Source organism: Melospiza melodia, chromosome 16, assembly GCF_035770615.1.
Source record: "Melospiza melodia melodia isolate bMelMel2 chromosome 16, bMelMel2.pri, whole genome shotgun sequence".
Lineage (NCBI taxonomy): Eukaryota > Metazoa > Chordata > Aves > Passeriformes > Passerellidae > Melospiza > Melospiza melodia.
The window spans coordinates 6,541,601-6,613,689 of NC_086209.1; the positions used below are offsets into that span (position 1 = coordinate 6,541,601).

The 72,089-nt window shown below is 40.6% G+C and overlaps 1 protein-coding gene across 2 annotated transcripts; it reads right to left on the reverse strand.

Moving 5' to 3' along the window:
• Positions 1–23,954: 23,954 nt before the first annotated feature.
• SLITRK4 (SLIT and NTRK like family member 4) lies at positions 23,955–33,632 on the reverse strand. 2 transcript variants are annotated; one of them, XM_063170487.1, is made up of 2 exons: positions 33,532–33,632; positions 23,955–30,751 (listed from the first exon to the last, which is right to left on the reverse strand). In XM_063170487.1, exon 2 carries the CDS (start codon positions 30,699–30,701, stop codon positions 28,188–28,190), a length of 2,514 nt encoding a protein of 837 aa, XP_063026557.1. In that variant the 5' UTR covers positions 30,702–30,751; positions 33,532–33,632; the 3' UTR covers positions 23,955–28,187. The 2 variants fall into 2 exon arrangements, with proteins under 2 accessions (XP_063026557.1, XP_063026556.1); XM_063170486.1 differs by lacking the exon at positions 33,532–33,632 and adding an exon at positions 33,092–33,167.
• Positions 33,633–72,089: the final 38,457 nt, after the last annotated feature.

The window sequence follows — 72,089 nt, forward strand, 5'->3', positions numbered from 1 at the left end:
AACACCACTGTGGATTTGCAAGTCTTCTGAGAGAAAAAATGATGGGAAAACTTTGGAACCTAGCAAATTTTTCACAAGTTTGTTTAAACATATAATTTAGTTTTCATGCTCTGTTTATGTCATAATTTTTGTCAGTCCAACAAGGCACTGAAGCTCAGGTCCAACTTTAAATTTGTGCCTATTCTCATTGCCTTCACTGAGACGGAGCAAGAAGCCAGGCAGAGAACAGGATGCGACTCTATGGGATGTGGGAGGTTTAGGAACCACATAAAAGGAGCTTGTGGTGGCACCTGTCCTCAATATCTTACCAGAAGGTCACCATAAATCAACTTACTGCAGAAACTGATTTCAGACAGAAAGGAAATGAAATTGCACTGAGCACAGTGGGTATTTTAAAGTAGTCTCTTAGGATGGAAGTTTGCCTGTTGGCAATGCTGCACTTGTGGATATTACAAATGAAATATTCTGAGTGTGAAGGCTTTGGTACCCTTGGTATCCTTGATACCAGCTAGAGGAGCAAGAAAGGGAGGGAAACACCCCACTATCATCTTGTTAACATTCCTGACAAGTGCACTAAGGACACTGGAAAAGCACTATGCTGCTAATGCTGCCATGTGAGCAATAAGACATGCCAAATTCTGAAAAACACCTCCCTCAGGGGAGCAAGTGAAAGCTGTTTACAATAGATCAGAAACTCCTGTCTGAGATTTATCAGCGACTGTCACAGGTGAGAAGTGTTTACTAACAAAGCCAGAACAAGTGACAGAGAAGGTGATGACTCCTTCACGATGCTCAGCCTTTGGAATAATTCATCTTGTGGCTGCAGCCATGGCAAGTCCCAGCCTGGAGCTTTCAGCAGGCAGCTCGGGCACAGCAAAAGCATTCCCCACCCTGGGCAGATCTAATCTAACCCAACTGCCCTGAGGCAGAAAGGGAAATGGAAAATGAATCAAAGTGGGTCTGATTCTGACTTCCATCAGAGCACTGCAGAGATTCATTTCCCTGCATTTGATTTGACTAGATTGGATTAGGAGTTCTTTACTGTGAGGATGGTGGGGCTGTGGCACAGCCTGCCCAGAGAAGCTGTGGATGCCCTTGGAAGTGTCCAAGGCCAGGCTGGATGGGGTTTGGAGCAGCCTGGTCCAGTGCAGGTGTCCCTGCCCACGGCAGAGGGGGTGGAACAAGGTCATCTTTAAGGTCCCTTCCAAGCCAATCCATTTTGGAATGAAACTCTGGGAAACAACTTCCTTTAATTGCATGAGGGAACCAGAAGCTTTGCCTACCTAAGGCTCTGCGTCAGCTGTACCACACAATGAACAGAAATACCATTTTTCTCTTCTGCTCTCACAGTTCATAAATTTTACTCTAAGAATTGAATGGGAACTGCAGTTGGTAACTAATAAGGGAGAACTGAGAAGTCCCTAAAAGGAGGCAGGAATTTTTTGATAGCTATCTCATTATGTCATATTTTGACTGCTCAACCAGCTGTTCTTTTTTTAAATAAACCCTTCATTCCAGGTTTACTGCAGTACATCACCATTTTTTTCGAGATTCCAGAGAGTTTTTCCTTCTACTTTTGGAAGCATCTTTCAGGTCCTGACAAGTATTTTCCAGGAAAGCTGACTGCAAGTGCACTTGTCTTCTTAAATTAAACACCCTGTGCCATTTGCAAGCAGATTTCTGTAGAGACAATCAAAAGCTTGCAGACCTCAGCCCCTCCTTAAGCAGCCAGAAATATGTCACATTTTTATAGGCTCTATCACATATTTGCATCAATCTCCATATAATAAACCTTGTCTCCTCACCACACCAACAAACACTGCTCATTACAAAAATTAACAGGTTAATGAGCAGGAGGGGAGATCTTTATCAGTTCTGATGAATGGGTAGCAGTTCTTGTCTGCTGATACCCTGGGCCAGGAAAAACATCATAAAGATCCATCTAGTTCCTTTCCTGTGGCTACATAATAAGTTTTCCAACTTGAAGTCTGTTATAACAGAAATATTCATCAAAAGCAGGCTAAAGGAAGACAGGATAAGAATAGCATGTGACTACATCAAAAGGTATTTCCAAAGAAACTGATTTTTTCATATATATATTTCAGTTAATGAGATCAATATGGGCCTTTTCTTGTGGCCTAGATCACAGGGCCTTAGCAAATGCAGATAATAACCCTCCCTGTTTTGACTCTTTAGGAAAGAGATGACCTTAACTGAACAGCTTTAGGAAGAACCAAAGTTGCTCTCTAATCTCCATTGCTGTTTATGTGCTCTGGTCTAAGTAGTGCTAGATAAAAAACCTACCTGTGTATTCACACCTGTATCTTTACAGTAGATTCATAAAGGAGTTTCTCAGCAACACCTACATTTAAAGGCTTAAAACACAATTCCATTGAAACTCCTCTAGGTATCCTGAGGTTTCAATAGGCTGTGATAACCAGCAGTTTGCAAATGGTAGCCTGCAGCCATAACAAAAGGCTTGCTTGATTTCTGTGTTTGAGAGGTGGGACAGCAAAGTAATAAATATGCAATGTGCTTTCCTCTGTGGAAAAGAAAGTGCAAAACCACAACAAACAGGAACAGACAACAACATTCAGAGATAACACTACTAAAATAGAGACAAGTTGCAGCCTGAAGGCATTAAACCTGCCTCCCCTTAAACTTCTGCTGTGTACAATCATTGCATACAGGATCCCTGTTTTGCTGAACTTTTTAGCATTCAATGATCATTAGATGGACCTCATCAAAGCAAATGCTGACCAGATGAACTTTTATCCTTTCTTCCGCCTTGTCTTTCCCTGCACTATAAATGAAACCAACTTCTATCATCCATCCTTTATAAACTTATCACTTTCCCCTCCAGGTAATTTATCTATTCTATCCAGGATTTTTTTTCATTATTTTTTGAAAGTTTTGAAGAGCTTTACAAAATGGAGAGGCAAAGGAATAAAAACAGGCATTTGAGAAAGCAATAATAAAACTGGGTGGCAGCAATAATAAAACTGGAAAAAACTAATCACACAAATTAGGCAAGATTTATAGCTGCTGAAAGAGAACGTGACTCCGGTGACACCAACAATCTAAGAAATGTGTGCAGATGTGCATTTCTCTCCTATATTGCCATTCACAGCAGCAATATGAATGGCAATATAAGAGGAATCCCCTGACTTTCCACTAACACAATGCAATCCTGTTTCTCTCATACCACCAAATACATCTATATCTAAATCATAGAATTCATTGCTTTGTATTTCACTTTCTGACACAGAGTCATGGCTGATTCCCAGAGTTACTTCTTCTCTCAGCAAAAACCATATTAATATCCCTGCAAGTGAATATCTAGTGAATTTATTATAAGGGGAAATGGTTAGACACATAGAAACCTCAGAGCAATTTAATCCATGCATCAAAATACTTACAGTGCTGAATAAATTGAAAATTGAATGTGTGATACAGATCTGTGTTTGGAGCAGAAGCAAAGAAAGTCACTCAAGTAGTTTTGCTATCACAAATTAAAGTATTTAAGATTTCTTAATTCAAAGCTATAAAAAATTCCTTCCTGTGGGCACTGCAGAACACTACATCTTTTATAACTGAAATAAACAGCTTGAAGTTCTATCTAATCAGATTTGGTTTGGTGTTCTTTTGTCATTAGGTTTTTTCCCCCCAATCAAATTAGAAATGCAATGCATTGGAGGGGAGATAGTGTGTTGAGGCTTCAATGAAGCAGCAGAGAGATGCAGAAATCTAAGTTCAGTAGTGGGATGGGCTATTGATATCAGCCATCCTGAAACAATTTATCATTTACTTTCCATTTTTGGAGGTGCTCAGAATTTCCAGTTTATCACAGAGTCCAAAGTGTGATCTGCTAGGATTGAGTTTAACACATAAATGAGGAAAAATACATTGCAAGGTTTAAAACCTTAAACTTTCATGCTTGAAATAGTTTTACCTTTATGAAAAAGCCCCAAGGCCAATCCAGCTGAATGACTACTCACAATAACTTTCTGAGAGACTTTCTCTACTCCACTAAGAGCAGCTTAAATGTGCTTTTCTTTTTTTGTTTTTCTTTCAATGAGTCAGAAATTGTCCTTTTTATAACCTGAGGCAGCATTTTCTGCTCTTCTAGGTGCAGCATTGTTATCAGTCTAGATAACATGGTGTCCAAATGCCATGTCATCCAGTAAGGGAGCTGTCAGCACTGGGTTTATTTTAGGGCACTGGTTTTTATGTTTGTCAGTTTGGGTTTATTTTTACTGTAGTAAATTAGTGGTTCCCATAGAGGCAAATCCCAGAGCAGGGGTCTGGCAGACACAGGTAATTCACTCCCAGAAACCCCAGCTCAGCACAGGAGTCTGGTATCAGCAAAGCCAGTCCCACCTCATGGCTGTGGTTTAATCAGGGACTGAGAGAGGAGGAAACTTCTCCTGCTGTTTGCTCAGCTCCCAAACCCCTGCAACAGCTCAGTGTCAGAAATGTCACCCAGCTCCCAGGGATGGAGCTCCTGGGCTGGGCTGCATGGGGACATTACAGGGGACGTGACAGGGGCACTGCACACCTACAAGGGCTCACTATGCAGACCTGCCCATTTAAGAGAAAGCTGATATCCACATGGGTAGCCATGATATTTTCTGAAAAATCCTTTCCTTAGGATTTTTCCTCCTGAGAAGCTGAGAGGCCTCAGGAACAAAATGTAAACAATGATTATCTGCTGCTGTGGAATGCAACAGGTGCATCTGTGATTGGTCTCATGTGGTTGTTTTAATTAATGGCCAATCACAGCCAGCTGGCTCAGACTCTCTGTCTGAGACACAAACCTTTGTTATTCATTCCTTCTTTTTCTATTCTTAGCTAGACTTCTGATTAAATCCTTTCTTCTACTCCTTTAGTAGAGTTTTAATATAATATATATAATAAAATAATAAATCAAGCCTTCTCAAACATGGAGTCAGATCCTCATCTCTTCCCTCATCCTCAGAACCCTGTGAACACTGTCACAAAAATCTTCAGGTTGCTATAACACACAGTAGATTAATAATACCCACAAAAATTAGATAATGCAGCCCTATTTTCAAAGGTGTGCTGCCACTATCTTTAAAGGTAGCTGCTTGATATCTGCAAGCACTTAAAGCACTTTGAGGATTGGATTCTCAGTGCAGATCCACAGAGCTCTTTGAAAAGTGGACAAAGTGATGCTGATCTCTCTGGATCCCCGGTGAGACACAAGTTCTTTTAAAAATTTGGTGCCAGATGAAGAACTGGTTTTGCCTGTAAGAAAGCTCTATTGGCAAACAAGCAGAATAAAAAAAAAAGTACAAAGTACATGAATAGTACAAGTACATCCTCCTGCCTGTCTGCCCAGCTCCTTCCAGAAAGCCTGAGCAATTTCTCTGTGCTCTGAGGTAACACAGGCTCATCTTAATGCAGGAATGTGAACACAACAGTGGAAATAATGGGGGTACATCCAGATAAACACTCTGGTTCTGCATCAGTTCTTTGAGGGTATTTTTAGCTAGTGAAAAACTATTCAACCATGTTGAAAGCAGCAGTTAATTTTGTGTTTTCTGTTTGTTTGGGTTTTTTTCCCCAGAATGCAACATATTTACATAGAATCTTGAATTCTTCTGTGGTTTGGTATAGAATTTGCTAAATTTCCACTTTAAATGCCTTACTGTTTGATTTTGGTTGTTGCCTTACCTTTTTTTTAAGTCAGAAGCCGAAAAAATCTTGATGGCTACAATCAGTTTCCTGTTACCCTTACACTGTTTCTTTAGCTTTTGCCTTGTCACAGAGCTGTTACACCATATAAGCAAAAGTAGATTTCCTGGTGAGAACAGTAAACAATGTTCAAGTTATAGTGCAGCATTTTTCTGATGAAGATTTCCCATTCAAGCAACACCAAGGATTTCATAGAGCTGCCAGACTGCAGCTGTGGCATCTGCTCAGGACACCAGGGTGAGCTGGGGAGAGCTGAGGGTGTAAAAGTTTAGGCTGAGGGTTAAATACTGGATAATTTCTGAGACTACTTAAATGCAAGATATTAGTGAGCTCCCATTCCCATGAAATCATAACACAGCCTCAGCTCTGAGCCAGTCCAGGCACAGCTTCCAACCTCCAGCTGTTTTATTCTCTAGCACTTCTAATATTTCCACATCTGCATATGATTTTGTGTCAAGCAATTATTAGAATTATCCCTATTAAAAAGGTGCCATATAAACCAGTTCCACTATTGCTACTGTTAAAAACTATGAGTTATAATTTCTTCCCTGAGGAGAATTTAATGCACAAGAAAAATACAACTTCCATAAAAGTGGCTTAAAAATTTATAAGGACTGGAAAGCTTTTGTCCAAGTATACTATATTTACAATAATGTGAACTGTTGCCCAGTGTGATTAGCACTTACCAGATCTACAGCCCTGACAGGGCTGCTTTGCTCATTTATTAGAGGACATAAATCATCACTAAGGTGTGACTTAACATTTTTTTATCTGAGTCCACTCCTGTGAAGTCACCCTGCATAAAATGCACCCAGCCACACAGACAGAGGGGCTTTAGTCTCCTGTGCATTGGCAATCTAGAGCATGAGGAAAATAAAAAACCAAAATATTGATCCATGTCTGTTCTTGCATTTATACAATACAGGGTGTGTGTGCTGTGGGTGTGTTGTATTTCTTGGTATAAATGAATATTTAAACCAGAATAATTGCCTTTGTATGCAGAGGATTTAGTACCTGGAATTCAAATGAGAAAGAAAAATCCATTCCCATTCCATTTATTAGGTGATGAAATTGTATTGAATTATGTCAATTCCTCTTCTCTCTCCTCATTTCAAATAATATGTTCTGTTTTAAAAGGGTAAAGTAGTGTCAAACAGCCAGAATTGGCACCCAGTACTGAGCAAATGGAGGGCAGCAAAGTGAGTGAGCATGGGATGCTGACAAACTGTCTGGAGCAGAGGTTTTGGTTATTCCCCCTCTTAACAAACATGTAAAAAGAGCTTGGAAAAAACTTGCACTGAAAAATGTCTCTTTCTGGGCAAATATAAACTTGCCAAAGAAAAGATCAATGTGGGAATAGGAACATGCAAATTTCCTAGTCATACACAGAAAAAACCACAGATTTTTTTTTGCACACCCAAAAAGTGTGCATTTCTAGCAATTGTCTCACAAAGAATGAATTTGCAATGCAGAAACAATATTATCTGATTACAAAGCACAGAGGATTAAAATTTATTGGCAATCAGCTGGGAGGATAGAATTCATTCTCACTTTCTCAGTTCACATCAGTGAGAAATACATCTGCAGAAAATCAAAGTCTGTATTGATGATGTTCAGGAAAAGAGATAATTTTATTAGAGCAAATAGCTGTAAGTAGCCATGTGATTTTCAGCAACCCACAAAAGAAGCATTACAGTTTTGAACTATGTTATTCAGCCTCTCTCCCAACACTTTCATCAAAAATCTCATCTCAATCTGCAAGAATCTTTTGCTCATTGGCTGCACTTTTAAATGACCAGCAATAAAGATGGTTAAGCTACACTACAATTCTAGTCTTCTGGTTATGGATTTTTAATTACTCTAAATTACTCCTTCTCTTTTTTGATCCCTTATTACTTGTTTTTGCCAAACACCATCCCAATCCCACAGCCATTCAACTCAGCAGGAGTCATTCTATTAATGAAGTTTTGATCTGTAACAGCTTCTTTCATTTGCACTGCAGACTATCAGGATCAAATCACAGCTGAATGATGTGGTAGAACAAATTGGCTCATGAACAGTGCAAAGTCTGGCTTCCAGATTACTCCTGTCCCATTTCCACCCCCATCCCATCTCCCTGGGTAATTCCCATTTCCCCGCAGCTCCATCACAGTGGTTCTGCTTTGCACATTCCCAGACCTCCTGCTATTATTCTCCTTCTCTCTGGTCCCCAGGCCCTTTCCCTGCCACATTTTACATCAGAGCATCCCTCCTGCCATGCTGATTGCTCTGCCCTGTACAGGAGAGGAGTTGGCTGAAGGGCTCTTGGCTCCATGGCTGCTATAAACCCAACTGAGAGCAAGGGAGTGCTCCCTGTTTATCTCTCACTAAAGGCTCTTTGCCATGTAGCTAGCTGTCAATTCTAACAGAATATTTAGGAGCTTAACACCTTCCAGATCTCGCTGTGCTGTGAAAGTAGTGAATATTTCCAAATTTGGTTGTAGTTTGCTAAAAAAAAAAAAAAAAAATCAGAAGATGCTATGAAGTAAATGACTCACAGATGGACAATGTCATCACGAGTTGTGTTCCTTTAAAAAGCCAGACTAAATGTTCCCAGAAGAAAGTAGCAGTCTTATAAAATCACAGACCAGGTACGAATGATAGTGCACTGGCAGCCAAATCATCCATTTCCAAGAGCAGAGTCATAAAAGAAGAGTTTGTTTGCTCAAGAGAAGTAATTCTAATGTGCGTTTGCAGCAGAGTGTGTAAAGCTCTCAAGGTTACTGAGGCTGCAGTGAGGGAAGACTTGTTTCCAGCTCCCAGCCTGCAGGTCATGGCAATCCCAAACAAATGATCACAGTTAAACTGCTAATCCTGTTTATTCTAGAGTTAAGCTTGAAACAGAAGAGAAAATCTCAACTACCCTTGAATTTTCTACCTGGAAACTGAACATCACATGTAGGCTTATGTCTTTGTAAGAATGAACTGCACTCTGAAATTTGAAATGCTCAGCTTTAGGGGGAGTCATTTCCATTTTATTTTATCCACAAAGTTTACTTCCCCCTTTGCCTTTTGCATCAAAAGAAAGTGAGCCTTGTTCACCAAGAGAGCTCACGCAGAATGTCAGACCATTGTCCTCTAGCTGCACATTCAACTGCTGTTTCCATCTGCAAGTTCCACTGGAGAAATAAACACACTGAGCACAACATTGCCATCAGTTAAATACCAAGCTGCCTCTTCACAAGGCAGGCCGTGCATAGCTAAGCATCAAAATATGTTCCCTGTACTGTTATTATTATGATATGACAAAGAGTCCTCACATTTTAATGATGTTATCTTCTAGTGGGATGATAATAATTTAACCTGCTTCAGTGGAGATAATACAAAGTCGTGTACTTTTGCACATCTCCCTGCTGTCAATACTGGATTTTTTCCACATTTTTTTCTTTATGTGGGATGAATAACCATCTACTAAACACAAATAGCAACTAACAAGCTGAGATGACCCCATCGAAAAATGATTATTATAAGATCCTTGACTTTTTCCTCTCTGTCCTTCAAAAAAAAACCTCTTAAAAGTTAACAAACTGAATTTTCTATTTCACAGGAACACCAAACAATGCTTGAAACGCTGCCCACATCTGTGAAACTATATCTAATCAAATTCACGCCTGCCTTGGTTGCCTGGGTAACAATCAGACAGTTGCTCCTACAAACAAACTGCAAACAGCAGAAGGAAATGTGCTCTAACTGGAAGCACCTACTTCCCTGAGCCTGAGCCTCGTTAGTTGAAGAAATAATCATGTATAAAATGATCTTATTCACAAGGCAGTGGATGAATGGAGGAGGGATATTATAGTGATTGGCTCACTCTGGAGGATAAGGAAGACTTAGGAAAGGTTGTGAGCAAATGAACATAAAAGCTCAGCTCCATTTTTATCATTCTCTCCCTTTCTTCTCCCTAAGAAGCACAGCATGGCATTTGGATGTAACTATATGTCCCTGCATAAAAGGGTGATTCATTACTTCTCTCTCAGCACATAGCTGGAGTTATTGTCTCCATTTCCCCCTCGCAGCACAGGCCCCAATTGATGGGCTCCGTGTCAGGCTCCTCCTCAGCACACACACACACAAGAGATGGCTCTCAAGGATGTATAGAGATGTGATAGGCACTGCAAAGGGCCTCGTTTCCACAGCAACAGGGATCATGCAGGAGCTGTGAGCCAAACTCCATCTCCACCCCATTCCTCCCCCCTCCATCTGACCACACAGTTTTCCTTCTTCACGCTCCCCACGGCGCTTCCGGGGAATCCAGCCCCGTTTGGGCAGTGAATGTCCCTCACACACTCCAGTGCAGGGGCTCTATAGACAACTGCTGGCTTCAGGGCTCACAGGATTTTCTGACAAGCCAAGTTTGTTAGCCTCAAGCATTCAAAAATTGTATTTTAATAGGTAAGATTTACTTGTCTAAAACCTCAAGATACTAATAAGTATTTTTGCATGAGATCTGACTTCTTGATTATAAAACTTCACTCTTTTCACACCAAAGTTGGCTTAAAAGTTAGATATTTTTTGGTGGTGTCGATTTAAATTAACAAAATGTACGCTGCTTACAAAAGTCAGACCCAGGAGAAAAATAATCAAAACAAACAATCATTATGATATAATATTTATAGTGGCATGCTATAAATTTGGCATATTGCAGCTGTCCTGTGACACTGGTTTAAAAAAGGAAAGAAAACAGAATTATCAAAGAGCTGCTACTTATTGAAACCTGAATCAATGACCTGCTAAAAGTAAGTGCTGCAGAGGAAAATACTTGTACTGCAGATTTCCCCCTCTGCTATGTACAGGCTGAAGCCCCTAAATAGTGCCTTACATCATGGGCTTCAGGTTGGTGGGTGTTACTGCAAAACTGAAATCATCACTAAAAAACAAACATAAAGATGCCAAGCTGGCTTCCTGGTCACAGAAGCAGAACTGACAGAAACAAAAGTAGTGTGGGAAAGGTTCATCAGCAGTGTGGTTACTAACTTTGCCAGCAAATAAGCCTGTTGCAGCAGCAAGGATCAGATGCTGGCTGCTCCTCGTGGTCGGTTTTTCCACCAGATTCACAGCTCTGTTTATTTTGGGGAGTTTGCTTTGCCTCTGAGCAGCAGTAGCCATCCATTACATAATGCTGGACTGGCTACATGGCACAGATTAACAGAAACCAGCCCTGAAGTTAATGCTTTCTTCATCTTTACACTTGTCATGCTTGTATGGTAGAGAGATTTTGTACAAAAAGGCCTCACCTCTGTAATGAGTTTGCAGGCGTGTGTGCACATGTGCATTATCATCCCCCTTACTGCAATCAGCCAGCAGGGAGCTCCCAAATTCCCTTAGACATCCACGCAATCCCAAATCAAAGACAGCTACTGACCATAGCGTGTTTAAATTTTACCAAACAGGGACTTTCTAAATGGTTGTTATAGGAAAGCTTCTTACTCCCTCAGGCATTGAAACAACTCTGGGCTCTGGAGGAAAAGGGGAATTTCTGCTTCCTGGTGCCTTACTTAAAACCACTTTTTCTAAGGTAATGTCATGCTTTTAATGAAGAGAAACTGTCCAGCAACGCCTGATCTTTTTCCTCCTTCTCAGACCAGAGATTACTTATGTGTCCATTAATCAGATTGTAAAACAGCGTGCCCAGGACTGCACCAGGGGCAAGGATCATCTCCTGCAGACACCGCCAGCACTGCCCCTGCAGCTACTGCAGCTCCAGCTTTGAACAAACGTCCTGCAGCTGCTGGCTCTGGTGGCTGCTGCTGGTTGTGTTTCCACATCAAATCAGATACAGAGGAAAACACCAACACAAAGTTGTGAACACGAGCACAGAAATACTGAATGTGTCATAAAAGCAAGAACAGCCCTCAAGTCCCCAGTGTTAGAGCATCCACCACATCTGCCTCTGCTGGCCTTACCTAGAGGGATTTGCTATGTAAGATGAAAAACTGTCACATGTACTTACAGAAATCAGCAACATACTGAAGTATCAGAATTTTAAATTTTTTGTTGTCTGTTTCTTTATTCCAGCTCTGGAAAAATTGTGGGCAATCTTCAATTTCATAAAAATTTTCCCTAAAGGCTTTTACATACATATCAGCCTGAAACAGATTATCTGTTTTCCAGCACTGAAAAATGAGATTCTTCCCAGTGGTTTAGCAATAAACACTTAGAAATTATTTTAAGTTTATTACAAAGCAAAACACTTCAATGTTTAGTGCAGTTGGAAGAACACTTTCTTCCTGAAAAATATTTTTTTTATTTCTTCCCGGCCCCCATAGTATGGCTTTCCATACTTTGTTCTAGAAAAAAGCCAACAGGTCATGATGATACCCACGTGCTCTTTGGGAAAGCATCAGGAAAATGAAAGTTGCTTATTGTGACTTTTTCATGAGAGATCTGGGCTTTTTAGTTTGTACATCTTTACTTATTGCTGAGATATTTTATAGTGTTAGGTTGGTCAGAATTTCTAAACCTATCTTGAAATGGTTAAAATGAATGAATGAATAAGACTTTAACCTAGGAAGCAGAAACTGAGGCAGAGTATGTGTACTCTAAAGCAGTATGGAAAGAAATAGATGCCAGTAGAGTCCTAGAACTCCTCATTGTGTCTTAGAAGAAACAAAATCTTAATAAATTAGTGCTAATTGAAATATACCTTTATAAAACTGACTTATGTAGGGAATTGTGCTAAGAGATAGCATCAATAAGGACATATGATACAAATAAAAGATAAAAGGTACGATACGTAGACATTAATGTTTGCTTTAAAAATCACATTTCTGCAGGACAGCTGACTATCTACACTTACAATGAGGAACTCTGGGATATTTAGTACCAATATTACAACTTTTTAAAGACTAATTAACTCATTACCTCAAACAATATTCTCTATGAAGAACAAGCTTCTTTCAGCAATTTGCTGCCCCCTTCACACCTGACTTTAAATATGAAATTGGGGCAAAGTCGACCATGGCCATTCAAGCCACAAACCCACAGCTGTTGTCATCTTATTGCAAAGTCCCATACCTTCTTGGTGATTTCTCGTGGACATCTCCTCACAGCACTAACTCCTTCTTCTTCATAGTACAACCAACAAACTCCATCTCTCTCCTCACCCAGCTAACCCACTCTTTTTAGCACTTTTCTCATTGGACACAGCTGTGGCCTATTCCTAATCTTTGCTAATTAGTACAGCTGTAACTCCTCAGGGGTGAGATTACCTTCTGCACCATTTTCTTACATTCTATCCCCCACACACAACCATCCACCTTTACTGTAGTCCCAACAACAGAGAGTAGAACTTACTACTGAACATTATTTCATAAAGGTGGAAGAACATTACTTTTACTTTTTATCTCCTGCACATATGTCCCAGGGAGAATTCACAGTCTGTGCTTCCCATTTCTGGAAACAAGGCACTTTACTTTGTAAACACTGGTCATATGCATCACTTAGGTATCCGTGGTTACAAAGATGTAAAGAGCTCTTGAATTACATCCTACTTATTTTCCAGCTTCTGTGCCTCTGAGGGTTGTGGCAGCAGCAACAACCGTGGGTCTGAACCAGAGTCTACCAAGGCTGACAAGGAGATGACATTAAATACAAACCTGAATATCTGAATAAATTAGGCAGCTGGTACAACCCCAGTTGGTCTTAATTTATATATAGAGTAAGCAAGGGAAGAGGAGAGAAGAAGGCATTAGAGACTACAAAGGATTTTCCGAGCCCACATCATCTTTCCATGGTATCAAGTGGATTAACCTGTTACTTATTCTCCCAGCACATTGCACTCCCATGGACACCAGTGACACTGCAGAGCCTGGACCCACTGTAAAGGTCATCCTGGGGCTGCTCAGGTCAGTGGAGCTCTGCTGGCCCCACCAGATGCAGGAGAGGCTCTCAGAGGTTCTCCATTCCAAGCCTGGAGAACCTCTTTCTTATAAATAAGGCCTTTCCCATCCCCACAGTGAAGCAGGGCTAAGAACATCCTCAGTTTCTTTGCCAGGGGCCATTCCCCTGTTGCATACAGGTAGAGATATTATAAAAGAAAGGCCTTATAAAATATGGTTTAGGCCCTTCTAGTCTAGCTAAGCTAACAGTTAGCTTGTACCTTCCCATGTGAAAAATCATAAGAATGAAAGCACTTAGCACAACAAACTATTCTGGTAAGAGAACCGTTTGCACCTGTGAAAAACAAGAAATCTGTCCCATGGGAATCTGTGAAAAAACATGTAAACTATCCAGGAATAGAAAGATTTGATGGACATATATAATGCCATTTACTAACCAATGAATTGAAGGGCAAGAAAGCAACGAACCAATTAGAGTTATAGAGTTATACGCAAGGTCTTGAAAATGGTGTAAAAACGGGCTGTGACATTAAAGATTGGCTTTTTCTGCCTGAAGAAACTGAGCCCTGTCTGCTTATTACTGCAACATTCCCCAATACACATCCAGTGAAATTCAGGAAGATGTCCACTGGTGCCCTTGAAGTGGGTACAAAGAAAGAAGGAGGGTGAGACTGGCACTCCATGAATTCCCTTTTCTGCTCTCTGGGTTAAATAAAGGAACTTCACCATTCACATACCAGAGTTAATTATCCAAAGAGAATAAAGTGCTGTTCAAGAAGCTGAAATTCACTGTTTTTACAGAGGTTAATACATGCAGTGGCTCATTCCAAGCTATGATGTTCTAAAAATGAAGGTGATCTCGTGCTCTGGCACCACAGTTTGAAAATCGCTGTTTAGTCTTGGATCACAGAAGAGCTTGATGACACCTTGCTGTAAAAATAAAGTGATAGATTTGGGTCTGCATTTTACAGTCCCACAACACTGAACTTTGATATTTCTTAGGCAAAATTTCTGTTTGAGGTTTGGAGATTGTTTTATTGTTTTTTCTCTCCTAGAAAAGGTTTGTTGCTCATATTCAACTTCTGAAATCTCTTGTGCACGCCCTGTCATACTATTTTTCAAAACCAGCATTTGATCTTGTGAAATAAATAATATGAATAATTCATGAGAAAGACATTTTAAAGCCCAAATTCCACCCTTCCTTTCTTACTCCTACTTTTTCATTTGGCATTAAAGCTATTATAAACAGGCACATTTTGGTAACAAGCTAGACTGCCTGTGGATGGCAGGAGTATCATCAGTTGGAGAAGCACAACCACACACAGAAAAAAAAACAACCCTTAAATATAACACTGGAGCAATAAATATTGCTAAGACAGTATTGATTCAGTGTACTCTTGAAATATGTAAAGCTTTTAATTCCATGCTCTCTCACTATTTTTCCTTAAGACCATATTACATTAAGTCATAGACCTGGGACCTTACAGGACAGCATTTAAATGTCATTGCCAGCATTAGCAACTTTCTCAGATTTGAGAACAAAAACAATTTACTGTAAAAATGCATCTCCACCAATCTGTGCTCCTGATTTAGCAATTTGTTTCATTAATATATTTTATAAGCCATTATTTAATTTTTTTTAAAAGCATGTGACATATTGCAAAACCTTAAACTTACCACATTGTCTCATGTGTGACAGACAGTGGTCATAATTTTATACCAAATTCTAACCTATTCACAAGACCTTTAGGAATCTTTCAATTCCACAGCATGTCTGGCTGCTCTTCAATAAAGGGGAGTGGTTTTAAGGATCCATGAACAGTTTGTGCCTCCACCGGCTCATCAGAAATGCCAACAGAAGAGGAGCTTTCTGTTTCAAAAGCCCTGCAGCACAGACTGGGTGATAAGCAAGGAAAAGAGCCCTGCTCACTGCACACAACCCAGGCACAGCTGTTTTTGGTGACAAATGAGGAAAAGCTGATATTCCTCAGTTCTGTTCCTTGTAGGTAATGAGATAGCACCAGGGATGAATAGTTGGGGTGATGCTCCTTGCAGAGAGGCTTGTACTCTCCCCTGGTCAGTCTCCAAATCTACAGATTCCCAGGGAACTCAGAAACATCTTGTGGCCTGGAAGAATCTAACTCTGCCCCTCGCTTGCTTTGGAGTCCACCTTTCATCAGGATTCCTGCTCTTGCAGCTCTCCTGAAGTCATGGAAGAACACCAGGGTAAATTAGCCCATCTGTTTTCATCTGGCAGGCATTCAGCAAGGCACAGTCTAGCAAAGTGCTTAAATAAATGCTTAACCTTAAGCTTGCTATTAAGGACCTAAGGAAATGCTTTCCTGGATTAAGAACAAGAACTACTGAAAAATGAAGGAGATGTTCATTGTCTGCAGCACAGTCAGAGGCCTGACAACAGAGAGAGGGAACTGCTTTCAGGGTTTGCCAAGGTGTGTGTGTGTGGGATGGGACAGTCAGGGGAGATGGGGGCCATGTGTAACCACAGAGCAGAGCACAGATTGTGGCATGGAGCTTTCACATACCATGTTCATGACAAAATAAAAATAGGAATTGCACAGAACTGCTTTTCGACAGTGCTTAAGATCTACTGGCTTGCGTCTTGGGCCATCTCACCCTCCAGATATTAGAGTGGTACAGGGAGGCACAGAGGCAAAGACCTGAATTCCCAGGTGTGCAGGGACAGCTATGCTGCCCATAGGTGTTGTCTTACATATCAAGAGTTCTATTATCATTATAGTGCAAGAGCTCCATAGCCTCAGAGTTTCATACCTCCTCAATGTTTCTCATGGGCATCTCGTCTAAGCACTGACTCTTCCTGGTCCTTGCAGCAGCCATCTGACACCAGATCCCACCAATCCACGCTTTATACCACTGTTCTTGTTGGCTACAGGCGTGGCCTGTTAAGATCAGGCCTGCTCCTAATCTTTAGTAATTAGTTCAGCTGCAAATCTTTGGGGGATAAGATGACATTCTATCCCACCTTCATACTGTATCCTCCCACACATGGGTGAAGGGGGCACAGGAACAGGGGCAGTGCCCTGTGCTGTCACCTCAGCCCCTCACACTGCTCTGTGCTCCCTCAGCCATGGGAGGTAGAAGCAAACAGCTCCAATTTTCTGTGATGATTGGGATAGTGAAGATCCAGGTGGCAGCTTCTCTACAGGTTCAAAATAACTCTCCCTTTGCAATACAAATACTGCCTGCAGGTGTTTACTGCTGCCTTTCTGCAAACTAAAATGAGACAACACGTTTGCACATGACTAATCTCTTCATAATGCACTTTACCTCCTGCAAACTGCTTATAAATGTAATTATTTTTCAAAAGACTGAGAAATCTGCCAGATCTTTATATATAGGTCCTTGTGGATGACACAATCTATCACCTTTCCAGTAAAGAACGATACAAAATAAAATATTTAACTAATGATAAATTAAATATTAATGGCCAATGCATCACAGACATATCCAAATGTTTATATGAGTATATAAGTTAATGCTCATTTTTGTAACAGCTCAGTCTGTTCTCACCTATCTTGCCTGCTCACTGCTTCATAGGCCTCTAAGCAATCCCACGACCCCAAAATCACCTCTAGGCAAAAATTCCAGCTCCAGAACTTCAAACTCAAGTTATTTCAATTACTCCTTCTGCATCCCTTAAATATATACCCCTATCTCACCATGAGCTTCTGGGTTTCTTGGCTTGCCTGTCTCCATCATCCACACTGAGTTTTTACTGTAGTTGGAGGTCGTGGTGGCACAAACAGAAATAATTTACCCCTGCTTTCATTCACTCAAGAACAAACCCAGCGTTCCTCTGCTGGGGAATCTGCAGAGGTTCTGTGGGGAGACTGGAGCTGGCAAAGGAGGGGAGGCTGAGGAGGCTGCTCAGGCAGCTGGAAGGGGCTGTGTAAAGAGCAGAGAATCCTGCTGGGGCAATCAGAGAGCTCCTACCAGATTTATTCCAAGATCAAGGCCCTAAACTTATTTAACTCCCCTATCTTTGAAAAGCTGCACACACACAGACAGCTGGAGAAGTACTTTGGCAGCTTGGGAGGGGAGTTTGGAAAAAGTCAAAATTTTCCTCCCCAGAATTAATTTGCTGACAAAGAGCATTAGGTTATCTGGGACAGATGCTGTCTCTCATGGAAATCAGTGGGGCTTTAAATCCTGCAATTTTTTCTCAACACCTGAGAAAGATCCCCAGTGTGGCAGTTCACACAAATTCTTCCACTGACTTCTCTTGAGCAAGACAAAGCAAAAAGAATATAAAGTTTCCCTTTTTAATCCCCTTCAAAATAGCTCAGGCATGTAGCTGGGAGAGGTAATTGCTGCACAGTGGCCCAATTACTCACACACTTCAAAACAACCCAAAACTCCCACCTGCTATGAGTGAAGGGCTTTAAAAGTGTGGGTTATGAAACAGATAGAAGCATCATTTCAGACCTACATAAGTGTTGGTTTAAATTTGGGGTTTTTTAAGTCTTACTACAAATTATCATTAACCTAAAAGTGTCTGTTAGCTGTGACTGGTGTTCTTAGTGTGTGGTTGGTCGGTTGGTTGTTTTTCTTTTAACTTGAAGCTCCTGCTTCAGATGAATTAAAGCCTCTAATCTCTATAGGAAAGTGAATTTTGGAATTTGTGTAGTGCAACTAGAGCCATGAAGGTCCCAAAGTTCATTGGGTCTTTAGAGACCTGCTGTGGTGTTAATATGCCTTAACATGGCCTGTAAGGGTTACAGACATGGGGAGATATCGTTTACAGAAAGGATTTTCTTTGTTTTCCTTGGATTTTTTCTTTTTTAACAAAAAAAACTCCTCTCATTGTGAAGATCAGTTATAAACTATTCCACATGGTTTGGGTTGAGTTGGAGTCTCCTTGTGATAAGTCCAAGTAACAGAAACCCTTCTTCACCCTTAATTGCAGTAGCAGTGTTGGGTGGTGCTGCATTAAACTGACCTTTGGCTTTATGTTAGCTGTGCTAAATGAATAAAAAAATCACAATTTCCCAGTAACAAACACAAGCATATCTTATCATTCACAGTATGAAGTTGTTACTACAGTGCCATCTTCAGTGCGTTACATAAAGTGGAGTTTTCCTGTAGAGGATGTTTTCTTTGTTCTTTATGGGTTGGAAATGGATTAATAGAACTCCAACTGCAGAGGAATGAGTAAGAAAGAAAAAGGTGAAAGCCTTCTCTCTCTCTGTTAAAAAGAAAGAGAGTGTTGTTATTAAGAAAATAAACTATTATACAAGAAGCACATGTAATTATTAGGCAAAGCAATCTGAAGCTGGCCACCACAATAGGTTTTGAGGTAAAAAATGGTTCTGCTCATTTACTGCCAGTGACACTCAGCAATACCACATGGAAATGCAATTTTACACATGCACATGCATTATATGTAGAATATTACCAAACCATTAGAACTGTTAATACAAGTTTGAGGGTATACTATTTACAGACAGGGAAAAAGATGTGTCTCCACACATCTGACAGAGAACCTGGGCTAGCTGTACTGTGGGGGAAACCTCATTTGCTCAAACGAGTTCTTCCTACCTGGTCCCCAGAGTTCAGACTGGACCCAGCAGTGAAGATTACTCTTCCTCTTGCAAAAGGAACTAGCCCACATATTGAATAGCAGCCAGCCAAGGAGAGTCCTACATTCTTGATTGCAGAGCTCTTGTGTTACTTCTCCCCCCTGCAATGCTAAAAGAAGGATGTTACTGAGCCCTGGTAGAGGCTTGCTCCTTGGCCCAAGGATGCTGTGGGCCATGGCACAGGTGTGCTCCAGAGGGTAAAGGAGAGGGAATTTTGGCAAAGGTATCTGCCATGCTTCTCTGAGTGTATCTAGCCCATGATAACCCTAGTTCTAGCCCATTGCGAATGCCTGCAGAGTGGGTGTGAATTCATGCTGCTGCCTCAGCCCCATTTGGCACTGAAAGGCAACTGGGCAAACTGATCTTGGCCATGTGTGATGTCACAGGGAATTCTGGTGTGGAGAAAGTAAACAGGAGCTGAGGCCAAATCTCAGTCCCACAGCTTGTCAGCATAGCGAAAATGCCAAAGGTGCCAATGACAATGGAAAATAGGACTGATTTTATTATTATAATGCAGATGTTCTTTTGGGAGGGAATGTATTTGCTTGTCTTCTTCAGGCTTACATGTTTTCTTGCAGATGGCTCAGAGTTGTATTGCTCTGTACAGAGTAAACAGGTCTATTTAACAGCTGAAGAAGAAAAGTCTACAAAGAGGAAAACACAGCTTATCCAGTCTCAATGATATTCCTCAATCTGAACAATAGAGCTCTGTGCAGAGCACACTGCTACTTCCCTTTTGAAATGGATTGTATGCTGATAATACTCATCATTTGCATGCTGCTTTCATTTTGAAAGCACATTACAAATGTATAGGAATCCTTACGAACACACTTTACAATCTATAATCCTTACTATCTTTGCTGTCATAAGTGGTATAAATGACTTGACAAAGCTACACAGAGAAAATGCATCACACTGTTGTTTTGTTGACCAATACAGCAAAATCATAAAATCGTGCTCATGGCATAGCTCCAACAGCTGAATGAAACTCCAGATTCTAGGAGAAGCTACTTAAAAGATAAAACCTCTTATGGCATCCACAGCTTATATTCTTGAGAAAGATTTACAAAATAGGGGCCTTGTTTGTTGGCACAAACCAAATTTTCCCAAATTAATTACTAAATATTTCAATTGTACTTTCTGAATATTTCACTTCATTAAGGAAAAAGTAATTTTCATTGAACAAAAAGAAATCTTAAGTCTAGGTTATTCACGATGTTTTTGCTCTTTATTTTCTTCAAAAACATGAGAATTAAAAGCAAAACTCTTTTTCTAGACACTTGGACCCAATTTCCTGATCATATTTGTAAAACCACTAATGTACTGAACTGATCATAGAAGTAAAGATCTTCATAAGTATAAAACAGTGCAATGACATGGTGATATTTAAGAAGGAGGCCACATGAACCCCAGTTATTTCAAAGTGTTAACCCCATCCAAAAGATCACCCCTTGTATGAGATTTGTACTCTTGTTCCTGACCAACCTCACCAAACTGCAGGCACAACTCAACAGCAGCTGCAAATCTGGTCCTGAGGAATGCCTGCTGATGTAACTTCCATTAAAGCAAACAGAGAGGGAACATTCAAAACCTTGCATTTCATTCCTACCACACAAAAGGCAGAAAGATATTGAGGATGAATCTTTGCATTGTGCCCTGAGCTGCACATCTAAGTGCCCTGGCACCTAGGGGCATGTTCTAACCCAAGAATGGAAGCTGAAAAGTTGCATGCTAAAAATATAAACACAACTGCTTTCCTCCTCTCTCTCTTAGTGAAATACTTTAATAGTACTGATATTAACCAACAATGTGACCATTCTTTAAAATACCAGTATTTTTCTTTTTCAATCTGGAAAAATTCAAATTCAGCCCATTTTTCTTTTCAGAAAAAAAAAGAAGAAAAAGAAAAAAGAGGAAATGATTCTCCTACCCTTCTCCACAAAACTATTTTTGGGCATAAGCAAACACAGACTGCACATACACGAGACTGCTGACCTGGAGCCTTATTTGCAGTGTATAGACAAGAATACCCTGCTGAGAAGGACTAACAGGGCCTATGAAATCCTGCCAGGGAGCAAGAAAATCTGCTGTATGGTATATCCTTTCCTGCAGTTTCTTGCAGTGAAGCGCTCAAAATCTGTCAAAACACGCTGCCCTTTGTGACTGTGCTCATTGAGATGTGCATCCTGCACAGTGTCTCATATTCAGATGTGAGCACTAATGCAGCACATGAAAGGAGCCCCTACCAAAGCCCTGCTCAGCAAACACTGGGCACAGACTGACCCCACACCCAAACAGCTCCCAGCTGCACAGAAATGTATCCACACCCTAAATAAAAGCACCCCTGAGAAATCTGTATCACAGCTGGTTTAACCTGAGTGATCTGTGCAAGAATTTTCAGTGAACAGTGACCCCAAAGCCTGGCTCGGGTAAGTGGGTGCAGATGTCTGCAGGATTTAGCCACAGTCAGAATTCAATCGACTGAACCACATTTCTTTACAATGCACAACTTAAAGTCATGGAAAGCCACAACTGTCCGGCTTCAAAAGCTCAGCACAAAACTTCCCAACAGAAGCTTAAACCATTTCCTACATTTCTGTTTTGGATCATACACCATCTGAGGTGACTCAGAAACCATCCAGGACAGGCTCTTAGTTTGCCTTTTTTAGCTGTTTTCTAGGAACTGACAAATCCCACTCTTGTGCCTCTTTGGAAGCTGCCATCAACCCAAGCCCAGAAAAACCTTCAGCTGTAAAGAATTGGCTCACTGGAGGAGAAATGAGAGCATGGAGTGGGAGGATGCTCTGCAAGGTCATAGTGCACACATGTCCAGGAAACCACATGAAATTAAACCAAGAAATGAAATCCTCCTGGATGAGGGAAATTTAGGAATATTCTTTGTTATTCTACTGTTACAAAATGACAACTAAAGCATTTAGCGATCACTTTCTGTTTTCTGGTTAAACAAAGACCAAAAAGAAGTGAGGTACCATTTGTTACCCATCAGAGTCATACTACACTGTATTAAGCTTTTCCATTTATGCATTCAAAAAATTCAGATTTAGTAAAAGCTAGGACTCTTTTTCCTTATCCAATCTTTCTTTATGCTTTTGAAGAATTATTTATGGCATTATTACCGAGGGAATGGAAATTCAATACAACTCAGTATCTGTCTGTTACCAGTGACTGGTATTTTAAAAATATCAGACTGAAATGTACTGCTTTCAGATAATGAATCAGTTATCTCAAGTATTGCTAGTGAATACAAATAAAATTAGCAGTGAAACAAAGATATTTGCAATAAATTCCCTATTTAATGAAAAACAAGAGCGGAGTAACTTTGCTCCATTACAGGGAGAAAGTAAATTGTATTGTTAGAAAGCATTTCTATTTTATGTGAGATCTACCCCAAGTGTATGTATAAACCAGCAAATTTATATAGTTTTGTACCCATAGTACTGCTCTGGGATGCCCACAGCTCTTGAATCACTGCAGAGTTCCACTGACATCAAACAGACACAGGGCTGCACTTGGTCTGTGCTCTCCCTACAGTCGTTTGAAACCAGCAACAGCTTTACCACACAGATCAACAGAGTATAAAGCAAGATTATATTACTTTTCAAGTCAAAAATTACTTATTTTTATTTCAATGAGGGATAGATCTTGTACTTTCTGCTCTTTTTTTGTTCACTAGGGTAATAGCAGATTTGACTCCATTGAAGTCTGTTCAGCCAGTCTGGATTTACATTGGTAAATTTTTGAGAAGAGTTTGTCCCTGAGCAACAACATTCTTATTTTTGTTTTCCAACACAGCATCAACCATAATACATAAGGATGAGTGAATCGAAATCGGAAATAAAAACTAATAATGACAAAACATATTAACAGAAAACTCTCAAGTTCCTCTGCATTCAGAAAAGAAGTGCACACTTATTATCAAAACATGAATAATTAATTCCTGGTTCTCGAGTTCTTCTTTAGAAAGAAATTATATGGAATATTATATGTAGGCCTTTCTCAACTAATGCTGTGGGTTTGTTCCTAATGTTACACTTCAACTAGAAGTGACAAAAATCTGTATCAAGTCCTGATTTTCCACTCCATATCCCATTCTGATTCACATTCACTGCCATTATAATGCATGTTAAACCCTGCACAACAGGGAATGTTTAATCTAAATGCAATCCTGTTCCCGCTCTTCTCCCTTGCCATGAAGATTTTTATGAGGCTTTGTAAACCATTTTAACTACAAAATATAAATTTGGAAGTTAAACTGCCTAAAGATATCTTTCCAACTTTCAGTTATAAAACTAACCTAACCAAATGAAATGTTAGATGGACTGGTGGTTTTGCTTCTTCTAAGGAAAAATTAACTTTTCTTTCCTCTGAAAAATTGTTGTGGAAAATGACTAATAAGAAGACAGCAGAATCAAAGCAAATGCCCCTAACATTATGTAACTGTTCCTCTAAGCACTCTGGGTTGAAGAACTGAGAATCCAACTGAAAACTAAATTCTGCTTGTGGTAGTAATGCAAAAAAAAAAAAGTCACTGATTTTGGAGGGATTATTTGCATAACAGGGGGAAGGAAGATTTTGTTGGACAACAGATGAGAAAAACTTTCTAAAACAGAAAAAATTTTTGATGTGGTTATTAAACATTACTGCATAACTTCTTTACAGATTCTCTCTCATCCATACACAAATAATCCATAAGAGAATATCCCAGGCACTTAACAAAGTCTAGTTTCAGAAATACAATAGTACCAAACAATTTTATTAATATTTCATACAAATTTTGAAGTCAACACTGACTAGTATTTTGATATTGATGAAGGCAAACAAGATTAATAAACAGTAGGTTTCTGTGTTTTACATTGGACTGGATGCCATAAGTAACTGCCTAAATTATAAACTAACCTAAAATAGTAATGATCAAAACAGGGTAAAGCCAATACATTTTATTTTCTTTACTTTATTTCAAAATAGAGTGATTATAAATACATTCTTGTTATATTTCCTTCCTAACTCTTTGGATGCAACCAAAAAAAAAGTCTCACTGTGCTCATTTCATACAATATCAACATACAAATCATGCAAAAGATATTATAGATATTATACCACCATCAAGTTCTGGATGTTTTTTCTTGATTCTGAGACATTTGTTAACATTATTCACAAGGCCATGCCTTTATAATTTATATAATCATTATGGCTTTAAAAAAAAAGCATTTAAAAATATATTTATACTAGATTGTTGCATTATTGTCAATCTTGAACACTAAATGCAAAACATAAATCACCTGTTCTTGTGTTCTTGCACCGCGGTATTTGCTGTCTGATAAAATTGCACAATTGTTTTTCTTTTTCAAGGAAACGAGTACACTTTATTGAGTTCATTTAAAAATGGAAACTTCTTTATAATACAATGGAGACAACAGATTATGCCAACACCTTCACTGATTTAGTTTATGCCTATGGGTCTTAACAGCCATTTTACAAGCATGGCCACTCAAACCAATATAATGAACAGACAGACCCGTTAAGCCACACCCAAGAGTCACCTTCTCAGAAAGACTGACCAGAGATTTGAATGGACATCACACTAAAACTGCTGTGCAGACACGTACACCGTTTCCAAACGTGGAGAAAGTAAACTGACACTAAGGTTGCCATTCAAAGTAACAATTTCACAGAAAAATAGTGTTTTGCCAGCTTCTGCATTCTCCACTCACACTATTATGCCTACATATTGCACCATACATTGTAAAACACTTAGGGACAATTTCTACAGGAAGGTCCAGATTGTGCAACCTTTACTGATGCTGGTGAACCTACACTCAACTGCATAACCCCAGACGAGTCTCTGGGCTCTATGGATTATATACAATGGTTCTGAGCTGGCTTGTTCTGAAGTCAATGACAAAACTCTAGCTAAGCCCCACTCTTGGGCAGGTATCTAATTATTATCTCATGAATAGTACCTCTGCACATGACTTAGGTTGAGGTGAAATGCTTTACTGGAATTGGGGCCTCAGGAGTCAGAAAACTCTGACCCAGTGTAATGGTACAGCATAACGGCTCAGTTCTTTTGATCAGCAAACAGAAGACACCACTCCAAAAACCAAAAACAACTCAAACAAATTAAAAAACCCAAACCAACCAAAAAAAAAAAAAAACCAAAAAAAAAAAAAACCAGAAAACCTCACAACACAAAATGAAACAAAAGCTTAAGAAGGTATGATCATTTATCTCTGTTCTTCTGGCTCAGGGCAGCACAAGTCACAAGCACATCAGTTTTACCATCACTTAGAAGTAATTCCTTACTTGCAATTTTTAATATTTTCAGCACATTGCTCTCAGGAGGATCATACAGGACATGCCAGTGTGTCAGACACCTTCTGCTTTGGCAAACTTCAGTGAACTTGGACCCATCCTCGAGGCCACAGAGCTCTGTGCAGAGCGGACCAGGACCGGTCACCCTCAGCCTACTGAAGGAGCCAGCAGAGTCCACCTGGTCAGTGCACCATGGACACCCCTTAATCCACAGACAATCAATAAACTCACACGTTCCCATGCAAACCTTAGCCATGCATTATTGCATCATTGGCCAACCAGGAGCTTTTTATGCCAGAGCTGCATGTGTACGCAGTATCCATGTCCTCAAAATCCCCATGACATTCTGAATCAAGTTAATTATTGTGCATGGATAGAGGCAGCTTTTTAAAGAAACTCAGCCATTAATTCATCTCTCGCAATTTTATTATCTGAAGTCATGTATATACTATGCATTATGGAGAAAAATAATAAAACCAGTCTCTTTCTAAGCCAAAAGAGCATAAACAAATGTCTGAAAGTAGAGAAATGTTTTGTTTGCTTTCCCTTAAATAAAGAAGCAGTGCTCTTTTTTTTTTTTTTTTGGTCTATTTTGATAAAAATATACTGCAGGCTGTTTGCCAAGTATCATTCCAGAATAAAAATTTCAACTCAGTGTCACAAAGCCCTGAAATTAGAGGTTTATATTGGAAATAGCTGACACAGCCTTCTTCACAGTATTATTATTGAGTCTTGCTCTAATTTTTGCTAGCTTCAAATTCATGAAAAACGTTCATGTTTATATCCTACTATCTTAATTGACTAATGTATTGATTATAAAAGGTAAGGAGGGGTAAAGGTTCTGAAAGCAAAGGAGATAAGAGGGTCTTATCCAAAGCTCATCGAGTCAAAGACATTTTGTTAATCTCATCTCATAGATTTGCTCTAGGATGCTTTGCCAATGTATCTCCATTCTCATGTCAAAGTACCATCTATCAGTAAGATACAATGGGGATTTTCCATTCTCCTACCTTTTTTCTAGGATGCTTTACCAATGTATCTCCATTCTCATGTCAAAGTACCATCTATCAGTGAGATACAATGGGGATTTTCCATTCTCCTACCTTTTTTCCTGGCTATTCAGATTCAGCCTTCACAAAGCCGAGCTTTTACTCTCTAGTTGTGAGCTACACAGTCCTCTGAACTGAGACCACTATATCCATTTTGCACTGTGGTTTTGAACAGGATTTCCCATATTGTTCACTGCTTTGATCACGTTTTGCTGACTAAAAGCAGCCAGAGAGATAAGAACAGAACATTTCTGCATGTGCAATAAAAATATTCCCCTTAGCATGAATTCCTGTAAATGCTTGTGAAAAGTATTCAGATTAAGCTGTAGAGACCTGAAAAGCAAGAAAATTGATGGCAAGTAATAGCCTGGGACACAATACTAAAAAACTAATCAATCTATTTCAAAATGCACCATTGGTAACAGATCTGAAATAAGGTAATATGCTAATCTCACGAGAATAGTACAGAACAATTTTATTATTATTATCATTATTATTATTATTATTATCATCATTATTATCTGATCACTTAATTCTGGATGATGCTATACATTACATCCCCCGTTGCTGTTTGGTATATTGTTCTGGTTTTATTTATACTGAATGATTAATGCATTGTGATCAGGAAAACAAGTCAGGCATATTAAATACATATTAAGGAGTACATATTTTTTTTCCTATGTAGTATACAAAGTATTTCATAAATATGAATTATATTACAAAAATAATTTCTGCTACGCTCACACAGTAAGCACTTTGACAATTTTGGACAACCTGTTGGGGTTGCAAGAGTTTCACGTAACTGAGAAGGAACTCTAGTTTTAATTGGAGATGAGTCTTAGAACAGATTCTGCATAAATATCAAATATTTTCTTCAGATGTCACGAATACTGCAGAAGTCAGGTTGAACTATTTTCTTTCTTTCCTTTTTTTTTTTTTAATTTTCTGTATAGACATGTATGCTTCAAGTGGTCAGATTTATTTCATAGGTATGTAATGCATGGTATATTTTAAACACAATTTATCATTATAATTCCAGTGGTTTCAAGATGCAGCCCATAAATGTAACCAATTTACACATACTATTGAATGTTCTCTCTTTGCATGCTTGTTACTTTCCAGGTAAGCTTTAAACAGTGCCATTAGAACACCACAAATCAAAGGATTACTCCAGTTCCACCAACTTAAATCCACGTGCAGGATGAAGGACCCAGCTGAAGTACAAATATCAGTACCAGGTTTCTTGTGTTTGTTCTAACAAATCACAAGGAGACGATGGTTTGCATTTGAGATACAAAACATATATGCCTCTTGAGGTTAAATTCAGTGTAACGTGTATAAAGCATCCCTTTGGCAATAGAGTTTGCAGTATCCCTACAGGATTCCACAGGGCATGAGCTTTATGGAGTAAAATCTACTAAGGAAATTCTCCTCTACTTGACAAATCATACACAGCTACAGTTAATCAGACACCCTTGGATACACCTGCCTCTATGCCTATCAATATAATATAGTATTTGGAAGTTAAAAGTCAACAAAAGGCACTTTCATCATTAAATAAATGTCCTCTGTAGGCAATAAGATTGTATGACCTATATTTTATTCAAAGCTGTTTGTTCTTCAAGGACTTGTAGGTAGTCAGGTGAACCTTGAAGTTTAGCTTTTAGTTCAAAATATTCACTTTTTCTTTGTTCTACTACAATTTTACTATGATTACCACCTATTAGAGATTTCTTGGCTTTTTTGTCTTGCAGTTTCTCTGGGTAACGTATTTCAAAGCCACTGACCCCTATGCTGTTGTACTCCTTTTTACTTTCAAGAAAATTTTGAATAAATACATTGGAATCCCTTCCAGGGAATAACTCATCCAGTTCATCGATTGTGCTAAGTCTTTTTCTGGAATCCACATGCAACAAATCTTTCTCCTTGTCATTCATATTTCTCAGAATGACTTTTTGCCCTGGTGGGTCAGCAAACGTGAAGCCTGTTTCAGACTCTTTCAAGCCACAGGTATGAGTTTTGCTCATCTGCTCAATGGTCTGAGGAATGAAGGCCTCTGCACCCAGTCCATCTTTTTTGTTTGACTTGTGATCGTGCTTTCTTAGCTGCAGTTGCATAGAACTGCACTCTTGGTTTCCAATCCCTTCATGCTTTATGGTTGGTTTTTTGTTGCGCCGAAGCACAAAAACAAGAAGACAAAAAGCAACAAACACCGTTAAAATCAGCACAACCAGTATGCTCAGGATTAGGATGGACAATGGAACTGGGCCACCAGGAGGACTCCGGACTGGTCCCGGGGGTGTTGTAAAAATAACAGCAGGCATGGGACTAGTGAACAGAGCAGATGGCTTGTTTAAAAGCTTAGGACAGAGAATCTCATTTTTCAGAGACTTAAGTTCTATGTTAGCAAACTGCACAGGTGTCTCACATTTCAATTCCTTCACCACAATACCGTCATTTAGCTTCTCAAGCCAGAGCTTTAAAGCAACTAAATCACAAGTGCAGTCCCACGGATTACCTTCCAAATCTATTTGTGTAAGAGACTTTAGCTGATCAAGAACACCACTTACAGGTAAATACATGAAGTGATTGTTCCTCAGATTCAGTCTAGCAAGTGGTGCACCAGCAAAAATATAGGCTGGCAAACTTCGCAGAAGATTGTTGTTCAGGTAGAGCAACTGCAAGTTTGGCATTAAGTCAAAGGTGCCTGCTAGGATTTCTTTGATAACATTGTATTCCAAATACAGATATTGCAAATTGTGGAGGCCAGCAAACATCTCTGGGCTCAGACGCTCTATCTGATTGCCATTGAGGTACAATCTCCGTAAATTTGTAAGGTTGCGGAAAACATCTCCTTTGATCACTGAAATCCGATTGCTGCCTAAATGTAGCAAATCCAGCCCCTCAAACTCAGCGAAATCTGTAGTATCCACATCCTTAATATAATTGCCATTTACATGCAGTTTCTTGGCATTTAAAGGTTTGGGTACAAGTTCAGCCATCGATTCTATATTTCTTTCTTGGCAATTTACGCTTAATCCCAAGTCTGAAGGATGAGTTTTGCAAACACAAGGGAGCGGACAAGGAGTTAAAGGAGGCACCCTGGTCTGGTAAGATACGATCTGACTGAGATTGCGACTGGACAGAGCTTTGCCTGCTACTATCCCCGAGATCTTGGAAGGATTTGTAGTCTTTGGTGCCTTTGTGACTAATCTGTGCACTGATGTTTGAGTGGTGTGGCCGTTGGGCGTGCTGTAGCCGGGCTCCAGCTGCGAGGGAGGCAGGATGCGCACGTCAAAATCGCTCCCTGTCCCCATGGAGCACAGCTCCTGCTTATTGGTCTCTTTCAGCAGCCTTCCGTACAAGTCACTGGGTGTTTCACAGATAGCCTCTCCAATGTAGATGTTGTAGGGCATGTTCTCCAGCCACGCTTTCAAAGGCAACAAATCACAAGTACAATTCCAGGGGTTGTCTTCCAGCTGCAGTTCAACAATTCGCCCGATGTGTTCCAGAACTCCAATGTATGGCAGCTTCTGTATTCGATTCCCCCGTATATCCAGATGGGTTAGAGAAGCAAATCGAAAAATATTATCGGGAAGGAACGAAATCAGATTGTCATTAAGTATCAGGACTTTCAGCTTGTGAAGCTTATTGAAGGCTCCCCGTTCAATAAACTTGATTAAATTGTAGTCAGCTTGGAGATACTCCAAGTTCTCTATGCCAAGGAAAGTGTCAGCCCGGAGAATCTTTAATTCGTTGTTGTTCAAGTGCAACTGTTTTAATGCACTAAGACCCATAAAGGCCCCTCCCTCAATGTTCTGCAACTTATTATTACCCAGCTGCAAGGACACTGCATGTGTAAAATTAAGAAAGGAATTTGGATATAGAATAATTAGCAGGTTGTTTTGAAAGTTGAGGTGGTAAAAATTAGACCATGGTGGTTTAAGCTGATTTGGTCTGTAGACTGCAACCTTCTCACAGTTGACATAGAGTACATTCTCAACTGACACACAGGAGCAAACACTGCAAATTTCCACAGATATATCAGCATCTGCAGTTGTAGAAGAAACTGGAGATGACAGAACCAGAAAGAGCCACAGAATCATCTTCTTATGATCAGCAAACAACCTTAGGCTCCTGAACAAAGATAAAGAATCTAAAGAAGAAAGAAGGAAAGAAAAAGAAAATGTTTTTCAGTTGACATTGTTCCAAAACGTCACTTGGGTTAGAAATTGTATACCACTGAGCTACTGTGCCTGCCAAGTATTATAGATAAACTACAAGAACTGAATTTAAACTAACATGAAAGACTTTAACAACCAAACAAGTGCACAGGAGCTGGGATGATTTCAAACACAGAATGTAAATTTCTGTAGAGAAACACAAATAACTCTCAGGTCTGTCAAATGTATTTCTCTCTCTTGTACATGCCAAGCATGCATAACTAATAAAGTAAAATAACCAAAGGAGATTCCAATTTTATGCATATTTACTCTCCTCAATTGTGCACTGCTCATATGTTGCTGTGCATTTCAGGGATATTAAACACAAATGCTGATGTTATGCATGCCCAAACATCTGGGATGGGATAGCACAATATAGAAAGGATGGAGATGCTGACACAAAAAGCAATGCCAATGCTCAGTATATGTATATAAAGCAACAGCACATACAAATGTATCACTATGATAAAGATATTCACTCAAGGGCTACACAGGCATGCAAACACATTGTTTCTGTCACTTCTGATATCTAGTTTAAATAAGTAGGTGATAAACTGACTGCAGAAATACAACTATTCACAAAACAAGATCAGCTCTGGGTGACCAATGGAAGCACTCAGACATGGAAGAAGCATGCACAAGCACACAGCCCCATCCCCAGGAATAACAATACATTGACTTGCAGGGAAAAACAAAGTCACAATTTGCCAGTCTGACACAACTGAAATCTGAGAACTATTTTTTCCTCCTAAAACATTATGTAATTTGCTCTTATTCCTGCATTGATAAGAACCCTTTGCATATAGTCCGGCCAGCTGAACTGCCATTTTTTACGCAGAAGAACTCAAGCCACAGCATTTCCTCTGAGTTATAAGGTAGGGATTTCCCCCCCCCCCCCTTTTTTTAATAAATCAGTCAATAATCAATACATTGCACACACACACATTCCATCTTCCCATTACCCCCATTTCCCAACTTGTCCCTTTCATTTCCTGCTGTAGGAAGCCACTGAGTTGGCAGGAGAGAGCCAGAATGAAAAGTGGAGACAGCAGGAGCCAGCTGGAGGGAGGAGAACCGGGCTGGAGGGAGACACAAGGGGAGGATGCGCCGGGGGTCCTGGGAGGGAGGGGAGAGGAGGGATGAGGAGAAACCGCAGGACAGAAGGACAAGACGGAGAGGAAAAGCACGGAAGAGAGAGGAAAAGCACGGAGGAGAGAGGACAGGATGAGAGGAACGGATGGCCGAAGGAAGGGGTCAAGGAGGCCGCTTGCCGGGAGAAGGGGAAGCGGAGCAGCGCTGCGATGCCCGCAGGCTGCCGACCCCGGCCGCGGCGAGCGCGCCCCCAGGGGCGGACCGGTGTCCCCGCGCCCCCGCCGCTCCGTCTCCCTCCCCTGGAGCCGCCGTGCTCCCGTGTCCCTGCCTCGCCCACGCTCGAATCCCTCTTCTTCCTCAGCCCCGGCGCCCCGGCCGGCGCGGAGCGGGCGGGCTGCGGGCGCTGCGCGGGGCTGGCGGCGGGGCGGCGAGCCCGGCCAGCGCTGCCGGCACTACCGCAATTTTTTGCCGCATCCGGCTCGGCTGGTGCCGGCTCCCCTTTGCCGTGGGCGCCCCGTCGCCCTCTGTCTCCCGGCGGGGGAGGGCGGCAGGGGCACGGGCGCGCTCGCACATCCCGGCCGGGCGCGGGCAGAGCGCGGCGGAGCAGCCCCGCATCCCCTCCGCCGTCCCTTCGCAACCTCCGAGGCACGGCCGTTGCTCCCCGCCGCGGAACGCACCGGCCCCCCCGCCCCGGTACCTTTGCAAAGTCCAGCCCGCGGCGGATCCGCGCACACCCCCTTCCCCAGCCCCACTGCGCAGATCCTGCCCCCCCGTCCCTCCCACACCTCCGCCGGCTTTTCCGGGCCGCCCGGCCACGGTGCCTCCTCTCGCCCGCTCTCCCGGGAAGGATGGCTGAGGGCAGCGCTGCGCCTGGTGCCGCTGGCCGGGGCTCCGGGAGAGGCGAGCGCGATGGCAGAGAGGCTCCGGCAGGAAGCCACCGTCGCCTCGTCGTGTGCACCCCCGCCTCCCCCCACCCCACCCCTCGCCGTCTTTAAAACAGCACCGGTAATTCTTATAGCAATGAAAACAGAACCTTCGGAATAATTAAAAGAAATGAAAACGCCAACGTACGGGCGGCCCCGCCGTGCCCCCACCCCCGCCCGCACTCACACGCCCGGCGGGCGCCCGCCGCCCTCGGCGATGCTCCCGGCTCTCCGCGGCCAGCCCCGCACCGTCCCTACCTCGGCGCCCGGGGTCGCCGCGGCTCCGCTGGGCTGCGCTCCGCCGCTCTCCCCGCCAGCTCCGGGCTCCGGCGGCTCCGCGGGCGGCGGGGGCAGCCGGGGCGCCCGCCGGGGCCAGCACCCCCGGCCGCGCGGAGCGAGGGCAAGCCCGGCGCTGCGGAACCCCGCGGGCTCCGCCGCATGCAGCAGCAGCCGCCCGGCTGAGCCCTGCCCCGCCGCCGCCGCGGTCCCCCGCACACATGCGGGGAGAGGATCCCTCTGCACACGGGCGCCCGCTCCCATCGCACTGCTCTCGCCCACCCCCTGCACGCAGCGAGCCCCCTCCCCTCGCCACACGCACACCCGCACACACACGCACACACACACATACACACTGACAAACACACACACGCACACACACACATACACACACTGACAAACACACACACGCACGCACGCACCGAGCGCTGCTCCGCCGGGGAGGGAGACGCCGCTCCGGGGCAGCGATCCCGGCAGCGATCCCGGCGCATCGCCGCGGCCGGAGGCTCTCCCGCAGCCCGGAGGCGCCGTGCCGCCCGTGCCTTTCCCGCGGAGCCGTCGCGCTGCGCCCCCGCGGAGCCCGGGCGGGGCGTGCGGGGCAGGAGGAGCCCCCCGGGGCGGCGGGAGCCCAGGCGGGGCCGCGGCGGGGCTGCCATGGGCGGGCGAGGCAGCCACAAGTGCGGCCCGCGGCCGGGACGGGGCCGGCGGAGCCGCAGGGCAGCGCGGCTGCGAGAGCCGAGCGGGGGAAGGAGAGAGAGGAGGCAAGGAAGGACTCCCCCCTCTCTTTTCTGGTGATCTCCCCTCCCGGCTTGAAACAAAAGTAGAGGTGGAAACTGAGTGGGCCGGATGGTAACATTTGCTGCATTTAATGTGAATTGCAATTATGGAGCGAAATCGCTGCGAGGAGACATACCCGAGCCGTTCTTACGACAACGCGGCTATTTGTCTATCTCATTCTTTGTGGTTAGGTGAAATTCCTTCTCTGCGTAGGTAACAGCTGCAGTCTGATGGAAGAAATCCTCAAATGTTATGCACCGGTGCTAAACAGATTCTTCTAATTAACAACTCTTATTGACTCTAGCTTTCATAATACGCTTTAAAATGGTAATGAATACCCTCCAACAAGGTGACATCGCATTCCGAAGCAGAAGAGTTAGTTAACCAAATGAAATCTTGCAAGGGGAGTTCAACTGCTTGTCCTTTACCACGAATGCTAACGTGATCCAGTTAGAAAACTGTTTATGTGCTGTACACATACCGGCTGTGAGTGCTAGTTCTGGGCAATAAACGCCAGGGAATGGAAAACAGCAACTGCTTTCTTCATTTACTGAAATGAAATAAATAGCTTGCTCCAAAGGCTGACTGCATCTAATTGAAATAATTGCAGAATGTTATTTTGCATTATGCGGTTAGACTGATACCTGAAAACAAATGCAGCTGAGACATCAATAATTTGCATATCACAACAGAACTGAAAGCGATCTGTGAATAATATTCAGCCAATTAAAAACTCAAGTCTTTAAAATGTAAACTCTCTTAATTATTGAGCCATTAACAAAGTACTGTTCACAGAAAAGGGGATATGTGTATATAAAGGGCCCAGTTTAGAGGGATTTGCATATAGTTTAAGCTGATTTTTTCAAACACTTTTAAAATAAACTAATGAATTGCAGAGCAAAGGTCTAGAATAAAATTCATTTAGGAAGATAGCTGGTTTATAACTATTTTAGCAGCAGGCACAGAAATGCAGGTGTAAAGATCAAGATGCCAGTTTTGTTTAATCAGCAACCTTATCTGGATGCTAAAGTAATTCCTTGCTTATTTAGTAGGTGAAAGAGCATATTGGCAGTTTCAAAGAGATCACTGCTGCCACCACATTCAAACAACTACTCAGAGACTGAATTAAACATCAAACAAGAAGCATAATAAAATACTGTTTTTTAACCAAGTAAACTATGAAATGAATAAGTATTTGAGAACTGAAATTACACTCTAAGTAAATAATTCTTGATGTTTCTGAGTGGCTATTACCAATGGTGTATGTTTATGGTGTTGTAGAACTTATCTGAGAAGGAAACTTAGTTATGCAGCACAATTTCATTATTAGGGTTTCAGTATGTCATATATTTCTCTTTCTAATTTACAGTCACTAAAAATAACTTCTTCAAATCTTAAGTGATTCCCAAGCTACTTGCCCTAGCCTACATCATGTCAAGCTCACTAATATTTAGGCTTACATGTCAGGACCACAATCCAAAGCAAACTGAGGGGAATTTTAAAGTATGACATAAGCACAAGCTAGGGTCAAGACTGGGATCCAAGCTGATGATGTACTTCAGGAATAAAACACTTTAAAGGGTTACATCCTAGAATCACTTGGTTGCACCCATTTCTGAGATCCAGCTTGAGGTTCTATCAGCATCAGAAGACATTTTCTGTTTAAGCTGATGGCAGATAGTAATTGGAAGACAGCAGAGCCAGACAGGGCACGTTGGAGTACCTGGCCTGGTTCCCTGAAGTTTACAAGATTACTTCAGGCTACACACTATGCCCATTTAATGTCATCTCAAACCTTTCCTTAAATTTCCTACTGTGATGGAACCTCATTCATCTCCTTTGATTTTTCCTCCTGTCTGTTGTTTGCCACAGCAGCATGTATTTTTTTCCTTCTTCAGCTTAGCAAGAGGAGAGCAAAAGCTAACAGGCAGACAGATTCATAACAAGGTTTTCTGCAGAGAGAAGTAGCTGAAGAAAAGGTAGAAATGTGGCATATATTACTTCCCACCCAAACAAACACACTCAGCTAGCATTCAGTATCATATCAACAATTAGTTTGTTGATAATGCCTAAGTAGAAGGTCTTGGGAGAGAAAAGTACTTTTTAAATCCTAGCTACTGGCATTCATCATTAAATCTGCTCAGAAATTACAGCAGCCTGTTTATATTTTGTTTCCTTTCACATTTTTGTGAGACCTAAGCAACGCTTTTCTTTTTAAACACACAGACATGCTTGGTCACCTACCTCTCCCAATTTAATTCTGGGCTGATGCAGGAACTTGAGACTGAAACTGAGCTTTATGTGCGTCCAAAGTCTGTCAGGAGAAAAAGCTTCTTGTAACAGAGTCATCAAAATGCAGAGGCCAGTTGAGATGCTGAGACTACTGCTCACAGCAGGAAACCTTGGAGAGCATTTTCCTCAAGCTGCTTGGCACACATGCAAATGGGGCTGCAGCTGAAGGCGAGGACAGTTCTGTGCAATAACTTGCTTTGTTTTCTCATCCACAGTCATTTTCTGAGTGAGGAATGAACTGACAGGAAACAGGAGCTGAACATCCTACTCATTCCTGAGCACTTACAAGTACAATTTAAGATGCAGTACCTGCAATCAGGCTGTATGTGTGCAGAGAAGTGGCAGAGAAGAGGTGTCTTCATACATCTGCCATCATCCTACACTTATAATACCTATGGATTTGTGTGCATCCTAACTGCATTCTCCACAGGCACGGCCTTACACATTTCTGCTCTCTCTCCAGTTTTTCTGTTGTCATCCTGAAAATCAAATAAGGATTAGTCTCACTCTCAGCAGTGAGAACTAACCAGAGATGCCTATGACCCACACACCCCTGGCTCTTGAAATCAGAAGGCCAAGACAAGAAATTGCAATTGCTGTGAGCAGCAGAGGAACACTCTTTCCTTGGTCATGTCTGCATGTCTACTGGCCAGCAGTGAACAAGCCTTGTGTGTCCAGATGGCAAAAACACACCTGGGAGAGAAGCAGTGGGCACACATATGTATTTGGGTTGTTCTGTTTGAAAAGTTTCATGCCATGAGTAGAAATTCTTATAAAAGATCTCTGGAAATTAATGTGGATCCATTTGGATCAGACTCTAATGTTATGTTAACACTACATGCTACACCTTCCTTTCCCCAAAGATTGGTAAAAATAGCCCAAGAGTTAATATTTTGGCCCTTCACACAGTGCCCATGTAAAGAATAAACTGTTTTGTTTGAACATATGGGAAGCTGGTTAACAATTCTTTGAATAGGAAAGCAAAGGTTTGTATGGGCTCTGTCTGTTGCTGGGGTTTCCGTGGTTAAGCAATTTCAGTTTAACAGGTCTACACCAAGTTTCTGCTTTCATATAGATCAGTAACAACAGCCATACTCAGCCAACAACATCCAACAAAGCAGAGTACAGAAATGACTGTGCAGTCTACTAATGAGGCTTCAACAAATAGATCCTAGCCTTTTGAGGAGGAGAGAAATCCCCAAAATCAACCAATAACTCCACCCAAGATGTCCACATCTTGTCTGAATTTTGCCAGACTGTCAGTTAAAAGCAGGGGAAGAAGAGCATCCTTGAGAACTCTGTATGTACTGGAGTGAGTCCCAGCATGTACATCCTTTTAAAGACACAGTGGGATAGGAAGCAGTGCAAGTCTGCAGCAGACCCAAGGCAGAAACATTGTGAGCACTGTGCTGAATAAAGTGGAAGAAACTGTCAGATATATGTCTCTGCCTGTCTCTGTATTATTTCCACCTCGCTTCCTCCATTTTATCCAGGACCCCTCCTCAATATGCAACAAGTAACCCATCACCTGCATCCAGGAAACCTGAGGAGTCACTGCAGTGCCTTCCACAGGGGTTGCTGGGGGTTTTAATTCCATCATTTGCTATTCATTTGCAATAAGTTTGAGTGCTTGATCAAGGTCATGGTGCTGGTAGTGGGTTTTCTCACCAGTTCTCTTCGTAAACTCAGCCCTTGGGGCTGTCCAGCTCCATAACCCTGTGCTTGCCAGCTTTTAATAACTGCAGAGCTGTCAGAGCACAGTGGGCAGGCATTTAATTTCACTAAGTTCCAAAATGTCCTGTGCCTTACTTATTTTCTTTCTCTGTGCTCATCTACCCAGGGGTTGTTCACCCTCCAGCTCACTGTCAGAATCAAAAACCAAGCTTGGCCTATTCTCTTGACTCCTGGACCAACCAGAATTGTGAAATCAGGAGACAGAGAAAATTTAGGAAAATAATTGGTAAAGAACATATGGGGAATATTTTTGTATAAGGCTTTATGATATAAGGTTAAATGCAAAACCTACAAGCAGCTGCTCTTTTCCTACCCACCTCATGTGGAAACTGCTCACTAAATGATTTCTCAAGATGAGAGATATATTTAAAATAAGGATCCTGTGCTAGAAAACTCTGACATTATTGAATACACCAAATCATGAAATAACAGTTCATTCTCCCTGAGCAGACAGCCTATTAACCAAATAAAAGAACTGCAGAGAAAATTTAAAGAACCTTGACTGTGGTTGGAGATGTTAGAGGATAAGAAGGGGAGAAAATCTCTTGTGTTGCAAGACTTGTTTCTTTCTTTGCTGCTAATAACTTTGTCTTCAACAGTGGAGCAAGGGAAATCTTTCATGCCATGAATATCATGCCTGCTGTGCTTGCAGTCAGGATTGGGTGGGTTGAGATCACTTGACATTAACAGAATATGAATTTAGAACATTCTAATTTAAATCCTCACTCCTCCGTGTTTTTCTCACACATGAGACTGTTTCCTATCACCTTCTGGAATTCCACAGACCTAAATGGGGCTTCTCACGTGTGAAAAGGTTGATGGAATAACTCCTTCATAAAGCTACGTGCCAGCAGAAAGGTCTCTGATAGTTGAAGAGTAAAAGATAGTTGAAGAATAAAGCTTGCAGGAAAGAAAATCAAACAGTTGTCATCCAATCTTTAGAATGAAAAACAAAGGTTCTGTTTTTGCTGAAGTTTAGGCTGGTGCTGTCTCCTGAATGAGGAGCTCCAAGCTGTGACCCTGTGGGATGGGGAGCGAGCACAGGGCAGTGTGCCAGCTACCCCTGTCTCAGCACACTGAGATTCACTCCCTGCCTCCCTCCCCAGCTCCTGCAGTGCCCGTGCTCATCAGCTGAAGGGGCCCTGGGTGGAACTCAGAGGCATGTGCAGCAGAAACCATGTGCTTTAGACTTGTTGCTTGATTTAGGGAAAAAGTTTCACCAAGGGGGAAACATCTGAAGCAACATTAAGTGTTTGCATGGGTTTGCTTGTTGCTCTACTTTAATCTGCTTTTGCTTCTGGGGTTTCTTTTGCAGCTGTCCTAATTTCCTCTACTTTTGCATTTTATATTAATTTCAATTAAAGCCTCCATAGGCTCATGAACTAACAGATTTTTATTATTGTTTTTTAAAAAGCAGGCCAATACTGCCTTTCCTGTTGCCTCTAGATTATTGCAAAGGAATGTAGGAACATGATTTTTCAAGAAAGAAACTACAGCTACTTCAGTAACAAAGTTGTGACTTTTTTTTAACCTAATGATGAAAGACCACTGCTGGTCTGATGTAAAGTGTCTTCAGCAAAGGGATGCCAATCCTGTAGTTGAAAAAGAGATGTTTGCTTTAAACAACAAACATTTTGACACTGTATCAAAATGATCATGGAATAATAGAATATCCTGCATTGTAAGGGACCCACAAGGACCATCAGAGACCAACTCGTGACCCTCCACAGGAGAACCCCAAGAATCACACCATGTGTTTTCCAAATGCTCCTTGAGCTCTGGCAGGCTGCTGCTCTGTCCCTTTTCCTGGTGAGCTTGTTCCAATATCCAAACACCCTCTGGATGAAGAACCTTCTCCTAATACCCAACCTAAGTCTGGATGAAGAACCTTCTCCTAATATCCAATCTAATTCTTCCCTGACATATCTTCTTTTGCCAGGAAAGATTGGATTTGAGATGGGTGTCTCACCCTCTATGAATTCCAGCCCCATCTGGGTGAAGGGAGGAATGTCCTCTCATTACCTGTCTGCCTCATGAAATTGTCTCTGAGGTGTGAGCAGCCAGTCCAGACCGTCCCAAAAGCAGGAAAATGGAATATTGCTCACCTGAGCAAAGGCTAAAGCACAGCAATATGCACAGGCAGCTCTGCTGCATTCTGCTGGATGGGCCCACAAGGGAACAGGAGGTGGACCATCAGAAGGAAGACAGAAAAAACCTAGAAATATCTTAAAAAAATCTAAAGCTAGATTTCATGGTGTGTAAAATAATTTTTCAGAGCAGTGAAGTTTTCCAAATGAGAATCCAAAGAGTCTTGTCAAGCTCTCATACCATCTCTGGCACTTATTGGACCCTCTTTGAACCAGCCCACCAGGTCCAAATAACCCTTTTTACTTCCCTGGATCAGGCCAATTTTCAATTTAGGGACCTGAGCTGTTTTTGTAAAGTGCTCCAGCATGTGTTAGAGCTGGTGTGTGATCAGTGGTGTGAGCACCCAGACACTTATGGGGGCACAGAGAGATGGAACAGGTTCTGAGAGGAGGATGAGCTGGACTCAACAACAACAACAGCATATGTTAAATGTTTTAAAATCCCTATTGTAGCTCACAGTCTTGCAAATTTAATTTTGATCAAAGTTTAGATGGAAAAGTAAAGAAGAAAGATATATTTCTGTAGAGTTTCCTCACTTCACCAGAAAAAAAAAGTCTGTATTTTCTCACACTTGTGCCTTTTAACATTTAAAAAGGGAAAATATCAGTTCTTCCCACATGTCCATGAAATCTCATTTTCAGAAGAAACATTTATGCATATTTACTAAATAGTGAAAGAATCAAAGACAGATTAATGTGAAAAGTCTAAACTGGTGCCTGAATGATTGAAACCTTGTAGTCTAAAGGCAAATTCTAGCATTATTGGAATCCTCTTAAGCCAAGAGGAGGATATGCTTGTAGACACATTGAGCATAACAAAAAAGATAAAAAAACCAAATGTCTTGCCTTATCTCAATATCTATGACCTGAAACTGTCCTGACACACAACATTTCAGGACTTCTCCAAGGTGTGAAGTTTTACCAACCTCCCAGACAAATCTGAAACCAGCATGCTTGAAGCATAAAGGGAAATGAATTTTATTAAAAGAGTGCTTGATAAATCAATAAAGATATTCAGATATTAATAAAGTAATCCAGAAGCGGTACAGAAGGTGGAAAAAAGTGAAATGCTGCAACAAGGGGAGCCTTGCAGGGAACATGGTAAATGGCTGAAGAGCAGGTTTGAGGGACTGAGGAGGTTTTAGGAGGCTTTACAGAGTTTGGGAAGCTGGCTAGGAGTGCATGAGTAATATCCAGAGACACCTTTATCCACTAATGGAACTGACAGAAGCTGACAATTATGACAATGGTAATGAACCTGTCTTATCTATTTTAAGACACCTTGTGTGATGAATTCAGCAAGAAAGAAAAAGAAGATTATTCTTTGGTTGGTTAAAATACCATGACTTCAAGGGATTCCCTTTCTGTTAGCTTTGCATGGAAAATATACAAAAGCACCATAATTGCAGAACATTTAAATAGGTCATTTAAAATAGATCCGACAAAGTGAGGGAAAAAAAGTTCACCCTACTTTAAAGTAACCTTTTTTTAACAAAAAAGAAAGAGGACTTCCTTTTATCTTCTTATTCTTCTATTATCTTCCATACCTTAGAAGGCCAAGAAAGCCCATAGATTTATTTAGATAGCCTGTAGATTTACTTTATAAGGCTGGTTTGCCTTGAGATTAGCTCTGGTGTGATGTCTTCTAGATGTTTACAGATGCCAAGGGATCTAAGACATCCCATCTTTTTCCCCTTTTCAATTTGTTCTGAAAACATGCTGTATTGACTTGGTGCCTTTTTCTGGTGTTTCTGGTGTTTTTTGTTTTTTTGGTGTTTTTTTTTTTTTTTTTGTTGTTGTTTTTTTTTTGTTTTGTTTTGTTTTTTTTTGTGATTGTGTTTATCTCTAAGATCATTGCTTGTATTGAAAAAAACTTTCATTGACATTTCAGTGGATGTAACTTTATTTTCTTGATAGCAATCCTGCTAGTAACCCTGTGATTTTCATTGAGGTTGTGAAGTAATTTTTGGACAAAGTCAAGATGTAATGCATTTTTTAGTGAAGCCAGTCAGACTAAGCTTCCTTTGAAATAAAGGATTTTGATGCTTTCCTGTTTCAATATGTAAATTATTTCAGTATGTAATGTCTTTCAAAAATAACTTCCATGTGCAAAACAGCATTAGCTCACACTGCAGGTTCAAAAGCCAATTATCTAACACCACAAAATGCTATTCAAGCACTGTTTCCCTTCCCAAGTTGTAACTTGTTAGGGTTGACAGGTGCACAGTAACACATCCCAGAAGCTGAAAAGGTCTTTATCTGTGTCCTTTTGGCTCTTTAAATCTGATTTATGGCTGGCAGGCCAATATGGCTGCATGGCCATTGGATAATGGGCCAAGTTTCAGCTGAAGTCAGTGGTCAGGGGCATTGGGGTTCCCAGTCAGGTTCTGGTTTAGCATCTACATTTTTTGGAACTGCTTACTTGTTTTAATAGCATTTCTCTACCTGCACCCAAACATGGTTGGGCATCCAAAAGTGCAGTTTGGGAGTCAGTCTACAAAGCAATGAATGATCTCCTGCTACTCAGACTATTTATTATCCAGTTTTGGGAATTAGTCACTCACATTATTGTTCTGCTTAGTGCACGCCTTAACTCCATCTTTCATTAACATCCATATTTGTGTTCTCATGCTTGTTTTCTAAAGTCATGAAAAAAGAATATTTCAGTTCCAGAGATTCACTGAACAGGTGTTAGAATGGGGACATTCTTGAACCTTCCAGACCCAGGTTTATTATTGCAGGGAGAGTTGAGAATCAGTATTCCCCAAGGGCATCATAGAGGCAAAGAGCTGAATTTTGTGGCCTTTATTCTGTCAACTTCTGTCAGCTCTGGATTTCTTTCAAGAAGTGACATCTCTATTCTATGAAAAATCCCTACCCAGCATTTAATCATTTTGTTGTATTTCCCCAATGACTTAATTTTTAATTTAAAAAGTATATTTAAAAGAATTGTTATTTTTGAAAAGCTCATTCTCACCAATACCTAATGCTAAGCAGGGCTGATAATTCTGAAGTTAAAATGTCAGATATGAAGTTCAGGAGAACACAGTAAGGAAATCTACCCCAAACTATTTATCCTGGGACTATTACATTGCAGTGGCATCACTAGACAGTTCTCTGAAAAAGAACATTAAAATGTGGTTTTTAGATTCTTTCTCCAGACTAAAGCACAACAAAGCTACCACATATGAATGGAAATTCTAACCTTTTGCTGGCTTTATAAATTGTAAAACTTCCTGCATCTAAAAGGAATTGAGAAAGCAAATGGATAAGCATAAGTTGGAACATGCTAGGAAACCAAATTGAGAAAACTATGACAGTTTTGAATATGCATTTGCAAAAAAATCATTAAAATTTGAAACTTAGCCAAAGTTCATAGCTGGAATTTAAATTTTAGAAAACATTTCCACTTGCTCTGACAATAAATATTACACATGATATAACATTAATCTCAGCTGATAATGTTCCCTATAACACATTTTATGAATCATCACACTTCTCTGTTTTTAACACCCCATCACTTGTTGGAAGGAAAAACGGAGGAACTGAGAATGAGCCTATTTTTTTTACAATCAGGAGTAAAAGCCTCCTTAATGCAATGGTCTTTGGAGCAGACATCTATGAGGGTCTCTAGTTGCTTAACTTTTATTCAAGTAATAAAAGTTAGTTATGTGGGGGTTTTTTTTGCCTTAATTGCCTTAATAAACATGGCTATGGTGGTGTAATCTGATCAAGGATTTCAGCTCTCAAATTCCTGACAGTGCTTTGTTTTAGCCACAGTTCCTGCAGTGCTGGTCTGTCTGACTGGAAATATCACATCACTTTCTCTTGTGAACTACTTTGAGGGTTTCAAATGACAAAGAACAGGAACTTTAATCCTTCTTTTTCCAAACAATTTGTAAATCAGAACCATCAAAACACACGTGCAGTGAGAGAGTGCAGCCTGTGGTTTCGAGGACATTGTGGTTCACTGCATCCCTGAAGTGCTTTGAGCTCACATGTCCTATGATTTCATTTCAACACCTCTCTTATATTCTCTCCAGCCTCTCAAGAGTGAGGCAGCAAATACAGATATACAGAAGAGCACCTGGCAAGGCCATTTGTTAAGTGAAATTCTCATCTCCATTACAATCTTGCAGCTTCCTATCATTATGTCTAGGTTAATCAAAGATAATTACAGAGCCACAGTGAAGCTGGCAGAGACCTATTTGGATGCACAGCAGAAGCCCATGTTGATATACACCAAGACTAGTTATGCATCCTTTGGCATAATTATTTTCCCTGCAATGGATGGTAGCAAAATCAGGGTCTGAGAAAGGGCAAGCAGTGATTTTTTTGTGAGTTATTGTTTCCTTAATGGCTCCTTAAAAGTGCTAAGTTTTTCACACTGCAGAAATTAGCCTGCCCTTCTACTTCATAGTGAATTAATATCACAGCAGTCAGGAAAATGCCCTGCAGCGCTGCACTTGCCTGCAAGCCAGGGTGGGTGTCTGTGACAGCACCCAGGGGTGGCCCTGAGACTCCCTGTGACCCCAGGGTGGCAGTGGGCTCTGGATGTGCCTTGCCAGAGTTCAGAGCCAGCTCACACAGGGAGCACAGTCCCTGTGCAGGGCACACAGGTGGGCAGGAGGTGATGGGCAGAGGAAGCTCCTGGTACATTTTGCTCCTGGAACAGGCAGAGCTGTTCCAGTTTTACATCTCCTGAGTCCCTTACCCTGACTCTCGAACACCACAGCAGAGGAACCCAAGCTGAGCTCTTAGATCTGAGGCAGTGAAAGCTCAGTCTCTGCTTCCAGCAGCTTGGGTTTGCTCCTCATTCCTGTACAGGATCAGTCAACACAGATACATGGCCTGGGATTGTGTCCTAATATGCCTTAAGCTCCTGCTGACAACAGGAGGTGCTTAATATTAGCAGCCCATTGCCCATCTCCCTCCCAGATCCACTTTAAATCATTGCTTAAATCTTGGTGTTATGTATTCAGATATGGGGTTTATATTTGTTTGCTTCTGGGCTTGTTTAAGAGAAGAAGGGAGAACTGTATGTGTAAGAACCAGTCTGAGAAACCAAAAATCTTTTGTTAAAATTGGAATCTACAGTACTAGTGAGGATCTCAGGTTCAACTAATGCAACTCTGTGCTATTTGCAAACACCTTCTCATTGCCTGCAAGAATGGAACAGAACATACCAGACTGCCAAGGGCCAGGGAAAAGCATTATCTGCAAGTACTTTATCCTGTCACTTCTGAGAAATGGAGGAATTGTTCTGGGAGTCAGCTGAAGTGAATGCAAATATCTGTTCTTTCTGAAGAGACTTCAGTGCTGTTCCAGGTTTGATTGTCATTAGCCTAATGCTATAATTCTCTGCTTTGTATAGAAACTTTGTATAGAAACTTGAAGGTCTGTAAAATCTCTGGAAGAGATGTTGTGAATTTGGGACACAAGTTGTTTCCCATTTTAAGATTCCAATCACACATCTCAGGTTGGAGTCAGAAAGTGAACTTGCTCATGTCACAATTACAGGAGTAAATCTGCTTTTAGCAGCCACCTCTGTTTGGGATCCTAGCCCTTTTCACCAGTCCATGCTCTGAAATTCCTGGAAGGCCTTGAACAACATGCCAGCACTCATGGACAGCTGGGCTCAAACACTGACTGAGTCAGAGATCATCACAGATCTATCCTAAAACCTTGCTTGGAGTTCAGGAACAGGATAAACTGCCTGCATAAATATGTGAAAAGTGTTTATGGGCATTAACCTCTGACCCAAAATGCTCTAGCAAGATTTTTACTCTTAAAAGTGCCTCTTTTGAAAATGCACCCTCAGTGATTTGATTATTGTCTCTTTTACTTATGCATTAATTCCCACCATTTACTGTGGAAATCTCAACTTCATTTTCTCTGATGGAGTAGCAGCTGGATCAAACCCATACTTTGTTTCATCAAGGAAAGGGAATTTATTCATTGTTGAAAAGGGCCACTTTCTGTAGATTCACTAAGGAGGAGCATTCCTTGGGTATTTTCATTTCAAGAATTCTGAGTCCAGAATAAGGTGGTGACATTTCAATGTATTAATCACTCAGGTTACCAAAACAAATTACTGATTTGTCAAGACAGCTAGCACTGCTTCTATGCTGCTCTAAATAAATGGAGAGCTTTTCAAAAAGCACTATTATAGTTCATTAGATAGGAACTTGTAAGAAGGCAGCAATGAAATTAAAATAATAGCTTGGTAGCTTGGTCTCAGACACTTGAAAGTCTAGATGTTAATAGCTGTTTGGGAGGAGCTCTGAATTACACTGCAGCAAGTTCCAGAATTGGCTTCTTGTTATTCAGCAGGCAATCTGTATGCAATATTTAACAAATCAGGCATTTGATGAATAATTGTTGACAGATCCTGTCTGCTTCACTGCTTTTCACAGAACTGCATCAGTGAGACTAGACACAGCATATGTCTAAGAGGTTTCACAAATTTCTCTATCATTTTGTATATACTCAGCTTCTGAAATCCACCACAGAGCTATTAGTGTTGTCCCTTCCATAGAATCAAAAGTTAACAGGTCTGGAAACCCCAGTAATCTGCTAAAGAGCTACCTGGTACTGCTGTATGGAATGGTTAGAGGAGCTCCTCATTTGATTTAAGAATGTTTGTCAAAACTTGGCTCTCAGCAAAACCAAATTAATGATCATCTGAAACAATGCAGCACACATGATGTAAATGGAAGTAGGAATTACCCCTATTAATAAGAAGGGAGAAAAGCAACTTACTCTATGTGTAATTTTTCATTCATGAACACAATGAACAGCCTATTTCTCAAGAGTACAGCCTTTAGATATTATTCAGTGTTTGGTAACTTTCTGTGGATCCATCTGGTAAGAACCTACTTATCTTCAATTTGCTCAGATCTTGCAGAGTGTCTTCAGTCAAGAACTGGGCTCTAGGACAGAAAACAACATGCTTATGTCACAGATTGATGGCCCTGCAGCTAATGGACTTCAAATTGCAAGGACCTTTTGGCAGATAACTCACAGGCCAGAGCAGGGACAGAGCTGAGAATGGTGGCTCAGCAGGGCAAAGCAGGCTTTGCTCAAGTCAATTTTTAAGAAGGAACTCTCTGGTTCTACAACCTAAACCAAGCAGTCCTTGGCCTCACAGTGCTTGCTGTGAGCTGGACATTTGCCCTTGAATGAGCTTGGAGAGCCAGCACAGGGATTTCTGTTTTTCCAGGTTTGCTTGAATCCAAGTCCTTGTTTTTACTGTGGAATAGGAGAACACAGAAAACATTCCTCCCTCCCTGTAAATGTGAAGACAGCAGTGCCCATGAGCAGACTGGCACAGCTCCCCTTGCTGCTGGCCAAGGGCAGAGCTGGCCTGGCTCTTGTTTCTGTCCTCAGTGAATCAGGTGAATGTTTTACAGCCTAAAGTCATGGAAAAGGCATACAACATGAGGCTGCACAGCACCTCTTCAGTTTTCACTTGAAATTCTTCTGAATTAGGAGCAAATCACCCATATCAGTTTAGCAAATTAGGCTACTCTGCTTTGTTTACACTGCAATTGGCTTTGTGGTGAGATTAATTTGATAAGTTTCATTAGGAACCGGAGAATTTCAGTGACTAAAACTGCAGTGCCCTTATTTCTCACAGGCCAATGGGTTTGTCCTTCATTCAACAACAGTATAAGCCAAGGGAAGCCCAGATGCACTCGCTGGGTCTGTTTGGCACCTCAGAGCTCTGTTAGATGACATAGCTGGGCCAGTAGACTGCAAAAGGAGTAATTTTCTCCCTACTCCAGGTTCTTAAGGACACTTTCCTTAGAGCACAAGAGCTCTCAATCCCCAGGCACAAGAAATCAGGCAAGGAAGGGAGAGACTGACATGGCTGAGGAGGAAACTGGTCAGACTAAAGGGAAGGAAGAAACGCACAGGCAGGGGAAGAAGGCACAGGAGGAGCAGCCAGGGAAGAGTGTGGGGACAATTTCTGGATGTGCAGGAATGGGGTGCAGAAGGTTGAGGCACGGATGCAACCACAGATAAATATGAGCAGAGGATCAGATTTCAATTTAGGGTTTGTCATTTACTGGAGCTGGCCAGCATTTAGAGGGAGCAGAGAAATCCATGTGTGTGCTTGTGATACTGCAGTGAGAGTATTGAGTGCTATGGTATGGAAATTCATCTCTTTTTTTTAAACTTAATTTATGGACAGCTTGCACAGAAATATGCCTTAAAATTGTTACCATCTATTAATAGTCAGGCAATACTGGTTTTGTCTCTATTCCAAAACTGGATTAAAACATAAGCTACAGGAATGTTCTTAATCATTCAGACTTTCTCTAAATATAAGTTGTGACTGATCTTTACTGGCATGTGAAATATTATAATTAACATACCATGATAAAAATGGTACATTTTCCACTGTGGGAAATTGTTCTGTATTAATAAGCCGACCAAGTGAATATCTACTACATATTACCACCAGCATCATTCAAAATAATGCACTCCAGGGAAAGATATGCTTGGATTCCACTGGTGCTGTCTGGCACACTCCCAGTAGGGTTGTTGCTCTGTACCAGGAGGGATAAGTGACAAAAACTGCATCGTTCTGCATGAAGCCTGCTGTCCTGGGTCATATTTGTGGACCATAATTGATTTTCTTCCAACCAGTGGGGAAAAGACAGGTCCGTGTTTTGTGTATTGTGAGTGCAGGTGTTTATCCACGAGATGGCACTCTGCTTGCCACTGCAGGGCTAGGCACGACTGAACTAGCACAGGAACCCAGCTGGAGAACACAGAAAAGTTTGTGTTCATCCTTAATTTATTCAATAAAATCTAATTTCTCATCACTTTCATAGCTCTGTATTTTAGCTGTATAAGACTCACCTTATAAGGAACTAAGGGGGACATTTTTCCTCAGGCAATGCAGATAGATTTGCATATCCACGTTTTCCCCAAAGCTGTGCATTCACATTCATTGTTGATTGGGCACAATTTCCAAATAAAACCAAAAATGTTGCAGGCTAACTCAAAAGTTGCTGAAAATTCACAAAACTTTCAGTAGAGCTAGCAACTTGCAGAGTTTAATAACAATCAGAGGTGGCTGGATGTCACATTAGTCTGGGTTGGAAGAAAAATATTTGGGGATTTCTTATTTTTTTAATATAAGATATAGATATTACAGAAGTCTCCTCAGGACCCAGCAAAAGAAATGTCATAAGATGACTCAAAGACTCTGGTGACAATGTGTGCCCATTGAATGAAATGCTACACAAGACAGACTTAGAACCATTGCTACAGCTGTTTTCTTCAAAGCAGTAGCCCAGAATGTGATGGACCGTATTATTGATAATTTTAAGCCTAATTTTTGCAACAAGGAGCAATGAAAAAGTATCTAATCCTGACTGCTTTATAATACAGGAGGTAAATACAATATACACGTGTGTATATGTATAAAAGAAAGTATTTTCTGCTACATTTGGGATGGTTGACACAAAAGATCAGCCACTACAGAGCTAGATAAAAAAAGATATAGAGCTTGTATTAAAAAAACCCTCAAAAAAGCTGGGATCCCTAGGCCTGGGGGGTTCTTGCCATGTTCCAGTGGCACACAGAGATTCCTGAGCAGGTCAAACCCAGCTCAGTCAGGAATGACAATTGTTGCTGGGGGAAAATGCCCCATCAAGGGTTCCTGGATGAGGTGCCTCAAACAGGGCTGCTCATGGTGCAGCCTGTGCCCAGGGCTGGGGAGGAAGTCCCAGACCCCACAGACCCCACAGTTTGCCCATGGGGGTCTCAGCAGCTCAGCCCCACAGACCTGGCTGGACAGGGGGCAGAGTGTCACAGACATCTTTGCATGAAAAATCTTTTTTTTAAGATCTTTCCTCTTGAGAAGATGAGAGGCTTCAAGAACAAAATGTAAACATTGATTATCTGCTGCTGTGGAATGCAACAGGTGCATCTGGGATTGGTCCATCTTAGATGTTTATAATTAATGGCCAATCACAGGTCAGCCAGCTCAGAGTCCGAGACAGCTGCCTTTGTTATCATTCTTTCTATTCTATTCTTAGCTAAGCCTTCTGATGAAATCCTTTCTTCTATTCTTTTAGTATAGTTTTAATGTAATATATATCATAAAATAATAAATCAAGCCTTCTCAAACATGGAGTCAGATCTCTGTCTCTTCCCTCATCCTAAGACCCCTGTGAACACCACAGCAGCAGAGATGGGGGTGCTGCCACAGGGTGGTATTGAGGGGCTCAGTGGGGCTCTGAAATGGCAGCTCTGGGGCAGAGGCTTGGAGAGGGATGGGGATGAGGACTGGAATGGAGAGAGACACCAAAACCAGCCAAGCCCTGCACACTGACCTCTCACTGCTGGCTGAGCAGCTGCCAGGCTTTGGCCCAGGCAGGATATCAAAGCAGAGCCAGCTCATCACCCCTGGGCAGATGCCCAAGCCCTGGAGCTCTCTGTACCACAGCTCACCATTCACAGCACTGTAGTGATGGGCACATCTCTGCCTGTACCTGGACTCAAAGTGGAGAAGTTTCTCAAGGGGAAGAAAATAGCCAGAAACTGTGAGTTGTTGTTCAGGCAGCAGATCAGAAACATCTGAGGTGCTGCTGCTGCTCAACACGAGCTGGGAGCAGGAACAGACTGTGCAAAACATGGATGCACCCTAAATATCACAGTTCAGAAAGGAGGCACCCTAAACATCACAGTTCCTTCTCTGAGCAGAGCCACGGTAGACCTATTTGAATATCTGCAGTGTGATATAGAGGAGACAAGCATTCACTGCAATGCTAAATATCCATGGGTTGCCCACACTTCTTAACTAATTTAAGCTGTTCCTGTGGGTTTTTTGTTTGTTTGTAGGGATATTTTGGTGTCTGTGTGTATGGAGGTCACCCACATGAGGCTTAAAAGCAAAGAGGAAGCAGGGAGACATTAGAAGCAGGTGTAAAGACAATAAAGACAGAAATACTCCTTTTTTTTCCAGAAACCAATCTCTTATCAATTGCTTCTTTATCTATTTAGCAGACAGTTGATCCACATGAACCAGTTCTGGAGATGGAAAGAAGATATTTTTACAGCTGAGGAAGGGGGTATGGGGATAAGCAGAGAAATAATGTGGAGGGGAAATTTCAGGTGTGGGACACTGAACCAAGGGCTGCCATCAAAGCACTGCCAAGACCCATGGGACAGGAACATAAGTGTGAGGATCTTGGGGCTAGGATTGTCCTTTTCCTTTTGTTCTTGGTCAGCTATTGGCAGGGGATGGAATTTGGGTAAACCCCTGTCAAGCAGCAGCCAGATTGGTTCAATGGATGTGAAGCAGAAGGGTTTCTCACACCAAGATTAAACAGTGGGAGCTGTGGAGAAAATCACCCCCATGTCATCTGAGCCACAGCTGATCCTCTGAGAAAGAAGAATCAGTGGCTTTTGTCCCCACAGTGGCAGGGAGGTCCCACAGTTCTCCGTGGCAGGAGCAGCTGTACCACATCAGTGGGAGCAGCAGCATAAATATAAACAAATATAAACTAGGTTATGCAGTTGACGTGTATTTAGTATAAACTGACTTTCTGAATTATGCTGATGTAATTCCTTTTTCACAATTGCTGTAAAAGCAGATAACTCACACATTTAACACCTCCAGTTGCACCCTAAACTTCCTCTGCATTTCCCCCTAATATTCTGAGGAAAAGCCCTGGCTTGCCTAAGTCTATTACATTGCTTGTGTTCTCATCCACAGGCTGAGGTTTGTGCTCTGAAAGCTTTTCAGCATCCATTTCCAGTTCAATGGTTTTTTTGAGTCAAAAGTCAAATTTTCTTTCAAGAAACTGTTCTGATGTGCAGTTTAAACAAACCCTACTAACCAAGCACTGCTCCCTAATGGCTGAAATTAGGCATAAAGAGCAGGTTTATTTTCTGTGGAGATTCCAATTCCTTGAGACTTTGTAGTTTGCTTCCTCCCACTCTGCTCCAACTCTGACTTCTGGAGTACAATGTCACACTGAGATCTGGTTTAGCTTGTGGCAAGGGATATTTTTTTTAAATTTTAGCCTGCTACATCTGTGTCTTCTAAAAGAAATGAAATACAAAAGTATTTGGGAGAAAGAGTATGAGAACCTGACTTCAGCTGGGAGCTGGAAATCACTCAACATTCTTGATAGATTTTTCCAAATTTCTTCTTCCATGCTAGTCTGCATAGGAACAAATAAAGCATCCTATAGGAGCCCCTGCAATCCCAAACCAACCCTCTCTTCCACAATAATAATAAAAAAGAAAAAATATTGCTTTTTTATATCCAGTAGCTTACATTCTGTTCCTTCCCTGGAGGTACCATGGAAGTCTGCACTGGAGTACAATATTTTGCATCTTTGCTTTTCTCAAGGTTTTTCTCTTCTGCTTACAGACAATTAGTAAGAGAAAATCCCTCCAAGCAGGTTGAATTCAAGTGTTCTGTGCCTTGAACTCTGAGTTCACTCTGTGCTGAAAATGTTGTATATTCTGGACTTGTGGCTTCAGAGCACTCCTTGTTTGCTTCTTGCTGTACAGAATTCCTGCTGCAATTCTGCTGGACTAGCTGTCAGAGGCATATACTTTGTTTGATATTTTAATTCTAATGAGGGTCTCAAAATTAGAACAAGCCCTTTATAGTGACAGTGAGTGATGACTCACCATATAAAAGAGTCTCCTAGACAGATAATTATTTAGGCATGTATTTCAGCAGATCATCTGTTAGGTGTCTCAGAGGAAGAGATTATTTTTTTTATCAACAGGAAGACAAGACAGTAAGTTAAATTACCTTGTAGGCACTACTGACTCAGGAGGGGTAATGGGAAGTTATTTGAGAGCTACACACACGTCCTGCCTAAATCTGACTCTTCTTATTTAGGATGTGGCATTTGGAGCTTGCTAATTGTGAAGATTTCCTGGAGCATTTATCTGTCTGACAATATCCACGAGGCCTGAATTATTAGATGTGACATTGTCACCCCAGTTCCCACCTTGGGAGGAATTATGGTCACAAGCTCAAAGGGGCTGCAGAGGGTGACCTGGCCTAGGCTGCCTTTAGTCCTGGCTAAAGACTCTGTCAACAAAGCACCCAAAGTAGATCTGGGTGTATTTTTATTTCTTTGCATTCTGAAAGAAAACACCACAGGCTGAAGGAAACTCATGATACTTTTGAGGTCCTTGAAGAGACAGGCTTCAAATTGTTGGATTAAAATTGTAGCCTGAGCGACTTCACCATCTGAGCCATGTTATTCCATTTAGATTCCTTATTCCATTTAGATGAGCTTTTTCTTTTTAATGCTACCCAAGGTGTTGGCTTTTCACAGGGAGTGAAATTTATCTGCTCTGGGAGCTCTGGGTCCCACCCACTGCAGCAGCACTCAGGGGTCTTTACCTGGGGCAGCTTTGGGTTTTTGAAACCTTGAGCGGGGAAGGCAGAGTACAAAATGTGAGGAGGTACAGACATACAGCATGAGGATTTCTCATCCAAGGCAAGCATTATGCATTGTTCAAATCCCTGATGAAAATTTCCTCTTTCCCCAGGATGCTTAGGAAGCATTTTTCTCTTAAATCTTGAATCCATGTTATCTTACCTTTGTGTCTTTTCCCAGCATTGATCTTGCTAAAGAAGTTTTGTAGGCCAGACATCATATCTCAACCTCAAATATAATTAAAATATTTATAATTGCTGCTGCATCAAGTTGCTGCATCAATTATTTCCCCTTGCCCCTGAACCCAGTGTCATGAAGTGAACCATTGAGAGCAACCATGGTTGCAGCAGGAGAGAAGGGAAAATGGCATTTAATGTGGAAAGAATGAACGATTTTGTTCCTTTTCAGCTGTCCTGAACAAATGCTGCTGTTCTGACAAGTTAGTAGGTGGCTTTCAGGTGGTATTTGCAGTATCCAAGGTAAATGATGGCTTTACAGCTGAAACATCCCATATTTCCTAATCACCCCATTCCTGGAGTTTCTTAGAATCACCACCCTGTTGCAATTTTTACATTAATAAAGGCATAAACAATCTTCATAGGGAACTAGACCCATCAGATAGAGCTCCTCATACTTGGAAAAATGGATGTGCTCATTTTAAATAGGAAAATAATGGAGAACTTCACAAAAATGTGAAAATTAATGGCATTCCCTTATGCAGCCTTTGATAGACTCGCTCTGTCTGTGTTAATTTGACTTAATTTTGAATGCTTGCTTGATCCCATATTTTCAATTTCTTTATCTAGTATTCACATATTTCCCAACTATAATTTTTTTAAAGCAAGGAATCTTGCTTAGGCTAAAATAACTCCACAAAACAGCTCACATTTGAAAATAAAACCACATCTCTTTTCAAAGACAATGCCAACAATTGGAGCAATTATGTAACAGGCAACGCTGGTATGTGCAGACATCAATCACAGATAAAACCCAGGAGCTTCTCTGCAGAAAATTCACTTTGCACTGTGAGGTAGCAGACAGCCATAGTGATGGCTTAGGAATGGATGAGAAAAGGAGGAAAAACCTGTGCAGGAGTGCAGTCCCTGAATACAAGGGTTAGATTGGCACAAAAGCCACGTGTGATATTGTTTGGGATACACACAAGTGCAACCCTTTCCAAGCCACAATGTCCTATTTCTCTATTTATCTTACAAGAATTGAGTTACCTAGCTATGCGCATTCTTGATTAAAAAACACAAACTAAACTAAAACAAAACAAAAATGGTTTGTTCTCATGGAACCAGCTTTTTCATGTACTTTAAAAAACCCAATGTGTTACTGCTTTTCTGTTATTATTTGTATTGTAAAATATCAATACATATTTTTCCCCCTCAGCCATGGGTGTATTCTGGGGCTGGATGTAATTTCTGTGGAAAGTAATTTCCATTTTCTTTTATTTATGTAGTTTTAGTTTAGTACTTATGCTGGATGTATACAGCCATGAATCTTCAGTTGCTATGGCTGAAACCAGCAAAGCACATTATCATTTGTCCATCTTCATGTTAGAGAAAGAAATGTAAACAGCTTTTCCTCTAGGATTTAAACAATGAAAAAAGTTGCACAGAATTGCTATGAAGGCATAAATCCAGAGCGAGAGTAGCAGCAATAACTACCACTTTCCTAATGTAATGATTTTCATATCCTCTTCAAAAGTGCTTGAAAACCCACAGGATTTGTCTGAATATAGATGGGTTGACTATTATATGAGTTTAGTGCTTGATCCAGGCTGACTCTTTGTCAGTAATGATTCAAAAGAAATGGGATAATGGTCTGCTTGCCTAAAATCAGATGCATCATTTGGATGTTCAAATCTCTTCTTAAGAAGAACCCTTGAAAGGAGTCTTCAGTGTTAATAGTAAAATGAGATTATAAAGAGCAAAAATACCACATTACACAAAACCAACTATTTTTAGCAAGAGCAAAAACCTAAATACAGAAGGGCTGTTCTATATTTCCAGATTTGGATTTTTTTATCTAAAAACAGAAACTGAGAAATTTTGTGAGTGAATTAAAAAGGTCATTAGAATAGAATTGGAAAGACTATTTCAATTGGAAGGGACTTGCAACAACCATCTAGTCCAGCTGCCTGACCAGTTTGGGGCTGACCTGCAGCTAAATTCTAACTCATGTTGTTGAGGGCATTGTCCCAATGCCTCTCAAACAGTGACAGCCTTGGGATATCAACCACCTCTCTAGGAAGCTGTTCCAGTGTTCAAACACTGTTCTCTGTACAGAAATGCTTCCCCATGTCCAGCCTGATCCTCCCCTGGCACAGCTTTGAACCATTCCCACTGGATACCAGGGAGGAGAGATTTAAATCAACCAAAGAAAGATCAAATGAAATAATTATGACTTGGCAATTGAGTTTAGTCAAAAAGATCATTCTAACTTGGCGAGAGAATTTAAGCAATCGTGTGCTCCCAACTCATTTCTGTACCTCTCTGTGTCTTGTTTTGATGATATAGGTTGCCATAAAAGAAATGTAGAACTGTTGCAAAATTAGAAACAGAAGATAAAAATAATTCAATGCTGTACCTGAGAAACCACAAGACTTGTTTGCATCACTTTAGTTCAGCTGTTCTGTAATATTCCAGACAACATGTGCATCTTAATGCTTAACTGGATGACCATGAAGCCAAAGCTGGGCAATTCCTTTCTTGTGTTTCTTTTCATTTAACTTCATTGACACTTCACTTATACTTGCAAAACATACTCTGAAACCATGCCAGAAATGGAGGAGGAAAATGCCAATGTAATCAGCCTCCAGAAAGGCATTTGGACACAGTGTGAAAATGTCCTTGAGCCTAAATAGAGGCACATCAATAAGTGTGCAGATGACAGGAGATGCAGGACTTGGTGAACACTGTATTATTTCGCTGCAGTAAGCAAAAACTTTTTTAAAGATGTACAGTGAGTGAAGAAAATAAAATACTACCTGTTTAAAGAAATTTTGACCACTATTTGTGGTCTTTATTGTGCTGCCAGCATTGTGAAGACATATCTGCTGGAATATTCACAAATAATCAAAATGTTGTGGGAGGAACATGTTCCCTGCTAGAATTGAAATGAGAAACTTGTCTCTCTGCCCTATCACACTGAGGCCCCACTCCTGCTGCCTGGGAACTCAATGGGAATTTCAGAGAAAGTCCAGGGAAAGCAAGGCTGAGTCCTCCCAAACACAGGGAATAAAATTCTCAATTCAATGAACAGGTTGGGTTTTTTCTTTTAAGGAAATTTCTCACATTCAATTCTCATGTGTTCACCAAACCTTTGGCTTGACATCACAGTTGAGAATTGTTTTGTAACAAACTGATGATAATTTTAATTGACTAAAATATGTAACATCTTAAATGGGAAAAAAAGTCTTTAGCAATCCCATAAAGGAAACAAAATTTCCTCTCTAATTTGTTTTGCTGAAAGCCTGGTGCATTAACACCTGTTAAAAGCAAATGTACTAAGAGGGGTTCTAAAAATAAAAAATAAAAATAAAACCCACGTTAAATTGCCTCAACAATTGACTGTCTTATCAATGTTCTTTGTACACAGTGATGCAGTTCTGCATAATGCAAATTTTAAGAGAGACAATCTTTCCAAAAGGCTGAATCATGTAATGCCGTGTACATTTTCCATAATTTTCCCCTATGTGCTCTTATATAAACATCTGGTAAAACTTCCTTAATAAAATTAAAAATCTTTGCTGTCTGGGAAGCCTAGTTTCTTAACAATTGATTTCAAAAGAGCTGGGGGATAATTGGGTGATAACAACAGCTGAGCTATGTGAAGAACTAATTATGTTAAACAAATCTTGTGCTTCTTGACACTGTAACCAATATGCAGTGTAGTGGACAAGAGGGAAGAAGTGATAAAAACTGCCTTTTTTTTCATTAGTGGTATCTTAAAACAAATAGTAGGAAATGTGTTTGGGTGACATTACCATTCTGTAAGTGTACAAGGCAAAGAAAACAATTGTTTAGACTGGAAAAAGCCTTTAAGGTGATCAAATCTAACCATTAACCCAGCACTGCTCAGTCCATCACTAAAACATCTGCCTACTCACCACAGCTACACATATTTATTGAAAAATCTATATTAAAAATCTACTATCAATCACAACTCACTTGGTCTGAAGGCCATCAACTTTTAAAATGCTCCTTTGTGTCAAGATTTGAGTGACATATGTTATAAAAAGAACCCCTTACATTAATTTACTGTGGGTTTTTGCAGTCCAGAATTACTCTTACATAAAAAAGTGAGACTTGTTTCTTTCATCAGCTGTCTAAAGCAATGGCAATAAAACAGCTCTCATACTGATTGGCTTTCTCCTGGCATCCTGAGGAAATCACACTTTGAGATGTGATAATGCACCAGACAGAAGTCACTGTCACCTCAAACAGCAGATTCTTGTTTTCTTCCACTTGGATTGAACTACGAATCTGGCAGCCTTGCCCAAGTGGGGAGGTAAAGAGAGGGTACCACAAAAGTGGTGGAAATTCAACAGAAATATGCAGCTGTTTACTGCTGTGCACTCGTGAAAGATGTGCAATTATTTGCAACAGGTGAATGGGCAAAATAAAATATAATTTGTTGGAACAAGATCTCTCACTGTGTTTGAAACAGGATTTACTGTACTACAGTAATGGCACTGGCAAGGCTGTTTATAATCTCTGTCCCTGTGATTTTCAGAATTATTGACAAAACTTTAATTCCACAATAGTTTTTCAGAGTATCATGCTGGAGTTTTTTATAGAGACAGAAGTAATGAATGAAAATGACATGGCTGGGACATTCTCCAAAGTTAATTTAATGCAGCTACTCACTTAACAAGACTTTTTCACAATTGAGTGAAATTCATTTTGTAGAAAGTTATGGCATTTGCTAGACCCTGAAGAATAGTATCAACAAGCATGAGCAAAAAACACTGAGTAAAATCCACTGTGTGTTGGTCTGAAATGAATAAATATTTCCAGTCCAATATGCAGATTTCCTTTGTATTCTGAACTTTGAGTGTCAACCTCAAAGTAAATAGAGGGGATGGAAACTTTTGAAATGAATCTAAAAAAGACTTCAACCTCTTTCAGACAAATTGGAAAAATGTCGACAGTTCCCCTTTTATTTATTTTTTTTTCTCATTCAAGTTCTTAGGGAAAGTGTGTTTTCTAAATGACAAAATATAGCAATTTTTCACCTATGTATCATAGAACAATATCCTTCTTTGGCACAGATTATTTTCAGGTAATAAAATAGTAGTTAGGGTGAATTCTTTGCATATAACTCACGCCTTTATTTGTCCCAACAATTTTATGCTGCTTTGTTGAGATTTTCTGGTTTTATGTAGATACATTTAGTACTGCAGTTTTATATTTTAGGCAGCACAAAAATTAACAATTTACAGCCTAATGCAAACGGAGTACATTTTCTATCATGTTGGCTGAATCTTGTTTGCCTTAGCTCCAGCTATCAAACTCCTTGCTTTATTCCACTGTGTCTTAATTAGTGGCTTGCAGCCACCAAGTGACTAATCACAGATTGATAGGATAAGGGTTGAAACAGTCAAATCAAATGAAGGGGATGTTAACACATGAGATGTAAGCTCAGCAGGGCCATTCAGAACCTGGCTGCTGTGCTAATATGCCTGGCTGGCTTTCCCAGAAACTTACACCAAACATATTTGCTAATATTGAACATTCTCACAGTCACACACAATAGGCCACATAATGTTTTTTATTGCGTGCAGAAGTCAAGGGCAAAACCTGGATTGTTGGTTTGGATCTGTAGTTGACAAATGCATAAAATGTGTTTTGCTCAGCCTATCTCAGACTAGAATTATCATGGGAAAAATTAACTATTTACAAATTCAAACACATGGAGGGTTTGTATAGAAAGACTATTGACCATCACTTTCATTAATAACAGAAAATACTTCAAACACTGGCAACATTCAAATTTGTTGGAAGTTCCAGTGGTCACCTAGGGATGGCCAAATAACCTCGGGTTCTGCAACAAAATATCTTGAGTTTGGAGAACAGCTTTGGAAGTTTCACAGAATAGACACTTTTCCTATGGCTTTCTATTGCCATATATATCACAACAGTTCTATTATCATTATGTTGTCAGGATTCCATAGTGCCAAAGTTTCATACCTCCTTGATGTTTCTCACAGTCAGCTCCTCTAAGCACTGACTGATCTTGGTCCTTGCAGCAGCCATCTGACTCCTCTTCCCCACCAACCCACTCTTTTATGCCACTAGTCCTTATTGGCTACAGGTGTGGCCTGTTATCATCCAGCCTGCTCCTAATCTTTAGTAATAGGGTCCAGCTGCAGCTTGTTGGGGATAAGATTACATTCTACATTACCCATACTGTGTCCCCCGACAGCTTTCCTCCTGTTTCATGCTCAAGACTAAACCACACTTTTCATGGGGAGAATTAGACTTGTTTTTAAAGATAGTGGAAACCTGAGGATATTTTAAGATCTTTTTCCTAATGAAGTGAGATTTACACAGGGTAGATGCCCATCTGCATATTAGGCTGTGCCTACAACACAAACCTTACATCCCTCCTCCAACCTCATCTAGATCTGACAGAGATACAGAGATCTCCTGCCTTAAACCTCTGCATGGACATTGCAGCTCACAGGAGCAGTAGGACTCAGGACCACCCTGCAGCCAGGATAGGTTATTTTTTTTTTTAGCTTTTTTGCCTTGCCCAGGCTGCCTGGAGTTAGCAGGGAGCCTCTGAGCCCCAGCCTGGCCTGTGATCAGCAGGCTCCCTGCACAGGAGAGGGTGGGCAGGGAGGTTTGGCTTAGGGAATGTGCTTGTCAAGGGAAAAAAAACTTGAAAAGAATGTGGTGAAAGGGAGCCTGGAAGAGAGCTGCTTTATTATGATGAGAGAAAGCAGTAAGTGAATCAGTAAGAGCTCAGATTTTGTTAGCTCGCTAGGAGTCTTGCCTGTTTCTGCACTGTTTTTCTCTCTGAAGCAAACTGTGAGCTGCAGGAGTGAGGGCCAGCAGGTGCCTCACAGGGATGTGCATGTGCAGCACTGCTGGACATTCTCACACACCCTGCAGCTCCAGTGCATCCATCAGTGGGATGCAGGAATCGCTCAGACCTCATCTCCTGTGATCCCAGGCTTTGCCCTGTCACTGGCCTTTTCCAATCCCTTTGCAGAGTTCACAGCCAATAGCTTCACACACTTTGCAGATCAGTCTTGACATTTCTTCTATGCCTGCAGCTTGTGGAGCCAAAGGCCGTGAGACATCTGCAGTCTGTCTGTCTGTCTGTCCAGCTTCTTGTAACAAAACTGGCACTTCAGCACTATTTGGGGCCTCTGTGGCCTCTGAAACCAGGAAGATTTTTCCTCAAATAAATGGATTTAGAGCATCTAGGTGGTACACCTACTAGTTATCCAAATTACCTGTGGGAAACAAAGGTATTTTGACAGCTGATCTGCTACAGTGTGGATTCAGACAGTGCTGAACTGTTGGTGTGCCTAAGCCTTTCAGCATTGTGCTGAGGAATTTGCTTGCATTGATAATGTAATCATTAGCCTGTGGGGATTTCTGGATTTCTTGTTTTTTCCTTGAGAATCATCCACAGTGAAAAGTGCTTGATATTATTATACAAACATAAAATAAGACCTCAAATTTGCATTTCATTCCTGTGATCTCTTATCTTTAGAGAAGGATTAAAAGCTAAGCCTCTTTACCAAAATCACCGAACATATTAATTATACACCATATAAATAATTTAATTGCACACAGAGAATAGACTTTCTGAAAGTTTCATACATACTTCTCTTTATATGATGGAAATTATGGTAAAACTAGAGCAATTTTCCTCTTAATACTTTTCATGGTTGAAATCTATCCTGCTTAACTGTAATTTATAATTTGGTAATAGACAACAAAAATTGCTAATGCTCACAATGGGAAAGTCTATTAAAGTTTGAGATAACAGAGAGGTTTTGATCCTTGTTGAGGTTTTTGTTGTTAGATAAGCTCAGACCATCAGCTGCTTACCTCTGACTCCAATGAAAGGAATGTGGATTTATCCATTTGCCAGCACTGGGGTTTGCTCACAGCATCACCTGGATCACCATCAAAAACCTCACAAGAAAAACTTGCCCCCTTCAAATCTTACACCCCTTAAAAACAGCACCAGCATATCCCCAATATCTAGAGAAATGTGTTGAAGATGTCAGAGTTAGGGGAGGAGAAGGAGAAGCACATACAAATCTCAAGATGGATAAACTCTGTCAGAATATTGCTTGCATAAGAATCTGTCTTGAGATTTGTGTGTTCCTATTTTCTGTATTTTTGTTCTTTTATTTTTTCAGACTCAAATCATGGTAATTTAAAGAAAAAAGTTGCTCCAAAGGGTATCTGGGTATGAGGAGTGGAAGCAAGAACCATGCATATTTATAAAACTCCAACTGGAAATTCCATTATACATTAATTAACTGATACACATTGCCTACTTAGCCTCAAAGAAATTTCATTACTCACTTAAGGTCACCTCTCTGGTAGAACATCTTCTTATTTACCTGTCTCAGCAGAGATTTATAAGCCTGACTGTAAGGTTTGTCCTTGAGCTTTCCTTTCCCCCTGTCTGTGTTGGATGACTTTTCCCTGGAGTGCCAGTCTCCCATAGTCACTGTCACTGGAAGGAGGCAGAAGAAAAGAGACAGCTGACAGTCAGAGATGCTGGGACAGCTTCTTCTCGAGATTATTTGCCAATTTTAGAGAAGCACACTGCTGCTGACCTCAGTGCAGTTCATTGCAGCTATTGACTTTGGTGCTATTGACTTCAGCAGGCCCAGTTTAGAGTGTGGAGAGGTTAAAGTGAGGGCAGGTTTGTTGTTATGTGAGAGAGCAGAACCCCTGGATCCCACTGTTTTTAACTCATCTATGAAGTGGATACTATAGATATTTACATAGGATCTTTGGCTGCCATATGCAAATTCCCTTCCTGTTTTCAAGCACAGGCTGTTAGGTTCTCAGCCAACCCCAAAGTTAGAATTTCCCACAATTTATTGCCCAAAATAACTAAACTAGGCAGGCAAGAGACATGTAGACACAAAAAGAAACAAATTTTTTGAGTACTCATTGAAAATTAAAAGAATTAAGTCCTATACCCAAGTGCTTTTTATGCTCATGTTGGTTTGTGATTGGTCAAGCACAACAGACACCAAAGGGCAAATTCTCCTGTAGAGTTCTCTTTGACAATAAAGGGCAACATGCACTCAAATAAACATGTTGATGTATATTCCTAGAAGTAAATGATCACAAATATGACTATTCTTTTCCCTTGACAAGTCTCTTGCTCTTTGCAGATGCAGATATTAAATTTTCTTCTGTGAGTATCCCATAAAAAAGGGCCAACACAGGTCAAAGAGTAAAATAGAAGCTGTCCATGACTCAGTCCCAAAACTCTGTTTCATCGTAACTGATATAGGGTCATAGTTCTACCCTCCTGAAGCTCTGAAAGATAATTTTTAATTTTTAGCACAAAAAGAAGTTAGAATTCTCACCATATTAAATCTCAGATATACATATTTGGATTAACTAAAGACATTTGGCAGTTCTAATCAAAACATTCATTTCCTGGCCCTGACTGAAAGTGCAGTAGCTGTGTGGTACTGAACAGATGTTGAGTTTTGTAAAGAATGGATGATAGCTGTCTATGAAAATATGTCCTCCCTTTCATTGGTTACTGAAATTGGGACGTAAATATCAGATTTTTTATCAATAAACAGCAATTTCCCAATTTTTATTATCCCATTCATTCATATGTGTTTTCCAAAAATGTGAAAATGATCTATCATTTTGTCAAAGATCAAAAAAAAAAAAAAAGAGAACTGCCACTAAGAGCAGAGTTGCTAAAAATCACAGGAAAACGAGATCCTTAAAATATAACAATGATAATAAATTTTTCCTTTTACAAGACATTTGTAAAGGATGTATTCTCATTGTAATTTTTACAAGTGTAACTCTCAGTCTCTTCAAGGTCCTCTAGTGATCATAAAATTATTTTCCTTCATGTCATTTTGAATGATTTCCTATCTAGTTTATTGTTAATGCCTGAAGAGAAGTGTGAAGTATGGGCTTATGATTTCTCTCTATAAAAATGTAATGGATCTTCTCCCTGTAACAATTCTCTCCAGTAAATGGCTTAGTGTGGCTGCTGCATTCCTCTAAGTCCATACCCATAAAGCTTAAGCACACCTGATTTTGTATTCTGATGCTTTGCATAGTACACAAAAGAATAAATACAAATCTGCTTATCATGCAATATACACAGAATCTAATCCAAATCAATACAGGCTTCAGAAAGAGAGAGATAAAGTTTTTATCACATTCTTTCAGACCCTTCAGTTTTTCTACTAGATGGCCGTGAATTAAAGAAGATATTTTCTTCAGAGTAAGCACAGTACCTTCCATGTCAAACAACAGCCTGTAATTCTAAACAGCTCTGTGTACAGTGATTTTTCTCCCTCATTTTTTTGCAAGAATTATACTGTTCTATTTTTGTATGGCTGTGGTTTTTAAAAATGATACTAGTTTGAAAATTAGGTTACCTGTTTACTGGTGAGCCATTTCAGTAATTTTAGTCTCATTTGCATGGATAGCACTTTATCAGTCAATAAAAAGACCTCTATGGATGGTTTTGATTGTTTTTTTCCCAGATATTTTGTGCAACAGAGCAAAGAAAGATTAAAATAATTACACTGGGTAAGACCTATTATCCATCTGATGCCAGTCTTGTGCCTCTGAGATAATTTTACAATGTCTTCAATGTAAACACTTCAAGCCATGCTTCCTGAGCTGCTAAAATGGGACTGAATACTCCTACCACAACAAACTTAATAACTTCTGGGGGACAATTGGACCTGAGACACCAGGTGTATGATGGAGCAAGAACCAATCCTTCACTCTTCTCACATGTAAAAGATCATTTCCACTCATGGCCTGCATAACTGTTTTGCCCAAGTCAGCAAGAGCAGTATATAGGAAGGAAAATAATGCTCAGCACATCATAAAATCTTATTTTGTAGTTATGCTTTTATAAGCACTTAAAAGGAAGTAAAGTGTTTGAGATCCATCTCATCTTTCCAGAAGAAGAAAAATCAGAATAATTTTTTTTTCTTGGGCTAGATAATAATATTCAAGGCTTAAAACAGACTGAAGAGTGATGTGACTTTACAGCACCTATAAAGTCTTTATAGCAGTGTGGATGGAAGGAATGTGATGGCATCTTCCTACAAGTTTTCCATGACTAGTTTGGTCTCATGAAGGAGATACCTCAAAGGAAGATGAAAAACAGACACAAGCCATTAAACAATCCCTTTTCATACCACCTGCAATGATGAACCTTGTGTTTGCAGCCATGAAAGGGTTAAAAGCAGCACAGATGAGGTCAAAGGATGTTTTTGGAAATCAGGGTTGAGTGAAATACTTGGAGAACTTGAGGTATAGGTTTTGGAAGTTTCAGTGTAAGAAGAAAACAAAGCCAACAGTAACATACAAAACATCACTTTCCTAGCAAAAATATTGCCCATATTTCTCCCTATTGTTTCTCCTAAATCAGTGCTTTTTCCTCACCAAAAAGCCTCACTCAATCCAATAATCATGAGCTCATCTGAGCAGAGAGTGTTGATATCTGTGTTCTTGTAAAATAATATGACAAATATAATGAGTGTTACTGAGTAACTGGGAGAAAATTCCTTTGATAGGAAGCTCAAAGCTGGGATTTGATAAAAATTTTTACTCATTAGAATGGTACTGTTGACTTCAGTGACCAAGTAATATTTACAGAATTGCTCCCTTGGAAAACTGATGGTCTTAACACTTTAAGCATTCATCTCACTGCACTGCACTGGCTGATTAGTTCTTTTTTTAGGAGTGCATTTTTTTCCTCATTGTTCATTGGAGTGTCCCTACCACAGACAAGCACAATCAATGAGCCTTTGGATTAGAATTGAAAAAATGGAAATGGGAGGTATGATAAAAGACCAAATTTTAACAATGTGCTTGCAGCTATAGAAGTTAGTGCTTTTAGAGTAGAGGCAATCCACATGTCACAGCTCTGGATTCACTTTTAATGCCAGCATAGAAATCATACATTTGGTCACCAGTGACAAACCATACAGTTAGTTCTGGTCTCATTTCTATCTTTTTTCTCCTCTGTATAAGAGATAAGATGCTATCAAATGGACTAGGGCTGCAATTATTTTAGATAGCAGAGTCCAATGTTGATCCCAATGCATTTTTTAAATCTGGCAAGTTCAGAATTTTTATTATTGCTTTGGCTTCGTAAATCTCTTTCCTACTTGTGCTTTGTTGTGGGCATAGGATACTGTTAACTATGATTCAGTGAAATTTTCCAGAATACAATAACACCGAACTGTCTCCTTCAATAACTGCATCCAGTTTATTCTGGGATAATGAAAATGTCTTTTGTGATTCATTACAACTTTCCTTTGTTCTTTATATGATATCAAACCATTAGATGGGAATTATCTGAAACTATAGCCTGCCAGCAACTTGGTGATCACTGAGAAAAGGCAAGAAATCTAATGCACATCCTGTATGGTGATGTCTGAAACTATCCTTACATAAGTCTGCCTGCAAAAGGTTATTAAAATACAAAGTAATAATGTTTATGACTTAAATTTAGCAACATGAAATCTCACTGATGAGAATAGGCTGCATCTGAGCCCTCATAGACAGAGAAGTGAAGGAGTGGCTGCACTGAATTAAACAGGGGAGCTGAGCTTTTCTGGATAGTTTTTTTTAAGTCATGTGGGTCAATTTACAGAGTCAGATGTCCTAAGACTTAGTGGTGACTTTCCACCTAATTTTTTTCTATGTTTTCATGAGATAATAATATTACAAACACCAAATTAGTTAGGAACTGCTTGAAAAGCAAGACTAGGGGGATGCGGTTTTGGAATAATTGCATTGAAATATTTAAATTTGTTGAGCAGAACCCAAAAAATTCTGGATCTGTGCCTTCTCATGGTACCATAATTTCTCATATATTTTGTAATCTGGGTTAATGATCCTAATTTCTTAAGGGCCAGGCTTCTCTCTGCTCATATAAAATATGCTTTGCTGTTTGCTGCTTCATAGGGATTGCATGTGCTGGTGATGTCTGTTGGGACTGACATCCTTTGGGATTGTGCCCATTCTTTGGGAACACCTGTCGTATTATGCCAGTGATTTGGAGGTACAATGCAGCTTAATATGATGTGCAGCAAAGTCAGAAACTTCCCTGACAATGGAGTAGCCACAAAGAATTTGCAGATAAATAATCTCACCAAGGCTGCATGAGTCAAGCTCCCTTAGGAGTGAGTATTGAATTCCTGCTGCCTTGAAAAGTGCAGTATTTAAAGTATTTCAAAAGCTGTTTAACACAAATAAGATTTTTCTGCCATACTTTGGGGCGTGCTTTGTGTTTCTTCGAAGATCTGATTTTTTTAAGGACCTGTAACTTCTCATGAAGAGGACCTCAGAAGAGAATTGGGCTTTTGAATGAGTTGACTGCACACAAAGCACTTCTCACTAGCAAGAATCAAAGAAAAGTGTGCTGTGAAGACAGAGGCTATGCAGAAATCAGTAGCAGAGTTCTTTTCTATTTTATTGCAGCCAGGATCTCACCCTGTGCTTTTATTGCCTCTCTTCTAAGCACAGTCTGGAAAACTATGGTAAATAATTGTTGTAACTGCCAGGAAGAGAAACTAAAGTGGGCACTAAACATGAGAGCACATATATTCTTCAAAATGGCCCTTGCACATAAAAATGGGTAATAAAATCTCTTGGAAAGTGCTCAACACTGCAAATGAATCTGATTCATTTTTCATAAGTAGAAAGGATCAAGGAAGTAGAAAATTCAAGCATTAGGTTGAAACAAAGAAAAAATATTTTATAAAAGTCTCACCGTGATTCTGTTCAAATATTTCTTTTTAACTTGATCTTGCATCCTTTATGCCCAAGAAAATCTCAGTGATCTCAGGAGAAGCTTGGCAGGGGGATGCAGCGCTGAGATACGGAGTGGTGAACCCAAAATAGTCAAGGCTTCATTCTTTAAGCTTAGACTAAACTCCTCAGATATTCAAAAGTCAAATGTCAGTAATAGGATCAATAAATCTTCATCTTGCCACTTAACCATCCAGAAGTTTTCCTATTCCTATTCCTATTCCTATTCCTATTCCTATTCCTATTCCTATTCCTATTCCTATTCCTATTCCTATTCCTATTCCTATTCCTATTCCTATTCCTATTCCTATTCCTATTCCTTTTCTATTCCTAGTATCTCACCAGACATCCATGACCATTTCTAAAATGAAGTACAAGTCCTTACACTTCCATTTCTGTGATAGTGAAGACTCTAAACTCATTTTCCAGCCCTGGCTGTGGTACTCCACTGGGAGCACACACATCTTGTTCCTGGTGCTGCTTTGATTTGGGCCCATCTCTTGCATCCTCTGCATCCACCAGAGGGCTGAGATAATAAATGTCCAGATGTCTTTGTGAGTGTCATCTCACATGGTAATGGTGAGGGATTTTTAAGAATCCCAAATATTAGTAACATCCAAATAAACCACTACAAAAGGTATTTCCCTCCCATCAAAGTCTGCCATGCAAAGTCGAGATCTTGCAGAAAGAAGATCTGTGCTACAGCCATCCTTCTAGAGGAGGTCCCTGACGAGGGAAGATGTTTTAAGGTGTTCTTGTGGTGATGAGAACATCCATATTCTGTATTCCAGTTGGTAGGACGGGATAGTATCTTGAAATAATTCACAGCTTTGACAAACCTTTGTATTTTTTCCCTTTTAGTTTTGGCATATGCATATTAATAGCAGACACTGGATAGCACAGCTTCTGCTGCTGGAGATAACAACTCCTCAAGGCATTCTGAAAGCACCAGTAACTTTATTTTGTGGTTTGGGGGTTTGGGGGCTTTTGTTTGTTTGTTTGTTTGTTTTGTTACCTTTGTTTGTTTGTTTCAAATAAATTATGGGGGCACATGCAATCTGCTAAGGACAGGATGAGAAAGCACTCAGCAGAACATTTCTCCCTATCCATAGGCAAAACAAAGTATAAACACAGCAACACAAATGCAGTCTTCTATGAAATGAACCATGTAATGGCTGAGAATAGAAGCTGTGTCTGAATGAGATGACTGGTAATTGGTTGTAGAAATGAGTAAATCTAACATGTTTCAGGCTTTTGTGAGTGATGTAACACAATCCTAAGCCAGGCAGGTTAACACTTAATTGCCAGGTTACAAAGCTGAGAAATTAAAATGCCAGGGGGAGTTTAATTTTAGTTGGTTTGACAGCTGTGCTGTTTTGTGACTAGAAAACAAGCCATAGAAAAACAACCCAGTTTGTGATGTATCAGATATGTATCGGATATGAGACTTACACATGACTGTAAAGGTAAACTGTTTATGTGCTGATAGGTGGCCTTAAATCAATTCTGCCGGCACATTCAGTTTACATGCAGCATTTGAAAAAATATGCTAAATTCTGATGCAATGCCTGGTGACTATTGATTCTGTGTGACCACAGAGAATCGGGTGCCATTTTTCTAGTATTGGGGGAGGGCTGTTGTTTAAACAAAACAAAACACCTCCAAGTCCCCATAAGGGTCATAAAATGAATGTAATTGATCTTCTAGAAATAAATTTCCTTCCAAGGAACATATAAATCTACATTCCAGATTTTGGGTAATGGGTGAAACCATATATAACCACACTGCTTCTCCTGAGAGTTTGATTGATCAGTGTGTTTTGTTATAGAATGATTTCTCTGCTACATCTGAAAGATGTCAGTACTGCATGAAACCAAAATGGAGAGACCTCTCAAATTCCTCTGCAGCTGTTCTGTGAATATCTCACCTCTCAGCTTCTTCTCCTGAAATCAGTATGGCTTTTCTAGGGGTGAGATACTTCTCCCCATAAGCAGATCTCCATGAACATGAAGAGAACAGTAAGAAGTAGTATTTTGAATTGAATATAAAATAGATTTCATTTATAAGTGTCAGAATCAAGACTGTTCTGAAATACTGTTAGAAAACCACAACCCAAAACACACAGAGGTTCTTTCTGTGGTGTTGCAGTGTGTTGTAGATTCACATTCCAATACTGTGGCACTGCCCTCCATTAAAAGGAATAAGTGCAGATGGCAAAGTAGGAGGTATCATAGAAGCCGTCTCCAAAACTGCACAGCCTGAGGTTATATTCTGTGCAGCCCTGCATTGCAAGTGGAAATATAATGAGCAGGATAAGGAGGTTTTTATCAGAAGGTGACCATTTCAAATCAAGTGCAGCTTTGCAGACCACGACCCAAATGCACTATGATCTAAAAGTATTTTATATTGGGTGTTCATTTAAAAACGTTCTGCTTGCTGGCACTATAGCTCTGCTATTCTAATGCAGCAGGACAGATTGAAGTGTGAGAAATGTCTCCCAGTGATCCCTCTGGAAAAGTGTAAGGCACTACACCCACAGCTGATGACCTGAAGCAGCACAGATAATCAGGCATTGTTCAAACACAAGAGCTCTCAAAAATTTGAAATAGAAAAATATGGAGGGTAGAAAGTCTTTGAGTTATTTAGATATTAAAAGTGAAAATTCTATGCATATTTACAGAAAAAGAAAGCCCACTATAATAAATTATGAGCTTTTTTGCAATGATCTTGCTTTCAGTGTCTTTTATATTCATTGCATTCTGCTTTCACATCAATGTACAGGAACAAGCAATGTATCATGTTTTACTGTGTCTTATTGTGGCAGCTTTATGGAATGTAAAAAAACTGAATGAAAGGCATTATCAAACATATCTTTGTGCTACAAATCTGTGAGTTTGACAAAACATTGCAGTCTGCAAGACCTAAACGGCTACATGTAGCAAATGGAGTTTTAATTTAAAAAGAGACTGAAAAAAATCTGGGCATAGATAATGACTGTGAGGGGGCACTTAAAGCCTTAAGCCTTGTTAAGGGATGTGTTCCTGCACCTTGAGGATCCACTCTCCTGCTGAGCCTGCTGTCTCTGAGGCAGCCTGCAAGGCAGAAGGTCAGCATCATTTCCTTGATGTGTTGCTCCTCCTTGCCCTAAAGAACACTCTGAAGGATTGAGCAGCACAGGAAGGACCACACTTTTCACACCGTGGGGCACTCGAGCACATCAAGCCCTTTAGGAAACCCTCTAATTGGGCTTCCTACCTGCAAGGCTCTCACTCTAGACCATAACTTGCCGGCAAAGTCATCAAGAATGGACTTCTAGCCACAGAGAGTCATACTTATCAAGCTCCACAAGGCTTTAAATTATTATTTGGGAACTAAATAAAAAAGATTGGAACTTATTTTAAAGAAAACCAACTAAAATAAGGAGTAAAGATGCATCAAGATCTGTATTAGGAAATAAGAACATTCTTATTATTCATCTAAGAGGTTTAAGGCTTCTTTCAGTCAGATGCTCAACCCGTGCAATGTTATGTGTATGACATTACTTATAGACCTTATAGATGTTTATTCATGTCCTCTGATTAATTTTCATCCTCCCCCAGTCAATTGGACTTCACAGCTTTGGATTGGGTAGGTTTTCTATGAAACTATAAGACAATTTTTTATTAGAGAGAAGTGTATCATTAATTGGTCCTCTGAATCTCTTTGGTGGAGAAGAGATGATGGCAATTTTAAAGCTTTTTCCAATGATGCTGCTATTTCTGTTTAACTAGAAAGAATAAAATGTTTGACAGTAATAAAAGAAAAATTACTTAATTAGCAGTGAAAAAACCACTTCTTTCTTGGGAGACAGAGCCTAAGAGATGAAGGCCTTGTGAAATAAAGAAAACATCAAATAATCACAGGTGGAATTGATCATCCAGTTTCACAGATAGCTATACAGGCAGTGTTATTGCAAGAAAAACTACAGTGCAGAAATGATTCTTTAAATTGAGACGTTACTGTTGGTTGAGTGCTCTGGCAATGTTTCTCGTGAGGGTAAAACTGCATTTTTTTAACATATGTTAATGATGAACCATATTTACTGGGTTTTGTTGGTATTTTCCTCCCTGATCCTATTGTTTCATGCTCATTGAAATATTCACTTTTTATTTCACCATTTCACTGCTCAGTATTTTAGCCTTTCAAGCAGTCAGTGAACAGTATCTAGAAGTGAACTTCTAAACACTGTTCTTCTTTCCCTTTCCAAATTAAAATGCGCACATCCTCACTAATCAAGCGGTCTGTCTATTCCATTTGTGACACTGGACATCCAAGGACATCCAAGCTCAGAGCTAGTGCAAGTCATGGGGCAGGATGGGAGGGAGATTATCAAATCCTGCAATCCACAGAAGACCTGGAGTACCAGGTAATGAAGGAGATGTTCTGCTGTGAGGGGCAGGCAGTTCTGAAATAGTGATCAGAAAAACAAACCACAAACAAAAAAAAAAACAAGCAGAAAACCCTGAAAAACAAACAAACAAAAAACCCACAAAAAGCCCTGCAGCACACCTCTGCTTGTAAG

Excerpts from the sequence above, each read along its gene's own strand:
- SLITRK4 (XM_063170487.1), bottom strand. The coding sequence starts at position 30,701 with ATGATTCTGTGGCTCTTTCTGGTTCTGTCATCTCCAGTTTCTTCTACA.